The 72,089-nt window shown below is 39.0% G+C and overlaps 1 protein-coding gene across 1 annotated transcript; it reads right to left on the bottom strand.

Moving 5' to 3' along the window:
* Positions 1 to 27,327: 27,327 nt before the first annotated feature.
* LOC100751778 (cytochrome P450 2C26) lies at positions 27,328 to 57,914 on the bottom strand. Its single transcript, XM_027407410.2, has 9 exons — positions 57,747 to 57,914; positions 55,819 to 55,981; positions 55,498 to 55,647; positions 44,130 to 44,290; positions 40,739 to 40,915; positions 37,461 to 37,602; positions 33,190 to 33,377; positions 29,578 to 29,719; positions 27,328 to 27,739 (listed from the first exon to the last, which is right to left on the bottom strand). The coding sequence occupies exons 1-9, from the start codon at positions 57,912 to 57,914 to the stop codon at positions 27,558 to 27,560; spliced, it is 1,473 nt and encodes a 490-aa protein (XP_027263211.1). The 3' UTR covers positions 27,328 to 27,557.
* Between the last annotated feature and the right edge of the window lie 14,175 nt (positions 57,915 to 72,089).

Below are 72,089 nucleotides of genomic sequence, written 5' to 3'. Positions count from 1 at the left end.
GTAATACAGAATAAGAGGAAATTTGGGGACTGTCATTTGTCTTTTCTTGGCTCTTTCTCTCAAAGTATACATTCCCTCAGAATTGTTATTTTCCCATTGTTGCCTTTCCCGGTATGCATACATACACAAGTAAAAATTTCTCTGCTAACATTGATGTTTGATTTCAACACAGCCAATAAAGAACTGTTGACAGCAATCCTTGAACTATCTGGAAAGAAAATGAGCCACACCTCATCAAGTCCACTGGATCCCATTTGTCTCAGTTCAACTGACATCCAGCCAGAACTTCAGGTACTGACTCCAATCAACACAAGAACTTCAATCATATTAATGACTTCAAACTAGACCTTCAAGCATGCATCTCTCACCAAATATGTACTGGATATAATCCACTTAAGACTGTTACTACTCTAACATTTTCTTCACACAAGGCTATCATCATCCTGTTTCAGCAGGAGTAGCTTGGAGAATACTTTGGTCAGAGTGATGTAGCAAGGTTTTAAATATCAGAGACACACATACAAGCCTCTTTACCCCTCTCCCACCCGCCTGAACGGAGGAGCTGGCATTGGTGTAAACCTGGTCACTGGCTCCGTTGCATGAGTACTTTTTAATAAATTATCTCTGATCAATCTAGTTCTGACTCCACAGTGCATTCGGCTTTATAGGGATACTCTATCAACCTAGATACACGGGGGAGGCCCTAGGTCTTGCCACAAATGATGTGACAGAAGTTTATGATTCCCCCATGGGAGGCCTCACCATACCTGAGGAGTTGATGGGGGAAGGGATAGGAGTTGGTGGGGGGAATAGTAGGACAGGAGGCAAACAAAAGTGTAATTGATAATAAATAAGATTGTTTTAAATTTAACTAAAATTGATTTTAACAAAGCCATAGTCTGGGTTGACACACTTCAGTTACAAAATAGTTAGCAAGAAGTGGAAATAGAGGCCAAAAGCCATTCAGCAGTCCTCAGATCCCCCAGTACTGACAGGTGAGGGGTTCTCAGAACCTCAGACCCAGGCCCACACAGCTGCCCTCCCTTAAGATCAGCACTGGCAGGTAAAGGGTCCCCAAGCTTTCACCTCTATGCCCACATTTGTATACACCCTGCTGACACCAGATAGCCAAGTCTCAGCACAAAAACAAAACCACTCAAAAAAATTCAACTCAACATGTTGAGTCACAGGTTGTGAAATGCTGTCCTTTGGACATGACCTATCAACTAACATCCTAGCCACAGGTGAAGACCCTGGCTTTCACAGCCAAAGGTAAATCATTTCCTGCATAGTAGTCCTCAAACCCTATCAGGAAGTAGTTGCTCCCTTAATAGTCGCTTCATTATTATATCAATTGGAACATCTTCCTGGTAAGGTGTGGGGACACAAATGTGGAGCAAAACTGAATAGAACTATTGAGGACAGGTTTCCCCTAAGAGCCTGTGTGGTAACTTCAAGAAGTATAAAATCTGTCCAGAAAAGAGGAAACTTCCCGTTCACCCCCAGTCAGATTTCTCCACACACTGTACCAGAAATATGAGGTGCTTTCAGATATGGGGTCTTACTATCTAGCATGCAGCGAACAATAATGGCAATAACCTTATGACTGGGAGATTTCAAAGATTTCTTTAGCCAAAAATTCTTGGGGAGGCAACACAACATAACGTACCTGTGACACTCGGAAGTTACCTTATAGCCTATGGCTCCTGGGGATTCTACTTCAATCCATGCATGATTTCCTCATATACACTCTACAACCACTGTCTATTTCTGTTCTAAATTATTTACAAATCTACAAAGCATTCAAAGCTTACCCTCTTGTGCCCAAATTTCAAAGACCCCCAGAGACCACCAAGGAGGCAGACTCACTGAACTGTAAATGCAAGGCTTTATTGTTTCATCCTACCTGCAGGGTCTCCATCTAGAAAGCTGATGCAGCAGCCCCCAGTGAGAATGAGGTCCCTTATCTATTGCCGGAATTTAAAGGAAAAAATCATAGGATTACTTCAGTAGGTATGGGAGGGGCACAGGTTGGGTCCTGATTGCTTGATATTTGGGGAACAATTAGAGGAATTTTCCAGAGTCAGGGCAACTGGTTTGTTAGCATTTTTTATTGGTTGGAAAATTTGGTGGTTTCTATGGCTTTGTCTATTAATTGAAGGTAGTATGTTCTCATTTCTTGGTGCTGGGAAGGAGCATTCTGTGGTTTCTATGGCTTTGTCTATCTCTTGGAGGTAGTTTGTTACTAAACAGGGTTTCCAGGTACTAGCTAAGTCTAAGAGGTAGGTTGTCTTGGAGTTTTTGTTCACAACATGAGAACTAGAGGCTAGGAGACTGGATTTGTTCTGATGGCTTTTCCACAACCTTTACATTTATATAGTTTCTCTCTAGTATGAATAATAAGAGTTGGATGGGCGCTTAAGGCTTTGCCACATTCATACAATTTCCCCGGTATGATTTATTAGAAGTGAAACCTTTGAGTTCAGTTTACCTCTGTCAACCTTATGTTTAAAAATCCATTTAACATGTTTCTGAAGACCCACTACTACACACACTAAGTAAACACCAATTGGTCTTGGTCAGCTAAGGAGTGAAATTTAAAAGAAACATTAACAAAAATATAATGAAAATGTCCCATACTTTGTATCCATTTCTCAGTCAAAAGAGACATGATTGGTATAGAAGCATGGGTGGGGCCTTTATCTTATTGTGCTCTCCATGATATACAATGTTTCTTCAAGATCAGGGTAGCAGGACCTGCCTGGTTAAAAAGTTTAAGTTTCAAAATGAAGTCCAAGTTGGAGCATGAATTTCCACTTAAAACTTGACAAAAACTTATAAAGGGATTTTAAAAACAAAAGAATAGAAGAGGCAAGTGCATTTTCTCAGGTTGGCTCTGTTTTACTATAGACAAGCAGAGATTCAAGAAGCTCCTTTGAGGGAGGTTTCCAGACACGGCATAAGTGGCAAAAAGCACTTTTCAGAGGCCTTGCTAACAACTGAAAGGTGTATGAGCAGCTAGCAGTGACAGTGAGCACATCTCCAAGCTGGCAGCATGATGCTTGATGGCAGTATAGACCAAGGTGGTGAGCACAGTTCCCAGTTCTGGTGGTAAACGAATCCATGCCACCTTGAAAAGACAGCAACTAAAACAGCCACAGCTTTAATTTTAGCAATGTTGTTTAACAATTAAAGGCTCCTGGCTAGAAAAAGGCAGAGATTTACAGTAAAGAAAGATTCAGAAGAAAATAAACCTCTAGAGGGTTTACAGCATGTTTTAAAAAAATATATATATATATATATATATATATATATATATATATATATATATATATATGTAGGCTTGGAATAGAAAAGAAACAGGATAAAGTGGGAGAGAGAGAGAGAGAGAGAGAGAGAGAGAGAGAGAGAGAGAGAGAGAGAGAGGGAGGGAGGATCTGGGTGGTGGTGGTGGTGGTGATGGTGGTGGTAGTGGTGGTCGTGGTGGCATATGCCTTTAATCCCAGCCCTTGGGAGGCAGAGGCAAGCAGACTCCTGTGATTTTCAAGGGCAGTCTGGTGTACAGAGTGATTTCCAGGACAGGCAAAAGTACACAGAGAAACCCTGCTTCAGAAAATGAAAAAATATAAAAGGAAAAGAAATAGAGTAACAAAAAAAGACACATAAAGATAGAAAGTGTCTGCCTTTCCTTTTTTGTCTGTTGGGAATTTTATTTCTGTTGCTATAGTAAGCAGAATGTTCATTGCAATTTTAAGGAGGAAAGGGTCAGACTGCAACAGGTTATTTCATTTCTTTGAAGGTCTTTCCTAGTTCAAGCAGTTCATACATATTATCACAGATTTTCCTTTCCCCTACATTAAAGATCATGTCAGAAGTCTTTATCCTATTGTATTTACTCCATTCACTTCCTCTTTATCACCTGATTGTGCCTAAATATTCCAAGTTTGGGAGGATCCCCGTATGGGCTCTTTGACACTTGCTCAATTTGTACTAAATTTCCCTTAAAATCTACCAGCTATAAGAAATAAAAACCATTTTATCTACTGTTGCTTTCATCTGCTGCTTTGTACCCCTGACCTTCCCCTTTGGGGAAGGGATGAGTAGGCACAGGGTCAATGGCAAAGTCTCCCAGGAGACAAGCTGGGTGTAGCAAGCTCAGTTTATTTCAGGAAGGGGAAACTTTATATATTATTCACCTGCCTGGGGGAGGGGAAGGAGAGCACTGGCATCACAGATCATCCTGTCTCATGGCATGTCAGCTGTTGCTGGGGTCAAGACCATGCTGGAGAGACCCACAGAAACAGCTGACCTGACCAAGTGAGAGTATTGGAATGAACCAATCCCTCGGAATGTGGGTGTCAGTTAGGAGGCCTGGGCAGTTTGTGGCACCTCTTACAGTGGAACCAGTATTTATCTATAGTGAACAAATGGACTTTGGGGGCCCTTTCCCTATGGATGGATAATCTCTCATCCCAGATACATGGAGGAGTGCCTAGGTCCTGCTCCAAATGATGTGACAGTCTTTGATGATCCCCAACGGAAGGCCTCACACTCTTGGGACGTGGGTGTGGGGTTGGATGGGTGGTTTGGTGGGGGTCATGCAAGGATGTTATGGAGAGGGAACTGGGATTGATATGTAAAATAAGATTGTTTGTAAATTAAATAAATTTAATAAAAAAGAACACCAAATACAGCTGTGATTCTAAGTGATGCTCAGCCAAAGAGCTTTGGTACTTTCCTTTTCACATCCTGTTTTGCATGTATATATGTGAGTGGGTGGATGTGTGTGCATAATCAGATGCATATATGTGAGTGAATGTATGTACTTGTACATACACACATGTGAAAGTCAAAGTGAACCTTGGGTGTTGTGGGAGATGACAAGCTTGCTTTTTGAGATAGAGTAATAGGGCCTCACTAATTAGGCTAAATCGGGTGTCCAGCAAGATTGAAGTATCTCTTGTTCTATCTCCCCAGTGTTGGTATAACAAGTACACACCACCATGGCTGGCCATTATACACATACCAGAGTTTATATTCAGGTCTTCAAGTTTGTGAGGCAAGCACTTAAGTGAATGAAATACCTCTCTAGCCCTCACCCTTCAATTCTCTATCCTTCACAGTATGTGGACCAGCATGTTTTGTTGGAAACTGTACCTTCTTTCATATTTTACCTGAATTGTAAGCTAGTCTCAGAAAAAGTACACAAATCAAATATATTTATTGTTGCACACAAGAAGAAGAAAAATAATAATAAATTATTTCATTATATAATTTATATAACAGTAAAGTTTAAGCTCAAGACCAGATACATATTAACACAAGGGATAATAATACTATTTCAAAGAATAGAAAACAGGAATATATTTGTGCAGTGACTCCAGAAATTGTAGAATGATTGACAGGTGTTTCCTGGGACTGTCAGAATGGGAATACATAAGAGGGGAGGAAGGACAATTTGTCCCTGATGGAATGAAGGTCTAGAGGGGATTCCAGAAAACAACAGAGGCTGGTCCAGAAAGTCTTATCTTCCTTAGACAGGAATGAAGCAGAGCTGGTAGGGGGGTGGCAGAGAGGCTAATGCATTGACCTCTGGGGTTGTATTGATGTCATTTGGGTGAACCAGAGATTTCAGCTTAAAATTCTGTAAGATGGTGGTCAGGAATAGAAACAGCTCCATACGTGCCAGGCCTTCTCCTGCACACATCCATGGTATTTCAACCATTTTATGTTGGTTCTCTCTTCATCAGCATTTCTCTTCTTTTCCTTCATGTTCTGTCCGTCATTTTAAAGTGAGTATGTATTTTGACAGACCCTGCTGATTCTTGGAATCTGCATATCCCTAATCTGATCAGAATGTTTTTCACCTTGTTGTATCCCATTTTCTCTTCTTATGGATGGTTTTCTGTATCTAATTCTTGCTAATCCTTAAAGCTAGCCAAAAATATTCTTCTAACATTTACATCTTATTAACTATTTTTGTAAACCAGGATTTAAGCCTAAAGAAAAACTTGACTTCATTTCATCACCTGGCTAGGAATTTTACATTATTCCCCTTTTATCACTTTTATAGTGTAGCATCAAAAATAGGATTGCTACCTGTTACTTCATCAGAATATTGGTTATTGCATGTTTTTCACAATTTAAAATTGTTTTATTTTAGATATGCACAAAGCACTATGAATAAATAACAACATTATTTAGTAATTTATATTTGGAACAGGAAAAAAAGAACAGTGACATGTTTGGTACAGTGTCATGCCATACACAGAATAATGTAGGGGTTCCAAAAGAATTATAAATGTTCATTATTTCTTTCGAGGGTAAAAGCATTTATACATATATTTATACAGAAATTCTGTCTGTGTTCTGGGTTTCTATCACTATCTTTCTACATAGATATTATGATATGTCAATATATACTTATTATTTAGTAGTCATGATGGCTATAATGTATAAGTAATTAGAAGCATCAAGTAAAACAATATAATCAACATGCTTAAGTCTGTGGTGAAGGACATGAGAAGTCAGATATTAAATCTCTATCTAAATACAATATTCTGTTACAGTCACATACTAATGTATGTTTACTTATCAGCATGTGTGTGTATGTGTTGCATGTGTACAATTTAAAAGACTATTCTTTTCTTCTCACACCCCATATTGAACAAGTTCAACCTCTTCAACAACTTCTGAAATATATTGATATTTGTAAAATGATGGTTTCTTATTTGCCCATATATGTATAATATTTATGACTTTCAGATATGGAAAATGAAATTTTCTATAGGAACAAATACATGCAAAACACATACAGCCTTCCTCTTTCCTCATTACGAACAGCATTTTGGGACCTCATGAAACTGAAAGGCTTCTGTATAGCAAAAGTCACTATCATTAGGACAAAAGCAGCAGGCTACAGAATGAAAAGATTTTGCCAGCTATATATCCAATAGAGGCTAATATCCAAAATATATAAAGAATTCAAAAACCAAGATTTCAAGAAAACAAATAATCCAAATAATAAATGGGGTAGAGATATAAGCAGAAAATTCTCAAAAGATGAAACTCAAATGGCTGAGAAAATCTTAAAGAAACTTAGAAAAATAATCAAAAACCTTAGTCATCATAGAAATGCAAATAATAGTATTTGATATTTCATCTTACACCCAACAGAATGGAGAATATCAGTTTTTAAAAAGTAACATCTTATTCTCTTGAGGATGAGGATCTAAAGGAATATTAATGCATTGTTGGTGGGAATGCAAACCTGTACAGCCACTTCAGATAAAAGTGTGACAGTAATTTAGGAAGTTGCCAATCAATCTGCATCAAAGTTACAGTTAAACTACTCTTGGGCATACAGGTGCTTCATCCTGTCATAGAAACACTTGCTTAGATGGGATAGGTGGTCAGTGAGGGTCAGGGAAGGGAGAGGGAACTGGGATTGACATGTAAAACAAGCTTGTTACTAATTTAAATAAAAAAGGAAAAAAGAGACAAATTCCTGATTATTCATTATTGAATCCAGTTATTTTTGGATTTTGTAGATTGTGTGTGTGTGTGTGTGTGTGTGTGTTTACTTTTGTGTTTTAGTAATGTGGGATTATGTGTTACCTATGTTTTTGTGAGTGTAGCTAACTTCCTTGGGTTGGAATTTTCCTTCCAGTCCTTTCTGTAGGTCTGGTTTTCTTCTATGATTTTGTTGAATATGTTTTCTGTACCATTGAAATGGACTTCTTCACCTTCTATCCCTATTATTCTTAGGTTTGATCTTTTCATGGTATCCAGATTTTCTGGATATTTTGTGTTAAGCATTTGTTGGAGTTAACATTTTCTTTGGTCACCGAATCTATTTTTTTTCTAGTGTATTTTCAACACCTGAAATTCTCTTGTACATCTCTTGTATTCTCTTGGTTATGCTTTCATCTGTAGTTCCTGATCATTTACCCAGATTTTTCATTTCCTGCATTCCCTCAGTTTGGTTTTCTTTATTGGTTCTATTTCAGTTTCCAAGTCTTCAACTGTTTGAATTGTTTCCTTTACTTGTTTAATTGTTTTTCTTAGTTTTCCTTGCTTTGTTTAAGAGGTTTGTTGATTTCTTACATTTTTGGTTTGTCTTTTCCTCCATTTCATCTATTTTTTGTCAGTGTTTTCCTCTGTTTCTTTAAGGGAGGTTCTCATTTCATCTTAAGTGCCTCTATTATTTTCATAAGGTTATTTTTAAGGTCATTATTTTTTCTCTTTTTTCCATCTCATCTCTGTTAGGCTGTTCAGGTCTTGCTGGTGTAGAACCCCTAGTCTCTGATGGTATCATATTACTCTTTATATTGTCTAATGTATTCTTATACTGTCATCTACACAGGTGATTCAGGGGATCTCTCTTTCTCTAATTGGTATAGGTGGGGCTTAGGTGGTCACTCTTCCTCTCCCAATGGGGTTGGAGCCAAGGTTCCAATGGTGCCAGATGTGGTGCTGGATGGTTTGTGATGTGGGGAGGCTGCTCCCATGTCTCTGGACTTTTTCTTCTAGTAGGGGTGGGGTCAAGGCTCCAATGGGGTAGATGTGATGCTGGATGGTCTGATGGTGTCCCCAGGTCCCTGAGGTTTCAGTGGGTGGGATGGGGGTGCAATGTGCCCTTGTTAAGGGTTTCTATGGGGGTTAAGGAATGGAAGAAGGCCCAGCACTCACCTTCCCTGGTGGGTACAGGGCCAAGGCTGTAATCTAAAGACCCAGAGAGGCTAAGTAACAAGGAGTGTTCAAGTGGGGCATCACAGATCTCCCTGGTTAGTAGAAATAGAATAGATTTTGGCAGTGGACTGGGATAGATGGGGGATAGGAACAGGAGAGATCATGTGGGGAATGGAGGAAAAGAGTACTAGGATAGACAACTGGAATTGGGGAGGGGCATTTACTGGGTGAGGTAGCAATATGATGCACTAGAAATTTCCTGGAATCTAGAAGGTTTCACCTAGAGAAGACGCCTAATAATGGGGGATAAGAAGTCTAAACCAGCTATTATCTGTAAGAAAGCAAGGCTTCCAGAGGAGGAACTGAGACACCAACCCACTCACAAACCCTCCAACTTAAACTCTGTCCTGTCTGCAGGATGTGCTGGATGGAGTAGGTAGTGCATAACTTTTGGGAGTGGCCAATCAATGACTAGTCCAACTTGAGAGGCATGCCACAAGGGGAACCAGATGCCTGAACCTGTCTGTAAGGCTAAGATTGAGAATCTGGATAGCAGAAAGACATGGGATAGAACCAAATATAAATGGCAAAATTAAATAATTTCTAATAATATTCTGTTGAACTCATAGACTTGGGCCTAGCCTAATCATCATCACAGAAGCTTCATCCAGAAGCTGAGAGGAGTAGATGCCATACACACAGCCAAATATTAGGTGGAACTAAAGGAATCCTGTGGAAGAGAGGGAAGAAGGACTGCAGGAGCCAGAGTGGTCAAAGACACCACAAGAACACATCCCACGGATTCACTGACCAAAGCTCTCAGGGCTCACGTTGACAATCAGGGTGCCTTTATAGGTCTGCACTAGGTCTTCTGCATTTATGTTACTGTTGTGTAACATTATTTTCTTTCTTTCTTTTATTACTTCAAATTAAGAACAAGCTTGTTTCACATGTCAATCCCTTCTCCCTCTCGTCCCCACCCCCCAACATCCCAGCTGCCCCTAGCCACCCCCACTCCACAACCCCAGGCAGGGTAAGGCCCTCAAAAGGGGCTCCCCAAAATCTATCACATCATCCAGGGCCAGACCTAGGACCTTTTCCAAGTGTCCAGGCCAAGAGAGCATCCCTTCACAAAGGATGGGCTCTCAAAAATCCCTTCTTTTTTTAAGAACTTACATAGTTAATACAGTGGGTTACCCTTGTACAAATGGAAAAAAATAAGTTCAAAATTTCTAGAACAATATGGCTGTTAATTTTTGTACAATGCCAACTCACCACGGTAAACTGGGATACTTTTTTCCAAAGTTGACAGCACATCTAAAGTTTCCAAAAATTCAAATTATATATATGTGTGTGTGTGTGTGTGTGTATGTATATGTGTGTGTATATATATATATATATATATATATATATATATATATATATATATATATATATGACCAATAATGGCAATATGTCATGCATCAATAGCAGCAGCAGCTTTTCCAGGTTCTGCAGTCATTTGAACAAAACTATAGCGACATCCAGCACACTCCATTTTAACAAAAAAAAGTAAAAAAAAAAAATCCCAGAAAAACAGCACAGTTCTGTTACTCTTGTGGTACTGGCACCATTTTTTAAAATTAGCTTCTCAATCATCATCTGGAAGGAAACCATTCTGAGCAACATCATTAAAAACAGCTCTGATAAAGCATGGTCACTACTATGTATCATAAAGCATGTCCAGCTATGAGTGAGTACATATCATGTTTGTCTTTTTGTGATTGGGTTACCTCGCTCAGAATGGTTTCTTCAAGTTCCATCCATTTTCCTGAAAATTTCAAGATTCCATTTTTTTTTCTGCTGAGTAGTACTCCACTGTGTAAATGTACCACATTTTCGCCATCCATTCTTCAGTTGAGGGGCATCTAGGCTGCTTCCAGTTTCTGGCTATTACAAATATTGCTGCTATGAACATGGTTGAACAGATGTCTTTGTTATATGAATGTGCTTCTTTTGGGTATATGCCTAAGAGTGGATTTGCTGGATAATGTGGTGGACTCATTCCCATTTTCTTGAGGAGTCACCATACTGATTTCCAAAGTGTCTGTACAAGTTGGCACTCCCACCAGCAGTGGAGGAGTGTTCCTCTTTCTCTGTATCCTCTCCAGCATAAACTGTCATTGGTATTTTTGATTTTAGCCATTCTGACAGGAGTAAGATGGTATCTCAGAGTTGTTTTGATTTGCATTTCCCTGATGGCTAAGGATGTTGAACACTTTCTTATGTGTCTTTCAGCCATTTTAGATTCCTCTATTGAGAATTGTCTATTTAGTTCTGTACCCTACTTTTTAATTGAATTGTTTGGTGTTTTGGAGAATAGCTTCTTGAGTTCTTGTATATTTTGGAGATCAGCCCTCTGTCAGATGTGGGGTTGGTTAATATCTTTTCCCAATCTGTGGGCTGCCATTTTGTCTTGCTGACTGTGTCCTTTGCCTTACAGAAGCTTCTCAGTTTCAGGAGGTCCCATTTATTAATTGTTAATCTCAGTGTCTGTGCTACTGGTGTTATGTTCAGGAAGCAGTCTCCTGTACCGATTAATTCAAGGGTATTTCCCACTTTATCTTCTAGTAGGTTCAGTGTGGTTTATGTTGAGGTCTTTGATCCATTTTGATTTAAGTTTTGTGTAGGGTGAAAGACTTGGGTCTATCTGTAGTCTTCTACAAGTTTGCATCCAGTTATGCCAGCACCATTTGTTGAAAGTGTTCTCTTTGTTCCAGCGTATATATTTGGATTGTTTGTCAAAAATCAGGTATTTGTAAGTGTGTGGGTTAATATCATGTTACAAAAGTTCTGCAGCACCTAGTAACCTTATTTTAAGTTCTGTCTACTAATGGTTTGAGCAAGGGCTCTTCCTGAAAGTTTTGCTTGCTTTTGGGATAACCTTACTCCTATCCATTTTCTCAGTTCAGCCTTGAAATGATGTTATGTGCCTAATCTTATTGTAGCTTGTTGTGCCATGTTTAGTTGGTCCCTGGGAGGCCTGCTGTTTTCTGAAGAGAAAATAAAAAAGACTGGATCTGTGGAGAAGAGGGAAGTGTGGTAGAGGGATTGGAAGGGAAGGAGGGAGGGGAAACTGTGGCTGGGGATGAATCAACTGAGAGAAGAATAAATAAAAAAGAAAAAAAACAGAGAATACAGAGAGGGCATTTAAAGCTGTAAAAGGTGATCAGATCACTCCTAAATGCATGCCCTTCAGAATAACAGCTGGTTTTTCAACAGAAACATTTAAATGCAGAATGATATATTCCAAGATTACATATGTATTTCTATAAGAATGCTGTCTGAGTAAACCATGATGAGCAAGCCAGTATGCAGCATTTCTTCATGGCTTCTGTGTCCACTCCTGCCTCCAGGTTCCCACCCTCTAAGAGTTCCTGAAGCATAAGCCAAATAGACCTAACTCTCAACAAATTTAACCATGTCAAGGTCATATAGAGATTGCATAAAACATCCCGTATAAATGAAAGGAAATATAATAAAAGCTAATAAAGTATTTCGGCACAATTTTGGCAAAAATTAAACTTAATCATGATCTTCTAAAGCATAAATTACAGATATGAAATGAAACCAAAGAAATAATCACATCTATAATCAAAAGGGTAAAATTTAGTTTGCATAATCAAATATGTGAAAGATTGATGCCCTTAATTAAAACAATTTCTGGTTTAAGAAACAAATATCAACAAGTGGGAAAATCACTCATTACAAGCACTGGAAGATGTAATAGTGGTAAGATGTTGGTAATAACCCTCCCCCAAGTTAATCTAATGAATGTCTTCCATGGGTACTAAAGTTCAATGGTAGAGAAATTCACCAGATCCAAGTGCAACTGTAGAAAAAACTGAAACCCAAATTTGAAAACCTACTGCAAATTACAACAATCAATCAGTGTGGTATTGACACAGAGATCAAGATTAAGTCCCAAAGAGCTTCAATATTTAGATGAGCACAGGAATACAAACAGGCAAAGCTCTCCTCCATAAAAAATTAAAACTAGATATGATCAGGGATCTTGTAGCTGTGAAATTATTTAATGTATGTTGAAAATTATAGTTATTTTCACAAATATAAGTTTGAAATTACCATTTAAATAAGCAAGCACAGTATTTAACTATGCACAAAAATGAATACACAACATAAAGAAGCATGTGGCCAGATATTCATGGACAAATAGCCCAGAAGTATCAGAAGTATAAATAGCAGAGATACATGAATGATGAATAAGGAATTGTGGTTCTCAAAATTGTAAAAAGTTTGCTATAACAGGAGGAAAAAGAAAAAAGCTGAACTTAGAGACCATCAAATATTTCATCCAAGTGAAAGAAGACAGAAAATAAAACCACATATACATAAGACCTGATTTAGATGCAGTACACTCTGTCAGAGAGACATGGGAAAATCTATAGAAACAGAACTCTCACCATAATACCATGGTGTAAGGGGAATGATGATTTAGTGGCTGTAGTTTACTGGTGATTAAAAATTACCAAGAGAGTGTATCTAGTCTTTCTCAGCGTTTGGTGCCCTAAATGGTTTTTTCCAATACATACTCAAATACATACTCATCCCCTTTAACATAGGGGAGCACTAAATGGACAGAGCAGGCTGCATTTAATTTATATACTTATCCACAGCTGAATGGTGGTGGCACATGCCTTTAATCCCAGCACTCTGGAGGCAGAGGCAGGTGGATCTCTGTGAGTTCAAGACCAGCCTGGTCTAAAAGAGCTACTTCTAGGACAGCCTCCAAAGTCACAGAGAAACCCTGTCTTGAAAAAACAAGAAAAAATATACTTATCCATATACTCTCTCTCTCTCTCTCTCTCTCTCTCTCTATATATATATATATATATATATATATATATATATTATAGTGTGTGTATGAATATTCAATAGTAATTAAATGACATGAAGTTCTTAGGAAGCACTGTGTATGGGAGGTGTTGGTAGAAGAAGGTAGGACACAATGTCATATATTGTTGGAAGCCAAATCTCAGGGCTTGGCATGAGATCCTAGGCCATGCTAGGGAGGCCACATAGTTAACCTTTACATAGCAGCTCCTTAGAACCTCAGCTCAAGAAAAGAAACAACTTATCCCAGTCCTCCACCCATAGGCTCAGTCACCTAGGCAACCCCTTCCTAGACCTCTTACTCATGAACTCTTTACCCTGCCAAACATCCTCTTTGTGGCTTCCTAATATCCTGCCTGCACTAACACCTGATGCACAAACAACCCATTCTACTCCTCCCCATATCCTGACTATATAAGCTAGCCTGATAAAAGTAAAGTTTGCCACTTGATCAGAATCCTGTCTTGTGGTCGTTCTTTCTGCATCTCTTGTCCCCATTCCCTATCCCTGGCTCTCTTGCCCAGGTTGACATCCTGCAGGTCGGGACAATATATCAATTAAATAGAATATTTAAAAATAATGTTAATATGTCTTAGGTAGATTGACGATGAAAGCCAATACCAAAAAGGGGTAGGGGTTTATCACTGTTTAATGGCTAATCATAAATTCAAAATGAAATATTAACATGTTAGAAGAGCAATTAGAAAACATAAAAAGATCCAACCTTCAGAATATAGGCATAGAAGAAGGGAGGAACATGACAGCAAAGTCATGGAAAATATTCTCAAGAACATCTTGGAAGAAAATTTCCCAAAACTATAGAAATACATGGCTACACAGGTATAAGAGGTCTACAGAACTCAAAATACATGACACCAGAAAGAAACCTCTCATGACATATGATAGATAAAACATTAAAAACAGAGCACAGGCTGGGCATTGGTGGCACACACCTTTAATCCCAGCACTAGGGAGACAGAGGCAGTTGGATCTCTGTGAGTTCAAGGCCAGCCTGGTCTGTAGGAGTGCTAAGATAGGCTCCAAAGCTACACAGAGAAACCCTATCTCAACTCCCCCCAAAAGTCCCTCAAAAACAAAAACAAAACAAAAACAGAGCCAGAGCACAGAGAGGTGCAGGCCATGCCAGTCATAAGAATGGGTAAGAGGACCACCTTCCCTTGTTCAGTTTCCAAAGCCCCACACTACTAATACAACTTCCTGCTGTAACACCCACCCCTGTGAACATGAAGAAACTCCCACCTTGGGATGATAATCACTGCTTGGGTGAAGGACATTCTACTCAAAAGAACAGCTCCAGAACATGCCAGTCAAAAGAACAAGTATAAACCATGCTAGTCTGTAGAACAGGTGCAGGCTATACTATCCAGAAAAAAAAAACAGATAGGCCAACTTAGACAGAGACTCTGCTTGACCAGAGACCACACCTGATGCCAGATCCACAGACAGGTAGCCCAACTGAGGTCATCCTCCACTCTCTAAGTACCTTCACATACACTATTCCTAAACCCAATCCCTTTCACATCCATCATCCAGCAGGCAGGGACTACCTGCTGACCAGAAGTCATGCTGGCCACCAAAAATCCAGGTTACAAAGACCAGAATGTAAAAGAGGAAACAGAAATAAAGAAACAGAAAACCCATCCATCAAAGACAAACTCAGAAATCGGCACCTAAATTTATACTCATCTTAATACCCAGATGCCTATATTCAGTTGTAAGGACACAATCAACAATAGCCAGGGCACTATGACACCACCAGAGTCCAGCTATCATACTACAGTAAGTCCTAAATATTCCAACACAAATGAAGCCCAAGAAAATGACCTTAAAACTAACTGATGAATATGGCAGAGGTCCTTAAAGAGGAGATTTTAAAATGCCGTAAGAAATCCAGGAAATCACAAAGAAACAATTGGAGGAAATGAATAAAGGCCTTAAAGACAGCCAGGGGGGCAGGTGATGGAAATGAATAAAGTTATAGAAGACCTGAAAATAGAAATAGAAGCAATAAAGAAAATGCAAATGGAGAGAATTCTGGAAATGGAATATCTAGGTCAGTTAACATGCATATATCCAAAGGATACTCAATCATTTCACAAGATTTGCACAAATATGGTCACAGCAGAGGTAGTCCCAATAGCCAGAACTTGGAAACATCCTAGATGATCCTCAACCAAGGAATGAATGAATAAAATGAATACATTTGCACAATAGAGTATTAACCAGCTGTTTAAAAATTACATGAAATTTGTAGACAAGTGGGTGGAACTTGAAGAAAAATAATTCTGAGTAGGATAACAAAGACCCAGAAAGACAAACATGATACTATTTACTTAAAAATGGATATAAACTATCTGAGGCAAGCGACCTGCATTCCGGCGGGTTCCGAACACCGACCCATTGGCAGCCCAGCCTCCATCCAACAGCTCAGGTAGGCCAGGGACTGTTTCTGGCACCTGCTCATTGTTGCTGCTCAGAGTCATCTGACAGAAGTGCATGCCATACGGAGTTCCCCAGCAGGATCCAACACCCAAAGGGCTGGGGACAGCTCTGCATCCAACTGCCAGCCCTGGTGGGAGCTGGCACACCCAAACACTTCCAACACCCAGGTAACAGTGACACCTCCATCCAAGAGAAGAGGACAGACATCAGAGAATTGGAACTGTTTTTATCTACCAGAAGGGAAACTTGGTCCCATAACCACCAGGACAGGAAGAGACACCTGCTACACCCACCAGAAAAGGATGAGAAGAGGACAAGGTAAAAGCACATCCAACAACAGAAAACTCAATATGACACCACCAGAGACTAGAAACCATACACCAGTAAGACCACAACATCATGATGCAGATGAACCAGAAGAGAATGACCTTAAAAATATCTTCAGGAAAATGATAGAGGACCTCTAAGAGGACCCCAAAGAGGAAATGAGAAATTCCTTAAAGAAATAGAAGAAAAAGGAAACCAAAAAATAAAAGAAACAGTTCAAGACCTAAAAAGTGAAATAGAGACAATAAAGAAAGCACAATCTGAGGGAATGCTGGAAATAGAAAAGCTGGGTAAACAATCAGGAACTACTTATATAAGCATGCCCAACAGAATACAAGATATGGAAGAGAGAATCTCAGCAGTTGAAGACACACTAGCAGAAATAGATTCATCAACCAAAGAAAATCTTAAGCCCAACATATCCCTAACACAAAATATCCAGGAAATATGGGATACTGTGAAAAGACCAAACCTAAGAATAATAGGCATAGAAGGTGAAGAAATCCAACTCAAAGGCACAGAAAACATATTCAACAAAATCATAGAAGAAAACTTTCCCAACCTAAAGAGAGACATGCCAATGAAAATACAAGAAACCTACAGAACATCAAATAGACTGAACAAAAAAAAAAAGTCACCTCGACACATAATAATCAAAACACCAAGAATACACACCAAAGAGAAAGTATTAAGAGCAGCAAAGGAAAAAGGTCAAGAAACCTATAAAGGCAAACCTATCAGAATCACACCTGACTTTTCCATGGAAACTCTGAAAGCCAGAAGATCCTGGATCGATATTCTACCTACACTAAGAGACCATGGATGCCAGCCCAGACTACTGTACCCAGCAAAACTTTCAATCAATATAAAAGGAGAAAAAAAAGATATTCCATGATGAAACCAGATTCAAACAATAAATATCCACCAATCCAGCCCTACAGAAAGTTCTGGAAGGAAAACTACAACCCAAGGAAATTAACTACAACCAGAAAAATATAGGCAATAGATAATCCCAACTAACCAAAATCAAAAGAAAAACGGGATAGAATCCCACACATAATTTGCCACCATCAGCAAATCAAAAACAAACAAGAATGAACAATAATCAATGGTCATTAATATCCATCAACATTAATGGTCTTAACTCCGCTATAAAAAAACACAGATTAGCAGAATGGATAAGAAGACAGAATCCTTCTTTCTGCTGCATACAAGAAACTCACCTCAACCTCAAAGACAGAGGGTACCTAAGTATTAAAGATTGGGGAAAGATCTTCCAATCAAATGGACCCAAGAAACAAGCGGGGTAGCAATCCAAATATCCAAATAAATTGGACTTTAAACTAAAACCAGCTAAAAGAGATGAAGAAGGTCATTTCCTACTCATCACAGGGGAAATCCATCAGGATGAAGTCTCAATTCTGAACATTTATGCCCCAAATACAAAGGCATCCATGTTTGCAAAAGAAACTTTACTAAAATTCAAATCACACATAAAACCACACACATTTATAGTGGAAGATTTCAACACCACACTCTCACCACTGGACAGGAACACCAGACAGAAACTTAAAAAAGAAACAAAAGAACTAATAGAAGTTATGGTGCAATTAGACTTAACAGATATCTATAGAACATTCCACCCAAATACAAAACAATTTACCTTCTTCTCAGTGCCACATGGAACCTTCTCTAAAATCGACCAATACTTGGCAACAGAGCAAACCTCAACAGGTACAAAAAAAATTGAAATAAGCCCCTGTGTCTTATCAGACCACCATGCTTTAAAATTAGAATTCAACAACAACATGAAATACAGAAAACCTACAAACTCATGGAAATTAAGTAACACCCAATTGCACAATTCATAGGTTCAGGAAGAAATAAAAAAAAAAGAAATTAAAGATTTCCTAGAATTCAATGAGAATGTGGACACAACATATCCAAACCTATGGGATACTCTGAAAGCAGTGCTAAGAGGAAAGATCATAGTGCTAAATGCCCCCGTGAAGAAACAGAAGAATAATCACACTAGAGAATTAACAGCACAACTGAAAGCTTTAGAAAAAAAAGAAGCCAATACACCCCGGAGGAGCAGATGCAAGGAAATAATCAAATTGAGGGCTGAAATCAATAAAATGGAAACTAGGAGAACAATACAAAGAATCAATGTAACAAAAAGTTGGTTCTTCGAGAAAATCAACAAGATAGACAAACCTTTATCCAAATTTACCAAACAACAAACAGTGAACATGCTAATTAATAAAATCAGGAATGAAAAGGGGGACATAACAAGAGACACAGAGGAAATCCAGAGAATCAACAGGTCATACTTTGAAAACCTATGTTCCTCAAAATTTCAAAATCTAAAGGAAACAGGCAATTTTCTGGACAGATTTCACTTTCCAAAATTAAATCAAGAACAGATAAGCAACTTAAATACACCGATAACCTCTAATGAAATTGAAGCAGTCATCAGAAGTCTCCCAACCAAAAAAAAAAAAAAAAAAGCCCAGGACCAGATGGCTTCAGCGAAGAATTCTACCAGAAATTCAAAGTACAGCTAATACCAATTCTCCTCAAAGTATTCTACACAATAGAAGCACAAGGGTCATTACCAAACTCTTTTTATGAGACCATAATAACCTTGATACCCAAACCACACAAAGACACAACTAAGAAAGAGAACTAGAGAACAATATCACTCATGAACATTGATGCAAAACGTCTCAATAAAATATTGGCAAATCGAATCCAAGAAAATATCAGAGAAATCATCCATCCTGATCAAGTAGGCTTCATCCCAGGGATGCAAGGATGGTTCAACATACCAAAATCCATCCATGTAATCTACCATATAAACAGACTGAGGAAAAAATTCACATGTACATCTCACTAGATGCCGAAAAAGCCTTTGACAAAATCCAACACCCCTTCATGATAAATGTCCTGGAGTAATCAGGGATAACAGGAACATACCACAACATAATAAAAGCAATATACAGCAAGCCAACTGCCAACATCAAATTAAGTGGAGAGAAACTCAATGCAATTCCTCTAAAATCTGGTACAAGACAAAGCTGTCCACTCTCTCCATACCTCTTCAATTTTATCCTTGAAGTTATAGCTAGAGCAATAAGACAACAAAAGGAGATCAAGGGAATACAAATTGGAAAAGAAGAAGTCAAACTCTCACTATTAGCAGATTATATGATAGTCTAACTAAGAGTCAACCAGGGAACTCCTACAGCTGATAAACACCTTCAGCAAAGTGGCAGGATACAAGATTTACTCAAAAAAATCTGTAGCCCTACTATATACAGATGACACATTGGTGGGGAAAGAAATCAGAGAAGCATCACCATTTACAATTGCCACAAACAACATAAAATACCTTGGAGTAACTCTAACCAAAAACATGGATGACCTGTACCATAAGAATTTTGAGTCTCTAAAGAAAGAAATAAAAGAAGATACCAGAAAATGGAAAGCTCTCCCATGCTCTTGGATAGGCAGGATCAACATAGTAAAAATGGCAATCTTGCCAAAAGCAATCTACAGATTGAATGCAATCCCCATCAAAATCTCAACACATTTGTTCACTGACCTTGAAAGAACAATTCTCAACTTTATATGGAAAAACAAAAGACCCAGGATAGCCAAAACAACCCTGTACCATAGAGGAACTTCTGGAGGCATCACCATCCCTAACTTTAAGCTCTATAACTGAGCTATAGTCCTGAAAACAGCTTGGTATTGGCACAAAAATAGACAGGTAGACCAATGAAATAGAGTTGAAAACCCTGATATTTACCCACACACCTGATGTTTGTCAAACAATACAAATATATACGCTGGAACAACGAGAACATCTTCAACAAATGGTGCTGGCATAACTGGATGCAAACATGTAGAAGACTACAGATGGACCCAAGTATTTCGCCATACACAAAACTTAAGTCAAAATGGATCAAAGACCTCAACATAAACCACACTGAACCTACTAGAAGATAAAGTGGGAAATACCCTTGAATTAATCGGTACAGGAGACTGCTTCCTGAACATAACACCAGTAGCACAGACACTGAGATTAACAATTAATAAATGGGACCTCCTGAAACTGAGAAGCTTCTGTAAGGCAAAGGACACAGTCAGCAAGACAAAATGGCAGCCCACAGATTGGGAAAAGATCTGACAGAGGGCTGATCTCCAAAATATACAAGAACTCAAGAAGCTATTCTCCAAAACACCAAACAATTCAATTAAAAAGTAGGGTACAGAACTAAATAGACAATTCTCAATAGAGGAATCCAAAATGGCTGAAAGACATATAGTAAAGTGTTCAACATCCTTAGCCATCAGGGAAATGCAAATCAAACTCTGAGATACCATCTTACTCCTGTCAGAATGGCTAAAATCAAAAATACCAATGACAGTTTATGCTGGAGAGGATACAGAGAAAGAGGAACACTCCTCCACTGCTGGTGGGAGTGCCAACTTGTACAGACACTTTGGAAATCAGTATGGTGACTCCTCAGGAAAATGGGAATGAGTTCACCACATGATCCAGCAATTCCACTCTTAGGCATATAGATAAAGAAGCACATTCATATAACAAAGGCATCTGTTCAACCATGTTCATAGCAGCAGTATTTGTAATAGCCAGAAACTGGAAGCAGCCTAGATGCCCCTCAACTGAAGAATGGATGGCGAAAATGTGGTACATTTACACAGTGGAGTACTACTCAGCAGAAAAAAACAATGGAATCTTGAAGTTTCCTGGAAAATGGATGGAACTCGAAGAAATCATTCTGAGCGAGGTAACCCAATCACAAAAAGACAAACACGATATGTACTCACTCATAGCTGGACCTGCTTTATGATACATAGTAGTGACCATGCTTTATCAGAGCTGTTTTTTACGATGTTGCTCAGAATGGTTTCCTTCCAGATGATGATTGAGAAGCTAATTTAAAAAAAAAATGGTGCCAGGTACCACAAGAGTAACAGAACTGTGCTGTTTTTCTGGGATTTTTTTTTTTTTACTTTTTTTTGTTAAAATGGAGTGTGCTGGATGTCTCTACAGTTTTGTTCAAATGACTGCAGAGCCTGGAAAAGCTGTTGCTGCTGCATAACAAACTATATATATATATACATACATATATATATATGTATATATATATATATACATATATATATATATTCACCAACCCTTTATTTAACTTAATTTTTTTCCATTTGTACAGGGGTAATACACTGTATTAAATATGTAAGTTCTTAAAAAAAAAGAAGGGATTTTGAGAGCCCATCCCTTGTTTAGGGATGCTTTTGTAGGGAGTCACCCTAGCCCCGCCCAATAGTCCTGGGGCAGGTACCAGGTGGATCCGGGAACTCGCCCAGAAGGGCATGGTGAAGGAAAGCCGGGGTGATGTAAGGGAGCTTCTTAAGGGGCTGCACGTGGGGACCCTGGCTCTCTTTTGTTCTGGCCGCCCTGGCTGGGTTCTATAACCTAGCTCTGGCCTGTGTTTTACCTTGCTGTCTTCTGAAATAAAGAGACCTTAATACTATACCTGGCGCCCAACGTAAAAGAACCTGAAGAGCCAACGAGCACCCAGATAATCCAGTGAGTTTCACCCGCGCATGCGGGGCGTATTCCCCCCCCCCGCCCTCTCCTCCCCAGGCCCCGGTGCAGCACTGACTCCAGACCGCGGGGTCCTCGGATTCCTCCTCTGAGGAGGCCGCGGCTCAGCCACGATTAGCAGCACCCGCGCATAACCGCGCCACCGCAGGGACTTCTGACTCCCGAGGCGGTATTTCCACACCACTGCGTAAGTCCAGCACGCCCATCCACCTGCCGGATTCCTCCGCTTCCTGCGGAGCGCCGGTGCACGCCACGGCTCAGCGGCGAACAATAGGGCTCTTGCCTAATTGCGCCACTGGGACTTCTGACCCGCTGCGTGAGAGCTGCCCGCCTGCAGGAGACCCGGCCTGGCTTTGTCTGGCCCTCTGGCTACCTGGGAGAATTCTCCCGGGCACTCACTTTAGATAGCTACCTGTGTGCGCTTAGGGCCTGAACGCGTAGCCCCTGCGTGCACAGGGAGGGTTTTCAGCTTTCATTCACAGGGAAAGCACCCCTCTGTTCCCGCTTGCCTGTATACACCTGCTGCCTCCGTCTGCGGCCAGACCCTGGCAGGGTAAGTCTTTCAAATCTAGCCGTGGGCACAGCCACCTGCCTGACGCAAATACCCACAGGTAAGTTCTAAAATGTTCCTTAGCGGCAAAAGCAGAATTCTGTGAGTCAGATCCTACTCTAGATAGACGTGCTGCGCCACCTGCTGGCCGACGTGTGGTTACTACAAACGGAAATGAAATTACCAATAAATATGGCTACATTTCCTTTGCAGTTAGACATGTATAACATCTCTTATGCTTACATGCATTCACTGCTGGAGGAGCAGGCTGACTTACAAAATATGGGCTTACATGTTTTGTTAGCTGTGACTTTCTTGATTCACGTGTCGTTGTTCCTCAAGAACAGAAGGAAGGTTGATCTCTCTACCCACTTGCAGGACATACAAGCCTTATGTAGCCAGGCTCTAAATGAATCAAAACTTACCTATTCATTGATTCTTGAGCTGTTAGAACAAAAACTGGACGATGGGCTCCGTTCAATGTTCTATAAGATACGGACAGATCTATCTACTACTCAAGCTGAAATGCAGCATATTTATAACAACATAAAAATAGACAGATGCTCCATCGAGTCTCTACAAGCCGATCGGGCAATGGACCGTGATGAGATTCAGGAACTTATTCAGCACATTTATAACAACATAAAAATAGACAGATGCTCCATCTTAGAGTCTTTACAAGCCGATCGGGCAAAGGATCATGATGAGACTCAGGAACTTATTCAGACCTTACAAATTAAACAGGTTAAAGACCATGAGGGACTGACATCTAGTTTGGGAATGCTGCAAGCTAAACAGACTAAAGACCATAAGAAACTGACATCTAGTTTAGGAATGCTACAAGCCAAACAGACTAAAGACCATAAGGAACTGACATCTAGTTTGGGAATAATACAAGCTAAACAGACTAAAGACCATGAGGAACTGACATCTAGTTTGGGAATAATTCAAACTAAACAGGTTACAGACCATGAGAAACTGAAATCTAGTTTAATAATGCTACAAACTAAACAGGTTACAGACCATGAGGAACTGAAATCTAGTTTAGATATGCTACAAACAAAACAGGCTACAGACCATGATGCCTTAATGGCTAGGCAGGCAGCAAACTGTGAATCGTTGCGAACATTTCTCTGATGACACTTATGTTTGAGTCCCATACAGCCAACAAGACCCAGCCTGACAGCAATCCCTACAGGCTCTGGAAAAGGAATTGGACTACACCTCCCCGACTGCACTGGATTCAACTCCCTCCGTTTCGACTGACACTCCAACCAGAACCTCGAGTAACGACTTCAATCAAGTTGAGGATTTCAACATAGATCTTCAATCAAACAAATCTCATCTAACATGGACTAGACATAACTCATTAGAGACTTTCCCTGTACTGGCATTTTTTTTCCACAGGGCCCCCACATGACTATCATCGTCCCATTTCAGCAGGAAGTAACCTAGAAGATGCTACGCCCCCGTTCCCCATTATTGTGTATTAGGGTAGTGTAAGCCTAGTTAAGAATGACCTTCTTATTGTTTAGAGTTGGGATTGGAAGAAGGTGTTCAAGTTAGACACCTTTTCCACATGACTTTAAGACTTAGCTAGAATAGACATAGGATGTACCATAGCAGATTATTGTATCTTCTTGTATTTCACCCTTATGATTGTTAGTTTTGGATATTTTACACTATTAAGTTTTAATCCTCTCTTAGACTAAAAGGGGAATTGTAGGGAGTCACCCTAGCCCCGCCCAATAGTCCTGGGGCAGGTACCAGGTGGATCCGGGAACTCGCCCAGAAGGGCATGGTGAAGGAAAGCCGGGGTGATGTAAGGGAGCTTCTTAAGGGGCTGCACGTGGGGACCCTGGCTCTCTTTTGTTCTGACCGCGCTGGCTGGGTTCTATAACCTAGCTCTGGCCTGTGTTTTACCTTGCTGTCTTCTGAAATAAAGAGACCTTAATACTATATGCTTTCTTGTCCTGGACACATAGGGATCGGCCTAGTCTTGGCCCAGGATGATGTGGCAGACTTTGGGGAGACCCTTTTTAGGGCCTACCCTGCCTGGGGAGTGGAGGGGGGATGGCTATGTGCAGGTGGGATGTTGGGTTGGTGGGGAGGGAGATGGAAAAGGGATTGACATCTGAAGCAAGCTTGTTCCTAATTTGAACTAATAAAATAAAATGTAACATAAGTACAAGTAAACATTAAACATAAAAAAAACACAACAAAAAACGACTCCATGAATTAAGCTGTCATCTCCATTTCTCATCGTCTGTTTTATCTTCATTAAAGTAAACTAATAGAATCTTGTGTGTATATCTATTTTGTCTGATAGATAAAGAGACCTAAATTTTCGAAAGAATTAAACATTTAAATGAGATAAAATGGATATAAACTGTAAAGAACAATCATGATGTAATCCATAGACCCAGAGATGCTAAGTAAAAAGTAGGGCTTGAGGAGGCAATCATGTATCTCCCTGGGAAGGAAAATAGAATAGTTTTGTGGTGGACTAGGGTAGTTGGGGATGGAAACAGAAGAGATTAACTAGGGGATGGAGGGTAAGAGTACTGGGAGAGACAACTGGAATTGGGTAGCACTTAATTGGTGAGATAGAAACCTAGTGAAATGGAAATTTCCTGGAATCTGCCAATACCTAGGCAAGAAGCATATGCAGGTCTTCTTGGCACAGAACAGGGAAGTGGGAGAAGATAATGAAGGCACAAGGTGACACCAATGAGACATAGAGGGAGTTCAATATACAGAATGAAAGGTAAAAAAACCACAAGGCAAAATGTAGGTTAGTATAAATGAGTAAATTTAAGTTATAAGCCCTAATGAGGAAAGCCTAAATTCAGGCCAAGATTTAATAATTAACAACGAGTCTCCATTGTCATTACTTGTGAGCTGCTGGCCAACAACAAAGCTTGCTACAGACACCAAGACAACACAGCTCACAAAATCAACTATCCAATGCTCACAGGAACTCACATTGAAATGACAACCAGGGAGCCTATATAGGTCTGCCCTCGGTCCTTTGCATATATGCTATGTTTGTTCAGCATGATATTAGTGTAAGGATTCAGACATTATACTGACCCTGTCCCCTGACAAGTAGCATTCAGGCAGATACTTAGACAGCTTAAAGGGGCCTATATTGTGTGGTTACATCATGTGTTATGTGACTGCATAAGGACTCTGTACACATGTGCAAGCTTTCCCTTTTAAGTGAGCACCTCCCATCTGTTCACCCCTTCCTCTTCGCTTCTTCCCCCTTCCATTTCTGTTCCCCCCTTCCCCTTCCATCCCTGTTCCCAGTTGGCCAACACCTACCCCTTCCTTTGTTCCCTTCCCCCAATAAACTCCACGTGGGTTTTATTGAATTTTGTGGTTCTTGTTTCATCACCCGCGGCTGCAGCAAAACAACATTTGGTGCCATGACTAGCTTAGGCTCTCTCCATAATTTCCCCTGCTGCCTGCAGCCGGCAACCATCAGCTAGAGACATTCAGGGACCCTAATCCCAAATCATCAGGCCACTCTCCATCTACCCACCTTCTTGGACTCCTGCACAATACCAGCTACGATTTGATAAGGTACCCTTCTCCTGGTCAGTGTAAACATTTCCTTGGACCTGTGGAAGTGATTGTTGATTGTCTGACACCCTTCCAGTGTCCTTGGAATCAGGGACTCCCCCAGTCACGCCCTTCAAGGCCACGGTTTATCCCTCTTCCAGACTATCACCTCCAGTAGAATTCTATAGGTAAGGCCCCATATACTAAGTCAAATTGGCCACCTAATGGCTCTTTAGATCCCGATGTTTTATAGGGACTTTTATAATTACTGTCATCAGACAGTTAAATGGAAGGGATTACCATATATCCAAGCCTTCTTCTACTTCTGTTTTTAAAAAGATTTATTTATTTATTATGTATACAGCACTCTATCTGCATGTTTGCCTCAGTGCCAGAAGGCATCATAGCTCATTACAGATGGTTGTGAGCCACCATGTGGTTGACCTCTGAAAAAACAGCCAATGCTTTTAACCTCTGAGCCATCTTTCCAGTTTTTCTTCTACTTCTTTACTAAACATTCTCTCTCAACTTATCCTCTACAAGGTGGAGTTACTCATGAACAATGTTTACTTGTTTCAAATTCAAGTACTTCCAGTGATTCTAAGTGATGCTCAGCCAAAGAGATTTGGTATCTTTCTTTTCACATTCTGTTTTTACGTGTATGTTTGTGGGTATGTGTGCAAAATCAGATACATGTATGTGAGAGAATGCATGTACATGTACATACACATATGTGGAAGTCAGAGGTGAACCTTGGATGTTGTTTCTCAGGAGATGACAAGCTTATTTTTTGAGATAGGGTTTCTCACTGGAAAATGGGGCTCACTAATTAGGCTTGAAGAATCTCTTGTTCTGTATCCCCAGTGTTGGTATAACAAGCACACACCACCATGCCTGGCCATTATACACACTACCAGAGTTTAAATTTAGATCTTCAGATTGTGTGTCAAGTGCTTAATTGAATGAAACATCTCTCTAGCACTTACCCTTGCATTCTCTACCCTTCACAGTATGTGGACCAGCATGATGTGTCGGGAACTATATTTCTTTCATTTCTTACCTGAATTGTAAACTAGTCTCAGAACAAGTGCACAAATCAAATATATTTATTATTGAAAACATGAAGAAGAAAAATGACAGTGAATTATCTTATTATATTAGTTATATAATAGTAAATATCTATTTTAGCTCAAGACCAGATACATATTAGCATAAGGGATAATAACACTGTTGCAAAGAATAAAAAATAGAAATGTATTTGTACAGTGACTCCAGAAATTTCAAAATTATTTACAGGTGTTTCCTGGGATATGACAGATTGGGAAAACATGAGAGGGGAGGAAGGACAATTTGTCCCTGATGGAATGAAGGTCTAGAGGGGATTGCAGAAAACAACAGAGCTTGGGCCAGAAAGTCTAATCTTCTTTAGACAGGAATGAAGCAGAGCTGGAAGGGGGGTGGCAGAGAAGCAAATCCATTTAGCACTGGGGTTGTATCTATGTCCTTTGGGTGAACCAGAGATTTCAGCTTAAAGTTCTGTAAAATGGTGGTCAGGAATAGAAACAGCTCCATGCGTGCCAGGCCCTCTCCTGCACACATCCGTTTTCCTAGGGGAAAATATCAAAAAAGATTATTATTCTCATTAGAAAATGTGAGAACCTCTGTACTTGTAATTTGCACAAGAGGCTATGAATGAAGGTTAAGTTATTGGATGGGTTGGTAGAAGGATGGCTACATGAAAGGACAGACAACTAGGCAAAAAGAAAAAGGTGGAACAAATTTGTTGCTCAATTAACTTACACTATTAAGAAAGACATAGTTCAAAAATACTTTTTAGCTGGGTGTGATAGTTTCACATGTGTAATCAGACTGCTTGAGAGACTGAGGAAGAGGGATTCTATGTTCATTATCAAAAATAACAAAACCAAGGACAGAAGTACACATACAAAGGCAGCAACACACTGAAGATGTTGACTCAATATCCCTTACTCTCACCCTGAATAAGAAAGAACAGGGTTCTCAATCATCTGTGCAGAATGTCCTGCCATAATGTCTCTACCATCTCATGATGATTTCAAAGGTTCTGGCATTCTCAACTGTGTAAAAAATGCTCTGATCTTATTTTATACATGGCCTATTTCCCAACTGGATACTTTTAAAGGCTAGGTACATTTTTAGGTCAGACACAAATGGTTCAGGCAGTGGGTCTAAGTCTTGCCTTTGCTTTCTAGGTCATTTTGTAGCCATCTTTAACTTACACAAAGTGTATAAATGTATATTTCCCAGACACCTTGACCCTGCTGTATCATAAATGGAAGTACAGCCTGGTGCTGTTGTGAAGCCATGTGTCATGCTGTGTGTGTGAGCTGTATAGATGTCACATCAAGAAATAAATGAAATTTGGCTAGTTTGATTCCTTAGCATTTAATTTTAATATATAAATCATTTTAATTTTTTTGTCTGAAAATTTATGCATCAGCAGTTTAGACAAAGGCTTAAGCAAATTTTTTGTTATGGCTCTCATATAATAAGGAAGTAGACATTAAATCCATGCCAGCAAATGAATATCACAAACTATTTAGAGCAGAAGTTAGGAAGTGACTGTACTTGAGATTCAGCCCCAACATCTGTTCTGTGTGGCCTGTGAGCTAAAAATGATCTCTGTGTTTCTCAGTTGTTCCAAAAATCACATTTCATGATACATGAAAGTATTATGAAATTCAGATTTGAGTGTCTATAAATAAAAACTCATTGGAACACAAACTGCTATGATCTAATAAGGTTCATGACCATATTTTAGTTACATGTGATTTTTTTTCTTACAATTCTCCATTACTTGTGCCTTTTGAGGCAACTAGGAAGCCTTGTATTAGAATGTTGCTCCATTTTTTGACTTTAATATAAAAGGTTTGATAGATAAATGTGCTGATTTATCCCCAATAACCCAGAGATCTGGGAGACTTTCTTATTGCTGAGACTTTCTTATTGCTTTAGTCCAATTGACATTTGATAAGTATTGTTCATTCAGGTGTTCACTAAGGGCTCTGAGGCTCTTCAGTAATTGTCTGTACTTTTGGAGACATGTTAATTACAATAGTTGAGCATGGAGGTGATTGACAGCAAAAAAGACAAGAATGTAAGTTATGATGTCTCCATTTTCATGGGGAGTGAGAAAAGTGTAAATGAAGTTGGCTTTCTTTGATATTTTTTGATGTAGCTAAAGGAAGAAAACAAATAGTCTACATTCTAGCTCTCAATTTTGAACAATTGATGAACAATCAAAGCCTCATTTTCATATCCTGACAGAGAAGGAAATCTCTTTTCATGGCAATGCATCAACAATGAAAGGCATGATCCTTGCAAGTCTGCTGGCTATTAGGGGATCACTATGTAAACCTCCACAGATTCTCATGTCACTGGATCCATGGAAATGAATTTCTCTTACCTGTTGAAAAGGGCACGAAGTAGTCACTTTTCTTAAAGTTTCCATTCTTATCTAGAAAGTGGCCAGGGTCAAATACCTCTGGGTTGGGGAATTCCTTGCTGTCATGCAGCACTGATGAGAGTGATGTTATTACTGTTGTTCCCTATAACAACACACAGAGACAAATCAAGTTACAAAAAAAAAATCATAGAGCTGAAACACATTATGGAAATAGCCTAGTTGACTTTCAGCTCCATAGTAGGGGTAAGGTTCAAATTACTGTCGGGACATTTCAACACAGAACAGATTAGGAACAGGGAGGAGTTTGAGGCCAGGCATAGTGGTGAGGCTAAAGCGCCTTCAGTGACATTTCACATGAGTATTTGAACTAAAACTCCTGAATCTCTTCTTCCTTTCCTTCAGATTAGACTCATGCTTCTCTGAACAGTGTCTGCTATAGCTCATCACATCTGTCTACATACATGCAAATCAGGTTCCAGATGGAATAGTTCATTGAGTCTTTTGAACATAATAAGGGACCATTAAGAACAATATGGAAAATTTGGAAAGACAAATACTACTCATTGTTTCTCATTTACAGAATCTATCTATCTATCTATCTATCTATCTATCTATCTATCTATCATCTATCTATAGGATAAGAAAGCAAATGTAGAGTTATGTACCAGTGTAGAGGTGTGCAGTCATATATGTGGTCTATCTATAGGGATGTACATCACAAACACAAAAATGCACATATGTATATGTCTCAGAAAAGAAGGATGAACTATTTTTGAGGACGAAAGTAAGGAACGGAATTTTGAGGATAGGGAGAAAATAAAATAAAATCCAAATAAGATGAAAGGTAAGTTATGAAGTCATGATGTGATGACAGCTAAATCAATACAACTTCTGAAGATACACAGAAATTGTTTGGGAGCTGGTGCTGGCAAGGTCTCTTCAGCTAGCACACAAACCAACCTTATATTATGTCAAAGTTGCCAGGAACATGGTCTAAAAGCTTTCATAGGGTTGCCACACAAATTAGAATGTGGTTAAACTAAGTATGTTTAAATTTTAAATACTAAAAATAATATTACTGACATGTAAATTATGTGAAAATTAAGTTCTAGTGTCAATAGGACTTGAATGTATTATATTCATAAGCAATTGCCTGTGACTACTTCTCTGCTATAATGACAATGTCTATAAAGGGGCAGCACAGTTCTGATGGACTAGAAAGCTTGAAATCTACCAGAACAATTATGGCAAAGATCACTGATTCCTTCTTATCCTATTAGCTCTGCTGAGATCAGTGGCTCCGTTCTGATAAAAAAAAATACCCACTTATCCAACTTGTTAGATGGAAGAATCAGCCGTGAAATAGCCAGGTTGTTTCATAAAGTAAAAGTATGTTATATTCTGCTTGACTAGACCCCCAAAGAGACCAGTCATAATATCATCCATCAGCAGCGGTATGCTGGGATATAAGTTTAGCTGAGGCAACACTCTCCTCAAACTGGGCCTTAAACTCAAGGAAGCGACGAGGACCTTAAACTTAAGATGTCCTTTGTTGTACTTACAATTAGTTGGGCTAATGACATAAACATAAATAAGTGTTGTATATTAGCCAGAGACCTCAATAGTCTTACCTCAGGAGTGTCCTTTAGCCAAATAGAGCACACTGGCCACCTAACCCATACACTAAATCTGTTATCACAAAGTAAAACCCATTGCTGCCTGGAAAAGTTAGTTCCATGATGTTAGTAACTAGAACCTTACTAATGTCTTTTTGCTCCACCCCACCCTGAAGAAATACAAGAGAGAGTGCAACTTCATCCTTTTCTTTTTTTTTTCTTTTTTGGTTTTTTGACACAGGGTTTCTCTGTGTAGCTTTGGAGCCTATCCTGGCACTCTCTCTGGAGACCAGGCTGGCCCTGAACTCACAGATCCGCCTGCCTCAGCCTCCCCAGTGCTGGGATTAAAGGTATGTGCCACCAATGCCCGGCCAACTTCATCTTTTATGAATGAAGATATTCATGTAAAAATTCTGAATTTTTCATCTGTAGTATCTGGCACTCAATAAGAAGTTTTATAATGTCTTCAAAGTAGCACAAAGTAGCCACAGAAATGAAGTAAGTACAAACAGAACCACATCAGGGAGTATTTTTAACTTAGTTTTAAGCCAACAACTTGGTTTTAATATAAGAATTTTAATGAGTATGAGCAAGAAAAATTATGGACAGAATATTCTTAATATTGAAATAATTAGTAATATGTGGTGGAGAAAATCCAATGAACATATATGTTTGTAACACATACAGTCAGTGATCAAGGAGGAAACAATACATAGAACCATAGAATGGGTTCAGTGAACAATTTGGAAAAGAATGGACAGACTTTTGTGAATAAAATTCATCTCAAAATTAAAATCTGTGTTCATGGGCCATGCTCATACATAATTGGTTCCACAATAAATTATCTCTTATATACTTAAGTAAATCAGACCAAAAATTTTCACCTGGTTTACACAACTACCTTTGTATTCATAAAATATCAAACTTGATAGGGAGATATTAAAGTTGCAATTGTCATTCTCATCAGAATTATGGCAAGCAATATGCTGTGGCAAGCCTTTTGCACACTGTGAAGATTTGTCACTCTGATTGATTTAATAAAAAGCTGATTGACCAGTAAGTAGGCAGAAGTTATAGGTGGGACACCCAAATTAGGAGAATGATGGGAACAAGTAGGGCAGAGTCAGAGGACATGCCAGCCAGTCACTGAGGAAGCAGGATGTGGAGAAATGAGTTAACCTTCCACTAGCCAAGTGGCAAAGCATGTGGGTTAATTTAAATGTAAGAGTTAGGTAGTAGCAAGCCTGAGATAAAGACTGAGCATTTACAATTACTATTAAGTCTCCAAGTCACTTATTTGGGAAGTAGCCGCTGGTTATTTGGGATCAAAGTCAGGGCAGGAAAACTCTGCCTACTCTGATGCCTACTGCAACCAGGTCTGTTCATCACTGTCTTGCAATTCATCAAACTGAAGGGCAACTTCAGGAATATGAAGAGTACCTAGAAAATTATTAGCCCATATAACACCTTCAAATTCCACATATATTTATAGGAATGATTGCATAAATTGTTTCCATTAAGCAGATGGAAAGAACACCAGAGATACTAGAGAAATAATAGCAGACATTATTAATTCAGGAAACCACTAAGAAGATATTTGCAAGCTATATTATTGAAAAGAAAAAAAGCAAAGAAATCAGTATCACAAATAAATGATTGAAGTAGCCTTGTTAAGCAGTTGAAGAATTCAGAATAGCAATTTTTTCAAATTTGAAGATTTTTTTCTCATAATGATGAAAATCTAGCAAAGACTTTTGGGAATTTGACAAAATGCTCAAACATTCAAATGAAAATGATTAAGCTTTGCACAACAGTGTTTGGAAGAGAGAGCAAATGTGGAAGTATCATTACCAGATATCTCTGTACCTGCACTGTCCTCAAGATCATGGAGTAATACAAACCACAGCTGCCCTGAGTGGCTCAGAGGACTGGAACAACCCTGTGAACCTGGGAGCATCAAGAGGGCAGAGATGCAGCAGAGAAGAGACAAGCTTACCTTGGGGATGAAGTAGTCCCTGAATTTAATGTCACAGGTCACCGCATGGGGCAGGTTGGTGGGGAGGAGGTTGATGAATCTCTGGACTTCATGAATCATGGCATCTGTGTAGGGCATGCGGCTCCTGTCCTGCATGCAGGGACTTCGGTGTCTGCCAACCACTTGATCAATCTCTTCCTGGACTTTAGCTGGTTGGTTACAGCGAGAAATGAGGGAATAGAAAAATAGAAAAGTTTGGTACAATGTCAAGTCATATACAGCATAATATAGGTGTTCTAAGGGAATTATAAATGTTCATTATTTCATTCAAGGGTAAAAACATATATATATATATATATATATATATATATATATATTTACAAAAATTCTGTGTTGTGGGTTTATATCACTATCTTTCTATATTAATATTATGATAGATCAGCATATAATTATTATTTAGTAGCCATAATAGCAAATGAAGTATAAGTAATTAAAAGTATCAAGGAAAATAATATAATTAGTCATCATGCTTTAGTCTGGGGTAAAGGACATGAGACGTCAGATAGTAAATCTCTATCTAAATACAATGTTCTCTTACAGTCACATTCTAAGGTATGTATATTTATGAACATATGTATGTATTGTATGTGTACAATTTAAAAGACTCTTCTTTTTGTTCTTACACCCTGTATTGAACAACTTCATCCTCTTCAACTACTTCTGAGATATATTCATATTTGTAAAATTACTGTTTCTTATATGCTCATGTAAATACAACATTTATGTCTTTCAGATAGGGGAAATTAAAATTTCAGTTTTATCTGCATCATCTATATGAACAAATACATGAAAAACACATAACCTTCCCTTTAAACCTCACTTCATTACCACTGCCATATTGGGACCTCTTGAAACTGAAAAGCTTTGTGTGGCAAAAGACACCATCATTAGGACAAAAAGGCAGGCTACAGAATGAGAAAAGATTTTGCCAGATACACATCCAATAGAGGGCTAATATCCAAAATATATAAAGAATTAAAAAATGAGATATCAAAAGAACAAATAGCCCAGTTAATAAATGGGGTAGAGATATAAGCAGAGAATTCTTAAAAGGTGAGACTCAAATGGCTGAAAAAAACTTAAAGAAACTAAGAAAAAATGATCAAAAACTTTAGTCATCAGAGAAATGCAAATCAAAACTACTTTGAGATTTCATCTTACATTCAACAGAATGAAGAATATCAGTATTTAAAAAGTGCCGGCTCATGCTGGTGAGGATGTGGATCTAAAGGAATATTTGTGCATTGTTGGTGGGAATGCAAACCTGTACAGCCACTATGGATATCAGTGTGACAGGCATTAAGGAAGGTAAAAACCAAGCTACATCATGATACAGCTATATCACTTCTGGGCGTTCATCTAACAATTGCTTCATCCAACCCAGAAACACATGCTCAGTCATGTTCCTTGCTGCATTATTCATAATATCCAGGAATTAGAAACAATGTAGATGTCTCTAAACAGAAGGATGGATTCTTTTAAAAGAATAAAAGTAATACATTTATACAATGGAGTATTTCTCAGACATTAAAAAAGAATAAAAACATGAAATCCTCAGGTAAATGGATGAAACAAAAAAGAAACACCCTGAATGATATAATCCAGACCCAGAAGGACAAATAAAGTATGTATACACTAAGGTGGATAATAGCTGTTAAATCAATGATAACCAAGCTGAAATCTGTAGACCCACAAAGGTTAGATGTAAGTAAAGGACTATGGAGGAACGATAGATCTTGTTAGGAAAGGAAGAAATTATTAATAATAATAATTATTAGAACAGATAATTATGGATATATGCTGGGAATTAAGTGAGAAGTGGAGACAGGAATGAAGGAGGGAATACAGGGAGAGACAGTTAAAATCCCATTTGAGGGATAGTATGGAATATTGGCACAGTAGAAACCTCCTAAATATATATTTGAAACATATGTAAAGGTGGTCTAAATGAAATAGCCAAATAATGAGGAGACAGACCCCCAACTGAACATCCCTTGTCATCCAATGAAACTGCTAGTAATAGGGTTAGGTTACGGCTTTTTGAGTTGTTGGTTAAAGGAATCTTGTGAAATCTCCAAACAACCTAGACTGTTGTCAAGCCAATGGGTTGCTCTCCACAGACTGACAGCAAGACCCTATTGCTGAAGTAACACCTACACAACTCTGTGAACATGGAGAAGTCAAGCTGGTTCCTATATAGAACCTTTACCTCTGTGCTCCAGCATCTTAGTACAAGAATGTATTCTGCATACTATCAAAAGAGAAACAAACACCAACCCAGCCACAAACCCTGTGATCAACAATGGTGTCTTGCCTGCAAGATATGCTAGGACAAACGTGGCACAAAACACTTGTGGGAGTAACCAACCAAGAACTGATCTGAATCAGGGCCTACTCCATGGTATGAAACCCATTCCGGAAACTGTTTGGGTGGCCAGTAATGGGTCACAGGAACCTATGGTAAAACAACATATTTCTTTTCTAAAAATAAAAACAAACAACAACAAAAGCATAGCAACTAAATGACTCCTTATGACATTTTGCTATGGTCATAGATCAATATCTTGCTCAGCCATCTTAGAGAAGCATTACCTTGCAGCAGATGGCAACAAATACAAAAACCCTTAACTAGATATTGTGTAGAATGTAACAGACCCGAAATATTTAGCCCTAAATGGAATTAATATCTCCATCAAACCCCTCACCTCGGGGATCAGGGAACACTGTAGTATAGGAGGCAGAAAGTGTAAGAACAGGAGGGGATGGAGGATATTAAGAAAATAAAGCCCTCTGAAGTCAAAATAATCAAAGGACGTTTGAACTCACAGAGACTGAGGCAGCATGCACAGGCCTGTGTAAGTCTGCACTAGGTCTTACACATATATAGTATGGTTTCCAGTTTAGTGCTTTTATGGGATTCATTGATATATAAATTATTGGGTGTCTTTTTCCTGTGCCTTCTCTTGTGTTCTTTTCCTCTGTTTGTTTTGTCCACTTCTGATGTGTTATTTTTGTGTTATATATTTATTGTATTATATATTATTCTTGAGAAGCCTACTTTTTCTTATAAGAGGCAGAAAAGAAGGGCATTTGGATGTGAGAGGAGATGGGGAGGAGCAGGAAGAAATAAAAGGAGGGAAAACCATAATCCTAATTATGGGAGAAAAAACATTTTCAATGAAATGGGAAAAACAGCAGATTGGATTTTAATATTTTGTTATACAATATTCATTGCTAGATCAATTGTAATTATATAAGCATTATTTATTATCATGAAAATTATTATTATTTTCCATTATTAGCAGTCTCTTGATAAATGGATACATTCTTATTGGTTTGTAAATTTCCATTTCTTGAGTTAGAATTATAGTGAAAATTTAAGTAGATATTTTTAAATGCTGGGAATACAAACTCAATTAAAAGGGCCATTATACTACAAATTGTTTCTCTTTCATCTCTCACGTTTTTTTGTAAAAACCCTACAGCATTTACATGGTAAATATTGAATTAGGAGCTTCCCAGACCTGGTACCAGCAACCTTTCTGATACTCTCACATTCACACAAGGGCCATTTAGACTCCTGGAGCCCATGATTTCCTATGATTTTACTTTAGATATTAGTTGAAAAAAACATTCTCAAAGTATCATGATGAAATGGAAAATTGGATAAAAATTATGGCAAACCTGGATGTCTCATTTGCCTTTTATTTTATAAACTTATAAGAATCCAGCTGATCTGGAGAATTCTGGTGTAGTTTTGATGATAATAGTTGACACGTGACTGAAGAATCTCCCTGAAAGGTTTTGTGCTTCTATTCAGTCTTAAAAATCTATGATCCTGTCTTGAGTGGAGGTTTTGAATCCATTCTGATGAATACATGAATTTTTTTTCTATTAAGGTGGTAAAAAACAAGAAGTGCTGATTATTCCTTTTATGTGGATAATAGACGCTGCTGCTCACGTACATGGAATAAGAAACAAAAAGGGCTCTGACAGGCAGAATTCTAGGACTTTAACTTTGTTAGCTTCAGAGAACTCAGACACTAAGCAGAATTAGATTGGTTTTCTGAAAACCAGAGTCCGTTTGTCTTAGTCACTCTCTTCATTATAGTCAGTGAGTGGCACAGGCGGTGAAGGACTGAGACTTTTCTAAGAATAACAACACACGTGACACAACAAGTGTCTTTCCATCATCAGACAGGAATGCTGTGGGTCACCATCTGTGTCCTTACCTGTGACATGTGGGTGCTTCAGCAGGAGCAGGAGAGCATATCTCAGCGTTGTGCTTGTTGTCTCTGTCCCAGCACCAAACAGATCACTCACAGTGGTTGCCAGATTTTCAAGTGAAAATTCAGATTGTTGATTGTGGTTTGACTAAGAATAATTTGATGAGATAATTTTATAAATTATTTATTAGCACTTCTGATTACAATGGTTCTACAGTTTTACACATGCTTATATATTTGTTACTGAAAGTGTAAAATTTAAAGATATACTCCATAGTTTCCATTCCAAATGGTGCTTCTACCTGTATAGAAGTTTTCTGAGTTGTATAGACTTTGATCTAGTTAATTTGATTTGATGTTTTATTTATGTACAAGTTTTTTTTATAATAAGACAACAAAAAATTTTTTGTTTTATATTATTGCCAACAAAGATCCTGAAATGTAGAGAAGAAACTAGCATATTATTTCAAAGACTATGGCACAGATTTTTATAACTCTCAATTTCACCCAAGCTTAACTCTTGCATTGATGTGATTTTCTGCATATATAGTTTTGTTTTTTATGCCTTAAAAACATAATGGAAACATTTTATTCAATTTCTGTTTTCTCCTATCAAAGCCATATGAAGAAGAATATGTGGTAGGTATAATGTTGGGATACATGCCCCAGGACCAGTAAAAGATTATATACATCTTTTTTGAGCCATTGGCCAATAGAGCCACATATATCCTTAAGTATGGCAGGTCATGGCCAATATTCTTGGTTACTCTCCAGAACATGACAGTAAAACCCTATCTTTATGACATTATCTATTTCAGTCACAGAACATGAGGAAATCAATCTGCTCATCAAGAACCTTCGTCCCTATTGGCTAGTATTTGTGTTTCTGGAATGTGATATGTGTGCTACTGGAGGAGAAAAGTTATTCTCAGTTTCACCCAGTTGTGAACCTGCAAGTTACAACAATGCCGGGCCTGATAAGTAATGCCCACTAGAACAATAGTTACACCAATTTCATGGGAGCAAACAACCACTTTCTTATTGGATCTAAGGCCCATTCTTTATGTAGGACCCATATCTGCCACAGTTAAAGGGGTTTATACTTGGTGATCAAATCTATTATTCTAATGGACTAATGGGCATAGTGTTATAATTATTCCTAATACTATATCCATAGATGAGAACTCTCTTACTTTTTCATCAGAGAAACTTCTCATTACAGAAGATGGCACTTAATAGTGACACCCAACTGCTCAATCTGCAGAGAACAGAGTATTGTTACCTGATCATTCCTAAATCATGACACACTCCTCCCCAAAAGAATAAAGTATCTTTGGAGAAGAGGGGTCAGAAATTTTAAGAGCCATCAGTGATCAATAACATCAAGGAAGCACTGTTTTCTGGACACAAAAGCACAGATGAACATAAGAACTTGCACTGACTGTGTCAGCCTGTACAAAAACTGTACGCTTCACTCAGTAAAAACCCAGGACTTGAAGGAGAAGAAGGAAATTGTGGAGGAGGCAGAGAATGGAAGAGATGCACTGGCCAATGGGAATGCTAATGAGGAAAATGGGGAGCAGGAGGCTGACAATGAGGTAGGCGAAGAAGAGGAAGACGGTGGGGAGGAAGAGAAGGAGGAGGAGGAGGAAGGCACAGTGAGGAAGAGGATGGAGATGAAGATGAGGAAGCTGGGGCTCCTACAGGCAAGCGGGTAGCTGAAGGTGATGAGGGTGATGATGTTGACACCAAAAAGCAGAAGACTGATAAGGATGTCTAGATCGCAGAAAGGAAAAGCTAAACTTAAGGCCACTGTGACCTATTCACCCTCCACTTCCCGTCTCAGAATTTAAACGTGGTCACCTTCGAGTAGAGGAGCAGGCCCCGCCCTTAGCGGGCAGCGACACCCACAGATGACATGCGCTCTCCACCACCCCACCCAAACCACAACATGAATTTGCAACAGGGGAGGGAAAAAGAACCAAAGCTTCCAAGGCCTTGCTTTTTATCCTAAAAATACTTTAAAAGGAAACTTTGTTTATATTTTTATTTACATTTTATATTTTTGTACATATTGTTAGGGGGTCAGACATTTTTAATGATAATGGGTGACCAAACCATGTATGAGGAATAAGTACATTGTGCTATTAAGTTGTGAAAATGAATTTTGCTGCAAAGAAAGAAGCACTGAAACAAGATGAATTTAGATGTATGTCCAAGATTTTATGCAATTGCAAGAAGGCAGTACTTTCTCCTTTCTTTGCAGCAAAGTGCAGTTGGCAAGAGCACTTGTGCCTCATTGTTGTGTAAAACCCTAATAAACCATTTTAAATGCCATATTATGTATGTCTTTGAAAGGTTTTGAAGAAAACCTATCCATTTGAAATATATGTCTGTATATCTAGAAAACTTAACTAACATAACTATTTGAGTGACTATCTATAATCTGTATTTAAGTCTACATTGCATTTTAAATAAACTGTAGAAACACAATACTGAAACAAGAGTAGAAATATACATATAACAAAAATGACCTTTAATTTGTATCAATAAACCAAAATCCATACCAATGCAAAGTATTCATTTCTACAGCATACTTCATTTTTTTAGAAAGAGACTGACTGTGATCATTAACCACTTGTAACTAACCCTATTTAAATGAAAGCAAACGTTTATGAACAGTATGTAGGAATGTGGGTATAGTTCTCTCCAAAATGCTTCATTCTAGAGTTTATATATTATCCTTCTGGGGTCTTTGATGGAGTTGAAGACAGATAGTTATGGTTATGGTTTTTCCTAATTATAATAAATGATGTTACACATAAAAGTTTAGACTCAAAAAATAGGATGATAGAATATTTTCCTTAAATTTTGCCAAATATGAGTGGACTAAATTTTGTAACTATAATTCTTTCTTGATAACTGTTTTGTTATATATAATTTTCATATCAGTTAAAACTTTAATTTTTATGTAGACAGAAGAGAGTAGATGATGGAGATGTCCTTCTGTGTGCTGTGAATATCTGTTTCTCTTATTGTTGATTAATAAACCTGCTTCAGCTAATGGAGACAGGATCAGCCCATTCAGCCTGAGGTAGAGTAAGAAGCTAGTGGCCAGCTGCTTTGCCTTTCTGATATTTAGCTTGAAGTTTGAACCCCTATATCAGTATCTGGGTCTTTATTTTTCAATTTATAACTGATTTAAACCATCTCTGATAAACATTTTAGTGTTCAACAAACCACAAAATGCTAAACAATAAACTAAATTTATAATAACAATTTACCTGCTTTAGTTTAATCAGGTAATAATCAATAAAGTCCCGAGGGTTTGCAACATCCAGTGATTCCTGATGTTCTTTTATTTTCTCTGTAAGGTAATTTCTGATGTAATTGACATTTTTTGTTATTGTGTGATGACTTCCTGGACAGTAGTCAATTAGTGAAGGAAAATTATTGCAGACCTACAAAATCAAAGACATTTTCAATAAGATAAACTGTTTTACATTTAGTGGTGTGTGTGGTATGTGTATGCATGCATACATGAATGTGCCATATATGTGTGGGTGCCTTGGAAGCCAAAGATATCAGATCCTCGGAAGCTGGTGGTTTTGAGCCACCTAACATGGATGCTAAAATTTGGACCCAGGTCATTTGGAAGATCGGCACACATTCTTAACCACTGATCCATCTCTCCAGCTCTTGCCAAAAAAATATTTTTAAAGGAACAGATATGAGGAAATACACATATACATAATACATAGCAAGACCAACATGGGTTTATAACTTCACATGTGAATGAAAATAGTGTCCCACAAAAGGAAGAGGTGTTTTGTTTCATGTGTGTAGCAATTCTCTGTGATAGTAGAGAGATAGAAGAGAGTGAGATTCCTGCCCAAATGATAAAAGATTATGACCAAATTTCCACATTCATGAATACTTTTCAGTAGAAAGCATATTTATGAAGATTGATAGATGGCTTATTCCATTTATTCCAAGACTGAATTATGATGTAAATCGTTGTCATTTACAGGTTTTAGATGACAACAGTAGTGAAGAGAGTCAGGCAACATGATTTATAGTAAAAAAATAAAAAAGTAACACATGCATTTTGAACTCCTGTAAACTGCCCTATACCATGGGATGAAGTGGGTGAGACTCCAAGAGTTTTGAAAGTGAAGTACAGCACAGCCATTGGGGGTTTCTCTATGATCACAGCCATTCTTTTTAAATTTGCTTTTAATTTATTCTTTGTGCTTCTCACACTGTGCATCTTGATCCCATCTACTTCCGCATCCCTTCACATCGACCCTCAGCCCTTACAATGCACGGTAATAAAATAAAATAAAGTAAAATAAATTTAAGTGGAAAAAAGTCTCATCATGGAAGCTGCAGTGTGACACAGAGAGTCACACAGCAAACTCCTTTATCCATACATCTTTACTTGCAAGTGTTCACTGCAAGGACTCATTGGTCTGCCTCAAGGCCTCTGGTTTCTATTGCACTCTCAATACCAGGCCCTTACTGGGAGTTCTCTTGGATATCCTGTTGTTACCCTGCACTGTGAGCTCTTGCAGCCCTGGGCCTGCAGGACCAGCACCTCCATGTGCTCCAGCAGATCACAATGGGGTGGATGTTGAGGTGCATCTACTCATAACCCTAGTTCTGGGTCTGTGTAGTTGCTGTGTTGGACAGCCCTCTAATTCTATCCTTGACCTCAAGACCAGGGTGAGCTCTCTGGTGTTGCCCTAGCTAGTTCACCACTTAGAGCAATGAGCTTCTTTTATGCCCCCAGAGTTGGCTCTTCCACACATACACCATCAGGAGCAGATAGACTGTGTTACACAGGCAAGGTGCAGGGGCCACTCTTCCAAATGATTCATCTGGAAAAGGGCAGGGAAAACTCTTCCAGCCCTCCTACCAAACACCAGAAGATAGATGAGAGGAGGGACCAGATCTCCCATGTTCACATTCTCTAGGGTGACTCAAACAGCCTCCAACTGCAATCAATGGAGTCAATAGGGTCAACTCTACTGTACTGCCCAGGAGAGGTGCAGGGCCCAATTTCCCAGGTGCTGAAGCTGGTAAGGAGGAAGGTCAGCTACCTCACCCACCACAGGTGACAGCAGCAATGTGAGAAGGGCATCTTTCCCTCACCCTTACCACCACATGGCAGAAAAGAGGTGGGATATCATTCCTATTCTCACACCATTGGAGCCAGTTCACCTGCGCCTTTGCCAACAGGGTCAGCTCTACTTTGCTGCCCAGGCTAGGAGCAGGGATTGCATTTGTGAAGGGGAAGGGTCAGCTCCCTCATCTGCCTCAGGTGGTGAGGGGAAGAGGGTAAAGGTGACATCTCTGCCAACCACACCATCACATGACAGACAAGTAGTGGGGCCAACTCTCCCACACTCACAACTTCAGGGTTGACTCACCTGCACCCCTGTGGATACTATCATCTCTGCTGTGCTGCCCAGGCAAGGTACAGGGTCTGCTCCCTGCATTCTGCAGTGGTGGTGGGAATGGCAGCTCTCCTGCTATTATGGCCTCAGGGCTAGCTGTCCCACCTGTCACAAGCAGTCGAGCGGGAGGGAAGTTCTCCCCCACCCAAGCCACCATATGGCAAGAGAGGTGTGGAGTCAGATCCCCCACGCACACATTTTTGGGGCTGGTTCCAGACCCCTATCAACAGGATCATTTCCACTTTGCTTCCCAGAAGAGGTACATGTCCCAATCTTTGTAGTGTTGCAGCCAATGTGTGTCAGGACCAACCCTGTGCAGCCCTTTCCTTCAGTGCTATCAGGAGCTATGGACATCAACACCGACCATGGCTGCACAACAAGGCCATGAACCCAGACATGGACCCTGGAAGCAGCTGGGGCTCAGACATCACTATGGCCCTGGAAGAAATCAAGCCACCCTCTTCAGCCCTCTCTGCACTGCTTCACCTCTTCACCTGTCTCTCTCTCTCCACAGGACATGAACCATTCTAAATCTCTGTCTTTCCTATAGCCCACCTGACATTTGCTTAACATCGTAGTGTCTGACTGCCTGGCACCTTGTTTCCCTTAGTGCCCAGATCACAGCCATTCTTTATGGAGAGTTCAGGAGGTGACACTTGTGCCTAGGACAACTCTGAGAAGATGGATGTGGGCCACACAGCATTAAATCACTCACCCTGTCCTTTCTACCTGTCTGTTTGTCAACTAGGATTCCAACTGACCCATCAAACCACTAAAACTACCCAGTGTTTCCTGGCAGAGTTCATTGTCATTAATATTATTTATCCTTTAAGAGAATATTCTTTCTATACTAAAATATTCCTGCCTACTAATATGATGAGGATATATATGTTTAATGATAGAAAAGAAGATAAGAACTATTCATAGAATAATTTTCTGTGAACAACTGGCAACACTTCTAGATTTGAATGCAATCTTTTATACAAACAGTTCTGTGAACATCAAATGGAAATTGATAGGGAACTAGCAGTCTTGAGCCAACCTGAAATTTGCCCTTCAGCTTTGCTATTTGTATATCAAAGGGCTTAGATCCACCTTCAATATATTCTTTCCATAATATGCTTTTCAGAACCATGGTGTCTGGTCCATATTGAATTTGACCTGTGAGAATGAAAGACTATAAGGCTGTTCCCAGAAGAAAATATCTTTACTTCACCTGCAACCAGGGAGAGCTCAGAATCCTGACGTTCTCATTTACTTTTTCCATAAAGTTAAGAAAATCCTGATCTTTATAATCAAAACGATTCTGGAAAATAATGGAGCAGATCACATTGCAGGGAGCACAGCTCAAGATGAATGTGGGATCACATGGTGAGGCTGGAGAATTAGAAACAATTGGAGAAATACCATTAAAATATACAAAGAAGACCTTTTGCTTTTGTTATAGTTTAAGGTTCTTTAGAAGCTTTAAACCATATCTTATCTACAATTTTCCTAACAGCTAAGGATCCATTTATATAGAATCAATGTATCATTTTAAACTAAAACTTGAGATGGCCTCACCCTCACCAGTTAAATAAGAGCAGATTGCATCTATTACACCAATTTTTACACTTTTAAATATCTGGTATTTAAAAGAATAAAAGATTTTATAAGCCTAAAATTTCTAGTATTCAGAACAGAATTATTTATTACTAGAATGTCTAATTACCATATAACACTGGTATTTAAATAGAAGAATGTACATCTGGAAGATCTGCAGCCACAATGAGTAACCAAAGCAAGTGTTGATCAAGGAAGGAGGAAATGGCAACCCTGCAGGTGAGTTCTCATATTAGAAGGAAAAACATGAGGAAAATTCCTCCTACTTATATAAGAGTAATATGTAAGCTTAAGAACAGCCACTTCCATGTGGAGTTGTTTGTATTATTAAACAAAATGAAAACTTTTATTTTACAGTTAATCCCAAGAGGGAGAAACAATATTAGGGAAGTGATAGAGGCTTCCCTTTTATCATTTCATCTTTTACTACAATACATTTTGTTTTATAGGAAGTAAACACAATATTTGAAAAGTACACACAAAGTATAATAAAGTCAGAGCTAGAAAGATAGCTCTGCATTCAAGGTACTTCCTGATGTTTCACAGAACCCAAATTCAGTTCCAAAGCACCCTTCTGGTGGCCCATAACTTTCTGTCACCCCAACTCCATGGGAATATGACACAATTTTCTGACTTCTGTGGAACCAGGTATACAAGTGATGCACACATGGATGTTCAGGCAAATATTTATACACATAAAAGAAAAACAGTATTTTTAATTATAACAAAGAATCCTGGGGAAGGATGTAATAGGAAAACTGGCAATGGGGTGGCCCAGAAAGAAGACCTTAGGGAGGCATTTCCAAAGTACATGTTACACTACTATGCAATGTCTTCATAAGGCACACATTACATACAGTATTAGCAATAATAATGTTTATTTTTAAAAGAAATAAACAATGATTATGTTCAATGAAAATCTACACAGTATATGTGGGGGAAAGTGTGGTTTTTAGATCATAAACATTTCCCAAAATCATCATTATTAAATTATAAATGCTGACATAATGCTAAAAATCTGTGTGGCACCTTTGTGTTTGGTATTACAGGTCAAAAATATCATAAGGAAATTTCTTTTTAAGACTTATTTTTATTTGTGTGCATGTGCTCATGTGTGTGTGTGTGTGTGTGTGTGGGTGGGTGTATATCTGGAGAGGCTAGGACAGCATATCAGATCTCATGGAGCTGCCTGCCATGGGCACTGGGATGCCACTGCTGCTACTCAGAAGGAGCATTCTCACTCAAGTGATAAAACATCTCTCCAGCTCTTAGGGCAGTTTCTTCTGATGTCCTTTCTATAGTGAATTTGCTTTGATCAAATGATAAATACACTTTACTTTAAAGCTGATCCAAAATTTAAATCTGTAGACATCACATAAGGATCACAAGAATTAACACTGTTGTGAATAAATTACTAAACATATGAGTGACAGGAAACTCCTTAATATTCTTGTGACTATGCCAGGTTTAAAAACATGACTATATTCTACAGTATCAGGAAGTGTTTTGTTTAAGCCAAAAACAGTGAAGGGAAAATATTGGGACTTTTCTTGTGCGTATACATGGAATTCACAAATTAAATCTTATTCTCAGTCTTTCCTTTTACTTTATTTGTAAGAAAGAACTTAAAGTCATTATAAATCAGTCCACTCCACTAGATGCTGAACAAGCTTTTGACAAAATCCAATACCCTTCACGATAAAGGTCTTGGAGGAATCAGTGATAACAGGAACATACCTAAACATAATAAAAGCAACATACAACAAACCAAAAGCCAACATCAAACTAAATGGAGAGAAACTCAATGAGATTCCTCTTAAATTAGGAACCATACATGGCTGTTCGGTCTCTCCATACCTCTTCAGTATTATACTTGATATTCTAGCTAGAGCAATAAGACACCAAAAGAAGATCAAGGGGTTAATAATTGGAAAAAAGAAGTCAAATTTCACTATTTGTAGATGATATGATAGTTTACATAAGTGAGCAGAAAAACTCTACCAGGGAACTCCTACATCTGATAAACCCCTTAAGTAAAGTGGCAGGATACAAGATTAACTAAAAAAAAAATCAGTAGCCCCAATATATACAGATAGTAAATGCACTGAGAAAGAAATCAGAGAAACATCACCCTTTAAAATAGCCACAAATAATATAAAATACCATGGGATAATGCACCCAAACAAGTGGAAGACCTGTATAACAAGAATTTTGAGTATTTAAAGAAAGAAATTAAAGAAGATACCAGATAATGGAAAGATCTCCCATGCTCTTGGATAGGCACAATCAACATAGTAAAAATAAACATCTTGCCAAAAAGAAATCTATAGATTCAATGCAATCCCTATGAAAATTCCAGCAAATTCTTCACAGACCTTGAAAAAACAATATTCAACCTTATGTGGAAAAACAAAAGACCCAGAATAGCCAAAACAACTCTGTACAATAAAGGAACTTCCAGAGGCATCACCATCCCTGACTTCAAGCTCTATTATAGAGCTTTAGTCCTGAAAACAGCTTGGTGTTGGCACAAAAATAGACAGGTAGACCAATGGAATCAATTGAATACCCTGATACAGACCCACACACCTATAATACCTGATTTTTGACAAAGAAGAGATAAAATTATACAATACAAATGAAAGCATCTTTAACAAATGGTGCTGGCATAACTGGATGCTGACATGTAGTAGACTCTAGATGGATCCTCATCTATCACAATGCTCAAAACTTAAGTCCAAATGGAAGAAAGACCTCAACATAAATACAGCCATACTGAAACTCTTAGACGAGAAAGTGGGAAGTATCCTTGAATGAATTTTTACAGGAGACAGCTTCGTGAATATCACACCTATAGCACAGACACTGAGATCGACAATTAATAAATGGGACCTCCTGAAACTGAGAAGCTTCTGTAAGGCAAAGGGCACAGTCAACAAGACAAAACAGCAGCCCACAGATTGGAAGAGATATTCACCAACCCCATATCTGACTTAGGGCTGATCTCCAAAATTTACAAAGAACACAAGAAGCTAGTTTCCCAAACACCTAGTAATCCAATTAAAAAGTGAGGTACAGAACTAAATAGACAATTCTCAAAAGAGGAATCTAAAATGTATGAAAGACACATAAGAAAGTGATCAACATCCTTAGTCATCAGGGAAATGCAAATCAAAACAACTCTGACATATCATCTTACTCCAGTCAGAATGGCTTAAACCAAAAACACCAATGATAAGTTATACTGGAAAAGATGCAGAGAAAGGAGATCACTCCTCCACTGGTGGTGTGAGTTCAAGCTTGTACAGCCACTTTTCAAATCAGTATGGAGATTCCTCAGGAAAATGAGAATCAGTCTACCTCAAGATCCAGCAATTCCATTCTTAGACATGTACCAAAGTTTGCACACTAATACGGCAAGGACATCTGTTCAACTATGTTCATAGCAGCATTCTTTGTAATATAGCCAGAACCTGGAAGCAATCTAGATGCCCCTCAGCTAAAGAATGGATAAAGAAAATGTGGTAAATTTAAACAATTGAGTACTACTTAGCAGAAAACAAAACTGGAATCATAAAATTTGAGTGAGGTAAACCAGTCACAAAAAACATGGTTATGTTTTTCACTCATATGTGTATATTAGACATAGAGTAAAAGATTACCAGCCTTCAGTCCACACCCCCAGAGGAGCTAGAAAACAAGTAGGACCCTAAGAGATACATGCATGGTCCCTTTGAAAATGGTAAAGGGATAATATGTCCTGAGCAAATTGGGAGTATGTGGTGAGGGGAGAGGAAGTTAGTAGATAGAGAAGGGGAGAAGAAGAAGGGGAAGAGGACATGAGGGAGCAGGAAGATTGAGTCAGGGCAGAATAGAGGAGAGAAAGAAAAGAGACACTTTAATAGAGGGAGCCATTATAGATGTAAAGAGAAATCTGACAATAGGGAAATGTCCAGAATCTACAAGGATGTCCCCAACTAACAATCTAAGCAGTAGTGGAGAGGCTACCTTAAATGCCTTCCTCCTATAGTGACTTTCATGACTACCTTCAATGCCATCATAGAGCTTTCATCTAACACCTGATGGAAGCAGAAGCAGACACCCACAGCTCATCACTGAGCCAAATTCCTGGAATCCAGTTGCAGAGAGGGAGGAGTTATGAGCACAAGGGTCAAGACCAGGCTGAAGAAACCCACAGAAACAGCTTACATGAACAAGGGGGTGTAGGGGACAGTAAGCTGATAGAGGCTGGCTACAGGTGTGCCTGACCATGCCTGTCAGGGCGTTGTCAAGGTGAGGTCAGGATGACATGTGATAAGTTCTTAAGGGTCGGCAAAGCACATGGAAGCCCTCTCTCTGCCCTAGCTGCCTCACTGCCCCTGGCACACTCTTGCTTGCATTCGGCTGGTGTTTATCTGAATAAAGATATCTTAACCATATGGACTACAGATCGGCTCTCATTATAAGTGGCACCCAACATGGGGTATGAACCCACCTGCAGCCCGCAAACATCCAGTGTAAACAGTGAGTTACCGCCTCACCGTCCACCTGTGAGCACTCAGTCCCCGCCATTCATCGGGTCGGGGGACTTTTAAATTGCCCACAGGCTTTTACTTAAATTTCCCTGTGGTTCTTACTGCTACAGGTAGCATTACCACAGCCGATTCCAGCTGCACGCTCATTTACTGCTAGTCACGTGCACATGCCAGTGGCCCTGAGCTGCGACCAACACAGGTTTGTCCTTCCTTTTTGGGGCGCTACAGTTTCTGTGGCCTGCAGCCGCTGGCGGAAAAAACTGCACATCCTCCGCTGAGACCTGCACACTGCTGTGTTCCCTTTCCCATGCTAACATTCCCAGTTCCAGGCCCCAAAGCTGCACTAAAGCTCCACTGCCGGCCACTCCAGTTCAACCGCAAACCCTTGCCCAGCCCCATCTGCCAAGCTTGGTCTCCACCAGGTACGGTTAGAAGGTTTTCCCATACCTAGTAAACACACCCCCAATCCATTCTTAAGATGCTCTGTAGGCTTTTAGGAATTTTCAGGTCCAACTCAAAACAACCACTACCGAAAACTTGTGCCACATGTGCCACCTGCTGGCCAAATCTGGTCATGCATCTGGAGTAAAAGCTGACTGGTAAATATGGCTGAATATTTACCATTGGCCTTAATTGGTAACATTTTCACTTCTTATGTAAATTCAGTGTTTGAGGAAGAGGTTGATCTGCCAATAATTGTCCTATATGCCTTACTAGCTGTTTGTGTGCAAATGCACACATTATCACTAGCCAGAGGCCTCAGAAACAGGGATAAAGTTAATTTCACCACCTGCCTACAGGACATGCAAGCTTTATGTAATAAGGTTTTGGAGACCAGACTGACCCATGATACACTGATGCAACATGTACAACAGAAGCTAGATGATGGGCTTTACTCTATGTCTTATACGATACAGGTAGAACAGTCAGAGGACCGTGATGAATTAAAGAAAATATGTAGCCGACTGGAAACTCAGATAGGCTCTCTGTCCTATAATCTGGATACCAAGAGTCAGGATACCCAGGATAGGTTTAAACAATTGGATAATGCCATTAAATCGATGGCTGAAAAATATGAGAGGGTAGATAATAGAGTTGAATCTAGGTTCAATGTTTGCAAGATGATTTAAAGAACAGAGCTGACAAATTAGGGAGGTCCATTGCCTCAGTCGATTGCTGAGGCAAATCACAACCTTGAGTCTACATTTCAATTCCTGGAGGGCAGTTTCCTTGCCACCCAGAAGGTAGCTAGAGACAAATGTACTAAACACCTAGAAAATCATATAGAAGAGCAGTCATAGCAATTCACAGATTCAATATCATGCCTAGAATCTTTTATGATTAAGGAGATTGAAACTGTTCATGAGGATATCGTTACTAGGCTCAAGGATCATTGGAATGATGAGACAGATTCATTCCAATCTGAGCCACCTACTCCACACAGGAGAAGAAAAACTTTGGATACTATCAAAGTTGATCAAGATTCGAGTTAAAAAAGACAAACCTCTTGACAAGGATGAGTGACAGGTATTTTACTGAGGTAAATCTCATAAACTAAATAGAAACCTCCCAAAGAAAAGGGAAGTGTTTTGCTTCTATCTTCACAGGAAAACTCATCTCCAGAAGTACAAGAACACTACATGAGTAGATGCTTAAGAAGAGAAGGTAGCTATAACCATCAAATAAAAGGAACATGCCATGCGGTAAACTTTACAGCTGTCTCTCAAAGAACTCTATTTCTCTTTATTTTTCTATTTCCTATTCAAGTAAATCAATGCTAGATTGAGAGTTGAATTTGGCTTTCATCCCCTAAAATCCAAGCACATTGTTAAACTAAACTTTAGAGTTTCTGTATTGTATCAAGAAGCCAGTTGATATAATACAGAATGAGAGAAGAACTTGGGGACTGTCTTTGTCTTTCTTGGCTCTTTCCTTCAAGGTGTACACCATCTCACAATCATTATTTTTCCTTGATTGCTTTTTCCAGCATGCATACATACACAAGCAAGCATTTTTCTGATAACACCTATGTTTGAGTCCCACACAGCCAATAAAGACCCATCTGACAGCAATCTCTGGATGCTCTGGAAAAGAAATTGGGACATACCAACTACACTGGATGCAACTTACTATGTTTCAACTGACACTCCCACCAGAGCTTCAAGTACTGACTTCAATCAAGTTGAGGATTTCAACCTAGGTCTTCAATCAAGCAAATCCCATCTAACATGGACTGGGTATAATCTGTTAGAGACTTTCACTATACTAACATTTTCCTCCCACAGGACCACACAAGGCTACCATCATCCCATTTCAGCAGGAAGTAACTTGAAAGATGCAACACCCCCATCCCCCATTATTGCATTATTGTCTATTAGGGCAGTGTAAGTCTAGTTAAGAATAACTTTCCTATTGTTTAGGGTTGGGATTGGAAGGAGGTGTTCATGTTTGGACACCTCTTTCAGATGACTTTAGGGTTTAGCGGAAATAGACATAGGATGTGCAATAGCAGATTATTGTATCTTCTTGTATTTCACCTTTATGATTGTTAATTTTGGATACTTTACACTGTTAAGTTTTAATCCTCTTTTAGACTAAAAGGGGAATTATAGGGAACAGTAAGCCACACCTATTAGAAGCTGCTACAGGTGTGTCTGACCACGCCTGTCAGGCGTGGTCAAGGTGAGGTCTGGAGTTAATTTGGGTGTGAGTTAATAGGTCTGGGAAGTCTGTGGGGCCTCTCGTTCCATATTTATCCCTAATTTTCGAATGGACTTTAGTGGGATACTCTCTCAATCTAGACAAATGGGAGGGCCTAGGCCCTGTCCCAAATGATGTGACAGAAGTTGATGATCCCCCATGGAAAGGCTCACCATCTCTGGGGAGCAGAAAGGGGATTGAATGGAAGGTCAGTGGGGGGCATGGGAGGATGGGAGTAAGTGGGAAATGGGGTTGATATGTAAAATGAGAATGATTCTCAATAAATAAAAAATAATTTTAAAAGATTTTCTGAATTTCTGGCTAGGCAGTGGTGGCACACCCCTTTAATCCCAGCACTAGGGTGGTAGATATGTGAGTTTGAGGCCAGGATGGTATACAGAATAAGTTCCAGGACAGCCAGAACTGCACAATGTGTGTTGTAATGTCTCTTACTTCATCTGCAGTTTTAGAAATTTGGGCCAACTCTTCATTGATTCTCTGCATTTTTGTGAGATTTTACATTGTTTATTTATTTCAGCCTTGATTTTTCTTTCTTCCTGATTAGTTTTTTTTGTTAATGTTTTGTTTTTAAGAAAAGTATAGCCATGTTTGTCAAGGAATTTATTATGTATCTCAGGTTAGCCTTGATCTCACAGATATCTACCTGTCTCTGCCTTCTGAGTACTAGGATTAAGAGCAAGTACAAACACTCAGCCTTCTTCCTATCTATTTTTTATGATATTATTTGTTCATTTTGATGATTTTTAGGTGAATCATTAAGCTATCAATTTTATATTTCTAAAAAGTTTTATATCTGCTAGATCTCATAGTGCTGGAAAGTGCTACATGGGCTACTAGAAGAAAAAAGTAACCATCAATATTACCCAGCTCTAAACTGTGCATGTTACAGTAACAACTTGCCTTGCAAGGTGTATCAACTGGTGCCAGAATAGCATGAGTATCATGGAAGTTACAAACAGCATTCATTTTCAGTTTAAGGCCTGTTCCCTGAGGTAAGTCCATACTTGGTACCAATATCAGGACAAGGTACTGTGCTTAGACACATAATCTACCTTGGGGGAGAATCTACTACTGTTCCTCTGCCACATGGGCATAGTATAAATCAACTCCAAATAATGCTGTGATGCCTATTGATTAATGCATCTCTCAACCCCCATCAGAGAAACTCCTAAGGTGGCAGATGGTTACGAACACAGAGAGCCACAGCTACTCAAGCACAGAGCAAAAAGAGACCAAGCTCAGCCATAGATGGTACAACTATATCTCACTGCTTCTTCCTAAGGCTTAGGGATCATGATGGAAGAGGGGGCAGAAAAAGGCAAAGGTGGTGTGTGACTAGCAGGAAACAGTGTCTCATGAACACAGCAAGATAGCTGCACATGTCAACTTATAGCAGTTGTGACAACATTCCCGAGACCCATGTAAGTTTAAGTCAGACTGAATTACAATATGGAGGGAGGAGGTGGGTACAAAGTCCCAACTGTAGTCAGGAAGCTAATGGCACTACTTAGCTCTTTAAAGAAGTTGAGTCAGTTTTCTTTAAGTGTATAGCCCCTGGTAAGTCAAACATAATCCAGAAGAATAGACATGGGAAAATGTATTAACCAAGCCCACATTTGGCAGAGAACTGATCTCTAAAATATATGAAGAACTCAAGAAACTAGAAACCAAAACACCAAGGAATCCAATTTAAAAATCAGGTATAGGTCTAAACATAGAATTCTGAACATAAGAAACTCAAATAGCTAAAAGACATTTAAGGAATTGATCAAAATTCTTAGTCATCAGGGAAATACAAATCAAAACTCTGAGATACCATCTTATACATATCAGAATGGCCAAGATAAAAGAAAACCTCTGATAACAGTGGAGTAAGGAGAACATTCCTCCATTGTGGTAGGTGTGCAAACTTGTACAGACACTTTGGAAATCTGTATGGCAGTTTCTCAGAAAACTGGGATCTACCTGAAGATTCACCAATACCACTCTTGGGTGTATACCCAAAGGATGCACAATCATACCACAATGACATTTGATCAGCTCTGTTCAAAGCAGCATTATTTGTAATAGCCAGAACAACCTAGATGCCCCTAAACTGAAGAATGGATAAAGAAAATGTGATGCATTTACACAATGGAGTATTTCTCAGTGCAAAAAAAAAAAAAAGACACTCAAAATTTGCAGTCAAGTGGATGGAACTAGAAAACAAATCCTGAGTGAAGTAATCCAGAGCCAAAAAAGACAAACATAGCATGTACTCACTCATAAGTGGATATTAGATGAATAGCAAAGACCACCAGGCTACAAACCGCAACCCCAGAGACGCTAGGTAAAAAGTGGGCCCTAAGAAGAACACACATGGAGCACCCTAGGACAGGAAATAGGATCTCCTGGTAGACTGGGGAGGCTGGTAGACGAGAGGGATGCGGAGGGATGGGAACATGAGGGATCAAGAAGACAGCCTTGGGAAGGGGGGAGAGGTAGAGCAATGAAAGAGATATCTTGATAGAGGGAGCCATTGTGGGGTTAGGGGGAAACTTGATGTTAGAGAAATTCTCAGGAATCCACAAGGATGACCCCAGCTAAGACTCCTAGCAATAGTATAGAGGGTGTCTGGATGGGCCTTCCATTTTAACTGCACTAATTGTCATCACAGAAACTATATCCAGTAACTGAGTGAAGCAGATGCAGTGATCCACAGACAAGGACTAGGCTGAGTTCCAGGAGTTCAGCTGAAGTGAGGGAGGAGGGATCATATGAACAAGGCAGGGTCAAGAGCATGATGTGGAAAACCACAGAGACAGCTGACCTGAACTAGTGGGAGCTCGTGCACTATGGACTGACAGCTTGGAAATCTGCCTGGGACTAAACTAGACTCTCTCAATGTGGATGACAGTTATGTGGCTTGATCTGTTGGGTGGGGTGGAAGTTGTGTACATATGTGTCTATGTACATGCAAATATTCAATAACACTCAAAGACAAGTGGCTAACAATTGAAGAATGGGAAAGGAATGAAAAGGGGCACAGGAGGTATCTGGAAAGAAATAGATGGGAAAAGGGAGAAATTGTGTAAATCTATTTCATTTAAAACATATTTTTAAACAAGTACAAAATTCTGAAAGCACTAGTAAAAATTTTCTTTAAAAATCAAATATGTCAAGTCCAAATCAGATTTGGCTGATGTTAAATAAAAAGACTATACAAAGTAGGATAGATAGGAATGTGGGGGTATATCTCAGAAGAGTTGGTGAGAGACCACGATAAAAAAACCACATTATTTAAAATTCTCAATGTTGCAAATAATTTTTAAGCAAATAACAATACAATTTGATATCACGGTATAGAAGACACAGTTATTGATGAAAATTTTGTTACACTCAACTAAGAAAGGAAAACCATAAATAACATCATTGTTACCCAGGACTGTAAACATGGGCCTAGACAAATCCCTGTACTGCTCAGTTAATTTGCTCAAAACACGTGATCCAAGAAATTGTAAATAAATATCCACTCATTGGACTCTGTCACCATTAACACAACCACTTATTCCATGGTGAAATGAACCACAAAGACAAATCACTCCTGTGCTAATGGAAATGCTTAGTCCTGCAGCTCAACATAAAATTAACATGAAAACTATAATCATTGTTTCTAATTTAAAAACAACAGAAACATTACAAACACACATAACTAATTGAGATGTAGATATATAAACCTGCACTTACCATTGGTTTTCCTCAGTTCCTCCACAAGGCACTGTGCTTCCTCTTGAACACGGTCCTCAATGCTTCTTTTGCCCATGCCCAGATTCCTCAGAGTCATGAGTGTGAAGCGCCTTGTCTCTTTCCATATGCTTCCATTGCTAAAAACAATGCCTGATGAAATGGTAAAACACTAGAAATAGATTCTGGGAACAGATGAGAGACCTGATAGGTGAAACCATAGAGAGGGCCAACCCGTACCTCAGGAAGAAGTCCAGACCCTCTTTTCACTCTTCACCTTCACAGTCAACACTATGCAGCACTCATAAGAACATGCACACTTACCAAGGCCTTCATTAATTCTTTCAGCCATTGGGAAGCTTCCTCTTCCAGCAAATTCCTCCCCATGGTCAATCAGAGCTTCCTTCACTGCTTCATACCCATGCAACACCACAGTGGGCTTCATGCCCAGGTACAGGGTGAACACAGGGCCATAGACTTTTGAGAACTGGAAATAGGAAAGAAATATGTAAAAACTAGTGAAAAAAGTCACTTTGATCTCAATGGAGTAAACCTTATTCACTCTAACATCACTCATTGTAGTTTAATATTTTTATTCAAGAAAAAACTCAGCTTCCAATGGTTCTGAAGCCTATTTATATCACATTATGGTGATTATCAGTTATTGATCACCTACAGTGAACCATGTATCTGCTGAGGACTCAGGTATTTGCTACACAAAGATCACAGTGAGTTTTCAAGTTAAAACATTCAGCAAGAAGCTGGCTATTGAAATTCCATGTAGGCCACTTTCTTGTCTGCTGATTGCCCCACTCTCTCATTGCCTGCCTACTCTACCCACAATCACCCCTTCCATCCTGGGCAACACCTCCCAGTCCCCCAAATTGGGCAGAATGCCCTGTTTGAACAGAGGTCTCTCACTCTAACCCACAGAAGTCCAGCCCACAAATGTGGAGACCCTCAACTCGAACACAGGACACTCCAGCCAAAAGACCAGGGAAGAAGCAGAAACCAAGAAAAATACATCCAAACCACTAAACCCATACTTCTGTATTTATAGATTGAGTGCTATGCATCAGACTTCTGATGCCATATTTACAGGTTTAGAAAAACAACAGAGGACTTCGTATGGGACAACAAAGAACTCTCAAGGGACTCCTAAGAATTAAAAACACTGTATGTAGGGAGAAACCTGGTACCTGTACCTGTGAATCCCCCTGTTGTGCTTGGTCACAGGTACATGTGAAATAAAGAGCTGAGATAGAGGGCCCATGCTTACTTGGTTCCTGTCGGGTCACAGAGAGCAGCTGTGCTTGATTCTCGGAGACAGAACTTGGGGTTACTGGCTTCTCGTGTAAGTGACCTCTCCCCGAATAAAATTAACCTATATTATCCCAGTCCTGTGAATCTTAATCTGTTCATCCACAAAGGTATAACAATATATGACCTAAAATACTATTATGGAGCTATAGTGATATAAACAGACTGTTACTAACAAAAAATAGACAAGTAGACCAAAGAAACAGACGAAATGATGCAGAAATAAAGCAACAAATCCAGGCCCAATTAAATTTGAGAAGTAAATTTGTATTCAGAAAAAACTATTCTTTTGAGCAGTCCAGGTTTTTGCAGTCTGCTACTACAAACATAGAGAATGGGCACCACAGACACTGCACACAAGCATGTAATATTTCCTCGAAAAACAGTTCCTTCTCTGGCAGCATTCTTAGCCCCAGACTTAGGTTTAACAAATATTAAAACTAGATATAAATATCACCATATACTGGAAGCTTGACTTCTTTCTTGAATTTCTTGTATTATTCCATGTCCACTCATACTTAATTAAATTAGGCATCAGTTCTTTTAGAGTCCAGGGTCAAATAGACAACCTCAGTAAAAATGGATATCCAAAATTCTATCTGACTTATTCAATATACTTGCTATTGACCTTCAACCAAAAAAAATGGGAAAAGCTGTTTTTTAAGATAGGAAATAGTCACAAATTTTGCAATTTTATGGCCACTTTTTAGTTTTTTTATAAAATGAAATAAATATCTTTATACCTGAAATCTCTCTCTTTACTGAATTTCTGCAAAGTCCAACTGTTTAAGTCATAAAGTACACAATACTTTGAAAGGGCTTTGGCTTAATGGTTATTTATACCAATACTGCCTCTGACACTAGATTTTCATTAAAAGAAGCTTTCACTGTATCTTCTTTCAGCATATTGGAGGAGCACAAAGAATACTTACATTGGTCAATGATTGGCTGATATTCTTCACATCTATTTGGAGGAAATTGCCAATAAGTGGGAGAGGAGTGGGACCAGGAGGGAGCTTCCCTCTCTCAGAGCTCTGTCTCCAGAGTGAGAGGAGAACCAGACAGGAGAAAATAAACACCAATACCACAACTGGATCCATGGTGACCCTTCTCACTGACACAGCTATGATCAGCCAGCATGGGGCTTTTATACCACTATCTGCTGGATCAACATGTTCCACCTGAAACATTATTGACTAATCAATCAGATAACCTTTAATCTCTCTCACAAGTAGACTTTGTCCTTTTGATAGAGATAAAAATAAGATGTTCTTTACACTTGTCCTTCTTTATAGGGTACCCATTTGAATTTCTGGTTTAAAGGTACTGATTATTGTCCAAAAAGTGCTATAAATAAACATCTTTATAGTGTGCAACTGCTCTTGAGAAGAAATACATTAATTTTGAGATGGAAAAAACTACTCAATATTTATTTTCTCAGGTTAGTGACCATGTAGGAATTTATGACGTATGAAGAGCTTGTATATTCTCTGAAATATATTTGTTTTAGTAAAGTCTTACTACATATCTTAGATTAACCTCAAACTGACAATTCTTTTGCTACATTGTACCTATGGTTAGAAATAATTTGTGCACCACCATGGTCATACATATTTTTAAATAATTCTTTGTTATATTAAACATTTGGACTTATTTTGTTCAGCAATGTAAGCCTCATAGCTCTTTATTTCACTCTTTGGCCATTTATAACAACAAGATAAAAATATAGCTATCAGTAACACACCTTGAATCAGAAAATATATATGTCAAACTTTTAGCCAAAAAAGTTCTTTGTTTTTCAGTGTTGTGTAGTTCAATCATGAAAGACATTTTTTCTGAAGGTGATGGGACAGAAAGAACTATCAGTGTCTCACAGCTCATAGCCAGAAGAATTTAGAATTCAAAGCTATTATCTAATAGGCATACTTCTTTCCTGACTTTACCATAGATTCTCAAAGAAAGGTATTTGAATTCTCCTAGTCCCACCAGTCCAGATGTAAAACATGAATAAGCACAATAGTCTATAGAGTCTGTAGCAATAACTGATATAACCTAACCTCTTCCCCCAAACAGTGCCACCAAGTGGGTACCAAGTATTAAAATGCCTGAGCCAAAGGGGGCATATAACTTAAGCCGTATTTCTTGCATCTTACCCCTTTACTTGCATAAAGGCATAGAGTTCAACTATATCCATCATAATTGCTTAACTATGAACTATGGCACTATACTGATCATAATCAGTAGCAGTCACGCTACCATGAACCTAGTTAATAATTATGTCATCATTATTTTAACATAGAAGTCATAAAAGTTTGCTTAAGTTTTGTAATCTTGTTCAAAGTTTACAAAAATAGCTACACAGGGAGCTCAGATAAATTTCAACAACCCAAAGTCAGGTTTATCCTCATTGTCTATAACAAAGTAAGCAATAATTTGTTGCTCAAATCATATTGCTCTAATATTTCAAAGAATAGGTTTGAATAAAACAGTCTCAGATTTTTTTTTCATGCCTGCAGTGATATTTGGTCTGGCACATTTGTAAGTCATCATGATGCTTTGAATCAACTTTTCCTTTTATAAAATACAAGAAATAAAGAACATGTAAAGAGAGATGGGCCTTTGAGCTCACCTTGTTGGCATTTTCCTTTGCTTTTTGTGGAAAGAGCTGTTGGTGATACTTGGACATTACCAATGACTGTAACTCCATCAAAGATCAAGTGATTCTTGTGAGAATTTTTTATTGACCCTTTATTGCATTTTGTTTATTAGCTTGTCCTTCTCTCATGAACATCACATAATTTTAAAAATATGTTGGTATTTTTATGAAAAATTACTAGTGGATATTCATTGCACAATTGAATGGATTTCATAGTGCCATATTTATTCAAGTATATCATGACTTTGACATATACACACCCTTTCTTTTCCATATTGGTTCCTCTTCATTCTGACTCCGAGTCATCTTTCTCTTCTGAAATAGTTCCTCTCCTGTGTCTAAGAAATATCTATCACTCAAGGGAATAAAAAGAAATAGTTTGTTCTGGAGCCAAATATGAGGCATGGTGACTGAGAAAATGGGAACAATGTTTCCCCTCAACACCTTGTTCTGATATGGGAACAATTTCAAATAAAATAAAATACAAAGGCATTTGTCAAATTTATCAATGGAAGCCTTAGTTAGGGTGATTATGAAATATAGAGAAATCTCTGGTAAAGGTCTCAGATGCTTTCTGACTCTCTTAGAAGATAGGGATATATTTATATATTCAAAAACATTACCTAATATTCACAAAGAAGATAGGTCCTATAAAGACTTGGGAAAAATCACTATAAAAGAAAGTAAGTAGGTCAGAGGTCATTTGATTCTGGACTTGTAAATTTCTATCTTCTTCACAACAGTGAAGATTTTTTTCTTAAAACATATAAACATTTATTAAAGAAACCTGGACTCAGCATTATTATTGTGTAAATTCAATTGTAGAAAATTTTTCCTAGAGCAAATATATTGAGATATAAACAGCTATAAACTAAACCAAAGTGGTGTTTTTAATTGTGAAACAGGATTAGGAAAATAAGAAAAACCAGATTTTTCATTCCATCTGATAATTTCAGGTAAATCAACATGTGTTCAGAAGAAAGCGCCCAGAGGAGTATCTGTGAACTCCATGTGGCATCTGTTACCACAGGAAATCATATGCTGAGTCCCCCCACTCTGAGAAGAACTGAGGTCACCACCAACAGGGATTGAACCTGACCTGTGAGGACCAGGAGGAAGACTAGAAGGCCACAAAGGATCCTGCCCACTTCCTCTAAGTCATATAGGTAATGACATATTTACAAGCCAAAAGAAAAAGAAAAAAAGAAAACCTCTCTGCCACCCTGAAATGACAGAGTGTAGAGGAATGCAAGGCTGTGAGGTTGGCAAGGAAAATTTGATGGGAATATGGCAGTTTAACCAGTCAATTGGCCTTCATGTTTACTTTGTCTTTCAAGGAAGAGGCATTCATAGGCAGAATCCTATAGAGAGATATCTTTTTGACATGGTGATCTCTGACAACTAACATAAAGAAAATAGTTGCATTGCCAGTGTCTCGAGTATCTACTTTGCTTTAACCCATAAAGAAATTTCAATTCAACATTTTAACAATGAAGAGGGAAGAGTAGAAGAAATGCAAGGACTTGTTCAAATATTTTACAGGTTTGTTTTGAATTGGTATGTTTTCATGCTGTAATACTTTTAACATTTTATGAATCTGTGCTACTAAGATTGGTTGTTCTTGTAACTTATTCAGACAACTTTTCTTAGACCAAGTGCAAGAGCTAAGCCAACGAAGTTAGAATCAATAATGTCCAAACTTAGTATAATAGAAATATAATAGTCAAGAATGTCAGAATCAAGGGTTTTCTCTGTCACATCTAAATACCTGTGGCTAGCCAGGAGCAGTGGAAACATTTGAAAGAAGGGGAAGTCAATGCCTTGGACTCTAAACCAGTATTGAGCCACTCATGATAGCACTTCATTGACCCATTCCCATTGCGTGTCTGTGTATTGATCTTCTGGAACAACATTAACCTGCCAGCCATGAACTGTGACCACAACCCTCCCCTATTACCTGTGATGTCAAGAGAGATTGTGGGGTGGAGCCAGAACAGAACCTTAAAGATTTCTCAGTGTTTGCTACAATTCAGTGAGCTATAACAGACAGGGACTAATGTCCCTGTGCTTACAGATGGATCCTCTAGAATTGCCATGATTCATATGGGAACCTGGGCAGCCATGGGACAGAAATGCCTTACATCACTGGGAGCTTTTTCATGGCTACAAAATCACAATATGTCTTAATGGTGTCTTGGTGGGAAATAGACTCTCCATAAGACTTCGACACCATTTAGGCCCCAAAGCCAGGAGGCACAATTTAATACAAACATCCTTTGTGGGAAAAGAATTAGCATGTGGCAACTGGTTGTATTACAAATTCCTGGCAGTTATCTCTTCATGGTTACTCTGCCAAGAGCCATGCAGAATCCTACAGTGTCTGACCATAAGCTGGTGGCTTTAGAAAAGTTGTATCAGACTACCCCAACACCAGAAGACAGACTGTCCACTGTATGTACTCTCCCAGATCATGCTGAATCACACACTACCTATGGACTTAGAAAAATATGGCATTGGTCATCCTCTACTGGTAAAATAGCAAATGCATACAATATAAGGCTATCAGCAAATCTGGATTGAGGTATGCATCACATAGTTCTGAGGTAGTAGTCAGAAGTCTTCAGGAAATCTTACCAAAACCACAGTGAGATACCACATTCTTAGAGTACTGTTGTCTACTGTTAAAAACATGGCACAGAATAAGTGCTGGTGAGAATATGGAGAATAAGGAGAAACTATTGGAGTAATGTTAACTGTAAGTGTCACAATAGAGAACATCCTTGAAATTCCTCAAAAATTAAATCCAGAACTACTACATCATCACCAGCTCCAATACTATTATGTTCCCACAGAAATAGAATAGGTGTATGGAACAGACTCTACAGTCCTGTGTGTACTGTGACATTTTTAATATAGAGTAGGAATGCAAAGGTTTTAATATGCACCTATTATTGACAGATGAAGAAACTATGATGCAGGCATATGATGGATGGAAGTGGAAAGTGTTATGTTGAAGGAAGGAAGCCAAACACAAGTTCCGTATCTACTCTTCCCTGGAATTAAAGTTGAAAGTTGAAAAACAGCAAGTGTGCCAACATGGAAATACATGGAAGGTATTACAGAGGGGAAAGGAAAGAGGGAAATGATATAATTAGATTATAATTTCGAAAAAGTATTTTTAAAGTTGATGTCAGTAGAAATTTAGAGTAAAAGGATTGTTAATTTAATTTTGAGAGAATAGATGGGAGAAGGCTATGGAAAAGTTGATAATTAGAGCTGAGTAAAAGGTTCTCATATGTTGGTGATAAAGTGTGTTGTATAATTACAAAAAAAGAAGCATTTTTCAGTGTTTCACTATAAATAACCGCTAAACATTTGAGATGGGTATTTTAAATTATTTATTATATTTATGTGTATGTGTGTTTGCATGCTTGTCTGTGTGTTCACTATATTCATGCAATACCATCAGAGACCAGAAGAGGGTGAGAGTTTCCTTGGAGTTACAGCAGTCATGTGGATGCTGAGAAACAAACCACATCCTTTGCAAGAGCACTTAACTGCCAAGTCCCCTCTACATTTGTTTTTATTCATCAGTTTAAAGTAAATTCAAAAATAAAATAATCATATCCATGTTTGGTTACCTTGGGGTCTTTTCTGGATTATGTTTTAGTAAAAGACATAGCTAGTTATACAAGATGTAAGTATTTGAGTCCACATTTATAAAGAACCATGTTTTCTATTAGACATAATCTTTGTATATATTGCATAAAATGTGAGAAATTATGTCCATGTGATCATATATTTACAGATATGGGTCTGGAAGTAGGCATTGATATTGTGACTTTTAAGTACCAGATTATGAGATAAGGAAATGACTCAACAGTTAATATCACTGCTGTACTTCCATAGGTCCAGGATTCAATTCTCAGCAACCACGTGGTGGCTCACAACTGACTTTAACTGTAGATATAAGAAATACAATGCCCACTTCTGGTATGCATACATGCTAACAAAACATCTATATACATAAAATAAACCAGTAAGATAAAAAATATTAAACAAAAAACAACAAAAGAAGGTTAACTATACCAATAAAATGTGGGAATTAATGATATCACATCAACAAAACCTAAAGAATGTAAGCTTGTACACACACACACACACACACACACACACACACACACACCACCACCACCACCACCACCAACGATAGCAACAACAAAACAACAGAAAGCAGCAATCATTAATCATTGATATATCTCAATACCACTGGACTCAATTCCCCATTAAAAAGACACAGACTAACAAAATGGGTGTGAAAACAGGATCCTGTGCAGCCACCTGAGGCCAGGTTGATGTCTGTGGTCTGTACTGCAACCAGAACCATGTCTAGGTCCATGTTCCTGCTGCAGCTCAGGCCATACCTATGTCCGTGTTCTGTGTTATCACCAAAGGACATGGAGATATCAAAGGTGTGTGACATGGGGTAATGATCTTGTACAATGTAAAGATTTATCACTCATATTGGTTTAATAAAATGCTGACTGGCCAGTAGCCATGTAGGGCTACCCAGACTAGAATTCTGGGAAGAGAAAGGCAGAGAGTTAGTTGCCAGCCAGACACAGAGAAAGTAAGATGAGAACTCCTTACTGAGAAAAGATACCATGCCACATGGCTAAACATAGATAAGAATTATGGGTTAATTTAAATTGTGAGAACTAGATATTAATAAGCCTGAGCAATAAGCCAAGTAATTTATAATTAATATAATACTCTGTGTTTATTTGGGACTAATCTGCTGTGGGACTGGGTGGGACAGAAACTTCCATCCACATGTCTGTGCCACTGTATTAACTGTTAAATAAAAGTGAATCAAACGACAACACACAGACCCATAGAGACTAAGTTACAAGGAGGGCTGGGGGTGGGGTAGTGAACATGTGTCTCCCTGGGAAAGGGAAATGGAATTAATTTTGTTGTGGACTGGAGATGCCTGGATATGAGAACAGGATGGATCAGGTGGGAGAGGGAGGGACAGAGAGAGGGAGTGAGTACATGGAGGGAAAACTGGAATGGGGAAATGTGGAAACCTAGTGCAATGGAAACTTCCTGGAACATATTAGGGTATCCCTAGTATGTTGTTTTGAAACTAAATCCCAAGCTTACAATTTTTCCAGCAAAGACTTGGGATACAGATGCTGGGGTGAAAACTGCTAGCAATGAAAGCCCAAGGAGCAAGCAGCTCACATTACTGCTTAGCCAGCATCTCAGAAAGAAAGTGTCTCTTCCACTGTCCCAAATCAAAAAAGGAACTAAACTCAACGTCCTTCCTCACTACTTCCTGTGTATTTCCCTATCCATTTTACAGACTCCCTCTTACTCTCTATAGCTACTACTTGTCAACTAGTTTCTGGCTGCACCTCTTGAATTAATGTTGATTTTATTTAATTAATGCAATCTCAGGGATCACAGTAGAATATCCCACAACTCTAGGGAAGACTCCTGGTAATGGAGGATACAGAGCCTGAGGCTACCATCTTCTGTTACCAGGCAAGTTTCCCATTTTAGAACTGGGACACCAACCCAACCACAAAGTTTTTGACCCATACCTGTCCTGTCTCCAAGATGTGCTGGGGTAAAAGTGGCTCAGAGCTTATGGGAGTGTCCAACCAATGACTCCTCTATTTGAGGCCCAAGCCACAAGAGGCAGCCCATGCCTGACACTGCCTGGATGGCCAGGAACTGGATGCTGGCTGGCTCGAGACCTAGGGTAGAACCAAACACAAATGACTCCACCCCCTAAAAAGTCAATGAAATGATTCTTAATGGTTTTCACCTATACTCATAGATTGGTGCCTTACCCAGTCATCATCAGAGAGGTTTTCTCTGTCAACTGATGGGAGCAGATGCAGAGACTAACAGCCAAACATTATGCAGAGCTTGAGAAACCCTGTGCAAGAGTGAGAGAAAGGATTGTAGGGGTCAAGGACACCAGGAGAACAGAGCCCACAGATTCAACTAAGTAGTATTCATGGGGGCTTGCAGAGACTAGAACAGCTGTCACAGAGCCTACATGGGTCTGTGCTAGTTCCTCTGAATACAGGATGTGATTGTTTAGCTCAGTGTTTTTTTGTGGGACTCTTAACCGTAGGAGTAGTATCTCTGATTTTTTGCCTGCTCTTGGGACCCTTTTCCTCATAGTAGGTTGTCTTGTCCAGCTTTGATATGAGGAATTGTGCCTAGTCTTATGAGATCTTGTTATGCTGTGTTTGATTGATATGCCTGGGAGGCCTGTTCTTTTCTGAAGAGAAATAGGAGGGAGTGGATCTTGCGGAGAAAGGAGGTGGAAGGGGACTGGGAGGAATAGAGGGAGGAGAGGTTATAGTCTGGATGTATTGTATGATAATAGTAAATAAAAAATCATTAAAATGTTATCCTTTAACATTGTAAAATGTTAAAGCAGGGCACCCCCCATGTGTTTATTCCTCCCTGCAATTTGTTCTCACTGTATTTCTCTACAAGGCACTGCTGCTCTGTTAATGTTTATCTGTTTTAAATACAAACACCGACAGCTACTCCAATGGAAGCTCAAAGAACTTTCTTACTGTCTTCCACTTCACATTCTCTTTTGTGTTGGGGAAGGAAGAGTTAGGGTATACAAGATTAGGTGAATGTGTGAGAACAAAAACATAATCATGTAGAGACCAAAGGGATTCCTTAGGGGCTATTTCTCATGGACTCATCTTGTTTTCTGAGATTCTGTCAGAGTCATTAGGACCTAAATATGGGAGGGTAGTAAGCCCAAGGAATCCTCATGTCTCTGCCTCCTAAACACTGGTATAACTATTACATGCTACCATGCCTGGAGTATGATTGAGTTCTTTCCCTTGGACTCCCTCTTTACATGCTCTCTTCTTCACCTTACATGGATCAGCACAATACATTAAGAATCTGTGTTGTTTTGTTTCTAGCCTGAATTGTAATAAAAGTCTGAGCAAAGGCTTTTATCAATCAAAAGACCTTATTATTGAGAACACACAGAAGACAAATTACTATGAATAATTGTAAGATAATAAATTCTTGGTATTATAGTTAAGCTGTATTAATAACTCAAGTTTAGATACACATGGACACAAGGTATAGAAACTATGTTACAGAGAATAGGGAAGTACACATATGTGTGTGTCATGACTCCAGAATCTGCACAATGGAATATGTGTGTCTCCTGAATCTTGAAGGATGTGGGAACTATGAGAAGGGAGAAAGCACCCAGGGTCCTCAAAGGAGAAAGAAGTGTATGTTGGCCTAAAGGGTACTGCAGAAGACAACACATCAGGAGACAGACACCTGATCTCTTTAGATAGGAATGAAGTGAAGCTGGTAAGAGGGTAGCAGAGAGGCTAATACATTGACCACTGGGGTTGTATCTATGTCCTTTGGGTGAACCAGAGTTTCAGTTTAAAGTTCCAGAAAACAGTGATCAGGAATAGAAACAGCTCCATGCAGGCCAGGCCCTCTCCTGAACACATCCATTTTCCTGCGGGGTGGGGGAGGAAAAGCAAAAGAAGGTAATTATTCCTTCTACACAAGAAATATTTTTTGAGATGCACAGTGCTGGTATAGATACAAAAGAATAATAGTAACTCTCTGTGTTATTGGATATGTAATTAGATAAATGGATGAGTGAAGGGAGAACTAGTTCAACAAATAGGATAAGGGGGCATATTACCATTTAACACATGGTCTTAAGGAATATGTCATTCAAAAGCACTTCTCAGCAAGATGTATTGGTTCACAACTGTGTATAAATACCAGGGAGGCCATGGAATAGGGATTAAAACTCTAATATAAAGATCACAAAATGAAGAATGGGAGCCCGGTACCACATTTTCTCTATCCATTCTTCAGTTGAGGGGCATCCAAGATGCTTCCAGGTTCTGGATAATGCAAATAATGCTGCTATGAACATAGCTGAACCTTGTTGTATGAATGTGCCTCTTTTGGGTATATAACTAAGAGTGCTGTATCTTGTGGTAGATTCCCATTTTCCTGAGGAGTTGCCATACTGATTTCCAAAGTGGCTGTACAAGTTGATACTCCCACCAGCAGTGGAGGAGTGTTCCCCTTTTTCTACATCCACTCCTGCATAAGCTGTCATTGGTGTTTTTGGTTTTAGCCATTCTGACAGAAGTAAGATGCTATCTTGGAGTTGTTTTGATTTGCATTTCCCTAATGGCTAAGGATGTTGAGCACTTATATGTCTTTCAGGCATTTTAGATTCCTCCATTGAGAATTCTCTATTTTGTTCTGTACCCCACTTTTTAATTGGATTGTTTGGTGTTTTGGAGACTAGCTTCTTGAGTTCTTTGTATATTTTGGAAGTACTACTCAGCAGAAAAAAACAATGGAATCTTGAAATTCGCAGGCAAATGGATGGAACTATAAGATACCATTCTGAGCGAGGTAACCCAGTCACAAAAAGACAAACATAGTTTGTACTCACTCATATGTGGATTTTAGACATAAAGGAGTATCAGCCTACAATCCACACCACCAGAGAAGATTGTGAACATGGAGGTCCCTAAGAGAGACATACATGGTTCCATGGAGAAAGGGAAATGGACAAGATCTCCTGAGCAAATTGGGAGCATTGGGGCAGTGGGAGGGAGCTAGGAGAATGAGAAGAGGAGAAGAAGAGGGGCGAGGCGGACATGAGGGAGCAGAAAGGTTGAGTCAGGGGAAGAATAGAAGAAAACAAGAAAGGAGATACCTTAATAGAGGGAGACATTTTGGGTTTAAAGAGAAATTAGGCACTAGGGAAATGTCTGTAGATCTACAAAGATGACACCAACTAAAAGTCTAAGCAACAGAGGAGAGGCTATCTTAAATACCCTCCTTGATAATGAGATTGATGACTGACTTATATGCCATCCTATAGCCTTCATCCAGCAGCTGGTGGAAGTAGAAATAGGCACCCACAAATAGTCACTGAACTGAACTGGAATCCATTTGCAGAGAAGGAGAAGTGATGAGCAAAGGGGTCCAGAACAGGCTTTGAAAACCACAGAAACAGCTGACCTGAACAATGAGGAGCCCTTGGTCCCCTGACTGATAGCTGGTAAACAAGCACAGGAGTGATCCAGTCCCCAGGAATGTGGATGTCAATGAGGAGACCTCAGAAATCTATGGGGCCTCCTGTAGTAGGTCAGTACTTATCCCTAGCATACATGTGGATTTTGGGAACCCATTCCATATAGAGGGATACTCTCTGAGCCAAGAAACATGGGGGTGGGCCTAGGCCCCATCCCAAAGGATATGACAGACTCTGAAGAACCCCCATGGAAGTCCTCACACTCAATGGGGATCAGAAAAAGTGATAGATAGGGTTTTAGTTGGGGGGGTGGTAGGAGAAGATGGGAGGGAGAGGGAACAGATATTGACATGTAAAACAATCTTGGTTTTAATTCAAATAAAAAATGGAAAAAAAGAAAGAGATCTCAGTATCCAGATAGCACAGGTATTACAAGTCTGGACCAATATTCCTTGTTCTGAATCTGGAGCACAGGGAGCCCTGTGAATACTGCTGGGCATCGTGGTACATCTACAATGTCTTTATCATCCCAAGACAATCTTGATGATTCTAAACTTAGAGGAAACATCCTATTCCAGTGGTTTACACCCTTCTGTAAAATGAACTGCATTTTCTTCTGAAAGTTCTGTATGATCTATGCCCGTTGGCACTGAGAAAAGGGCTTTCACAAGAATTTTTCTCTATTTTGAGCTCAAAATGAGAGAACAAGGTGGAAATTTCTCTCCAACAACCCTCTGGTCCTGGAATGTATGATGATTTCAGATTGCACTTTTACAACTGCATTAATGTGAATTATTGACTCATCTGTTTCCTAAGTGTGCTACAGAACCTTTGGTATTTTTGGATACATAGATACATAGTTCAGCCTGGAAGTGAGTAACACAGAAAAAAGACATGAATTTACATTGTAAAGAAATCTCCATTTTCATGGGGAGTAAGGTATAGAAGAAGTTTGCTTTCTAGGATGGTGTCTTTGGTGTCTCTGTGACATATCTAAATGAAGAAAATAAATGGCCTACACTCTAGCCTTTCCAATCTTGAATAATGAATGAACAATCAAACACTTCACTTTCATGGCCAGACAGGGAGGGTGTGCTTTATCAAGGAGAGTGCATGGGCACTAGAAGTCTTGTATCTGATCATGCATAAATTTTAAATCTGCCACCACCCTGTGAAGTCACTGTGCAAGTCCTACAGATCCTCAGACAATTGGAACCATGATAAGAAGTTTCTATTACCTGTTGAGAAAAGCATGAAGTAGTCACTTTTTGTAAAGTCTCCATTGCCATCTAGAAAGTAGCCAAGATCAAATATCTCTCACTTGGGGAATTCCTTGTTGTCATAAAGCCCTGATGCCCCTGATGTTATTAAGTTGTTCCCTGCAACAACACACAGAAAAAAAGTAAGTTCCAAAGAAATCATGGGGTTTAAAGACATCAGGGAAATAACATATTTCAATCTTCTGTTCCATAGGAGGAATTAAGTAGGGACTAGCAGGGACATTTTTAACACAGAGAGTATGTATAGAGAGTGGAAGAGTGTGAGGTGAGTCACAATGATTCTGTTAAAGTAGTTTCATTGTAATAGGAGGTCCATATTTGAGTGATGAATTGAAGATTATGTCAAAAACATCAATCACTGAATCCAAGTTGGTTTAATTCCAGAGATGCTGGTGAGGTTCAACATATAAGAAAATACCTCTCTTACCCATAAAGGAAAAACTTATGCTTAGTGATGTCACCCAATTCAAAAATGAAAATGATTAAAGTTCTCTCTTACTTGAGAGTATTAGCTATTTTGTATATCTAACTTGGGTTGCATGTGGAAACTAGGAAACTAAAAACCAGTCATTGGCAATGGGGGATGTATTTGGGAGGGAGAGTTAGAATGCAGGTAAAATGAAAGCAGAAAAGGGAATACAGGGTGTGTGGGTCAAATGGGGTAGAGTGACATGAATGGGAAAGTGGGCAGCAAGACAAAGACTTAAACAAAATGCAATGAATATGAAGAAGCTATTCCCAAGAGTATGATGGGCACCAAGTATCTGGAGTTTGTTCTCTCCCTGGCTACTGGCCTCTTGGGCAAAGAACTGCCGCCACCTCAACTGCTGACCTTGGACGTGCTGTTCTAACTGAGCTTTCAGGAGATAAACATAAAGAAGACTGCTAAACCTTGCCAAGTCAGGGTAAGACAGTTTTTCAATTTCCCTGCTTCTGAGATAGTCTGTCTGATACATTTGGCCTTAGCCAAAGTTGCTCACACCTACATTGCTGTGAGACCTTGGTTGACTGTCCAGGAAGCCTGCTGTTTCTGTTTTAACTTGCATCTTTAGGAATTCACATGCTTGCACCCCCTGACTAGTCTAGTAATGTTATTTTCCTTCTCAGGTTTTTTGAGGAATTGAAGGCTACAGAGTCATAGCTATATCCTCTCTTATCCTAGATAGACAAGACTTAGATTTTCCAGATTAGGACTGCTATTGGGGTTATCTCTGTCGTGCCTTGAAACTGATACTGGGCATGTAGTATGTGTCTATTGCTTAGTGTTGTTCTTGCTGGTAGAAGATATGGTTACCTTTCCTTCTCCTGGAATATTCTTGACATTTGTTATCATGGTATATAGTTTTGCATAGGCCTAAACCTTCTTTTTTTAGACTAAAAGGGGAATTGTAGACATCTAGCCTTGCCACTGTATTTGTGTTAGTGGCCACACACCTTTGGGTATAGCTTCTGGTACTGACTAAACTAGAAAGAGGGAAGCATGAGGTAGGCACTTGCTCTCTGGCTTTGTCTGGCTCTCTCTCTCTCTCTCTCTCTCTCTCTCTCTCTCTCTCTCTCTCTCCTGGGTTTCAGATCAGATTAGAAGGGCAAAGACAGGCTTCGGTGGTTCTTTATTATTATCTGTATGAGATGTTTCCCAATAAAATACCTATTTATCAGTTATCTTGGGTCTGGTGAACTCATTATCCCTGCCTTCACTAAATATATATATATATATATATATATATATATATATATATATATATATATATATATGGGTGTGTGTGTGTGTGATAGAAGGACATGTATGACATTAAAGAACAGAAAGAGGATACTGAGAACTAAATATTTAAGCATAAAAGGGAGATGGGGGTGCAAGGAGGTAAGGCGTGTATTTCAACCACATCCTCAATCCTCAGGGCACATCAAGAAAAAAAATGGGCAAAAGACTGTAAGAACCAAAGGAAAAGTGCTGTTTAATGATGTTGATTAGACATGACATGGCTGTTGCACACTCATAGCAACTATGCTTATTATATACAGTAGATCCTCACAAGATTAAGTCAACTGCCTTCTGTGTGCCCTCCTTGAGGTCTCCTGGTCTGGGGACTGTGCACAGTTGGACTTTCCCCAGAAGGCCAAGGCATCTAGAGACTGCCTTTATCGAAATCCTAGTACCAACTCCACCCACAGGAACTGGTTAGTGTGGGGTTTGGGTCTGTTTCTGGCCTTTCTTTCACTTGGACTCCTTGGAGTCTCTTGGTCTGGA

The sequence above is a fragment of the Cricetulus griseus genome, chromosome 3 (assembly GCF_003668045.3).
Source record: "Cricetulus griseus strain 17A/GY chromosome 3, alternate assembly CriGri-PICRH-1.0, whole genome shotgun sequence".
Taxonomy (NCBI): Eukaryota; Metazoa; Chordata; class Mammalia; order Rodentia; family Cricetidae; genus Cricetulus; species Cricetulus griseus.
This window is presented reverse-complemented; position numbering and strand designations above follow the sequence as displayed.

What these genes read in the sequence shown, in the direction of transcription:
- LOC100751778 (XM_027407410.2), bottom strand. Translation starts at nt 57,914, where the DNA reads ATGGATCCAGTTGTGGTATTGGTGTTTATTTTCTCCTGTCTGGTTCTC. An exon ending in GAAGCACCCACATGTCACAG is followed by an intron (nt 33,378 to 37,460) that starts GTAAGGACACAG and finishes GTAACCAACCAG; the next exon opens with CTAAAGTCCAGGAAGAGATT. An exon ending in CTTCGTGCCCTTTTCAACAG is followed by an intron (nt 27,740 to 29,577) that starts GTAAGAGAAATT and finishes ATTTTCCCCTAG; the next exon opens with GAAAACGGATGTGTGCAGGA.